Raw genomic sequence first — 72,089 nt, 5'->3', positions numbered from 1 at the left:
AAGATGACCAAATTGGTCAACCAAATATGGTTGAGACAGGTTGATGCCACTGGAGCATGGGGAAAGACTTTTTATTTGACCACACTTTGTAAAAAATGCCACTATGCAAAATAAAGCAAGTGAAAGTTGTGATTGTATTTCTCAAAGGATCCCTCACTTTGACAAATCACTGGCAAAAGTGGTACAATCTCATTGCCTCTGTGGAGGTAATCCATAAGTAAAAATATAGCATACACCAAATGTCATCCAGAATGCACATCCACAGTTGATATTCTTACTCTTTGGAGACTGGACATTTCTAAGCAGTGGTAAGCAGAATGGCTCATGTTATGTGTGAGAGGCTGAATGTTGTGCTGTAGCAGAAGTGTATGCAGAGCACAGAGAGACTCATCTACAATACATTTAGCAATCACAGCCTTTCAGTTGCTGTGAAGAGTGGAAGCAGTCCTGGGATGATATTCCTTCCCTTGGTGGAGGAACTAACATAAAGCAGATTGTTATATAGAACTCAACCTGTTTCACTCAGTGAAATACACTAATTATTAGTCACTGAAGAGCTATACAGCATACTTCTTCCTTTGCTTCGGAATGTGAAGTGATGCAGCTATTTAATTGTTAGAAATTTGAAATTTAGTTAGAAATTGGTTGAGTGATTAAAAATAATGTACAAAGTGACCTTACAGAGAGTTGCTGGTTTGTTCAATAAATTAATAAATAGGAATAATTGTATTTTTATTCTGAATCAGATGTCCAAAAGGTGGCAGGTAGCTTTGAGGTAATACACTGCCTGTTCTATTTCCAGGAACATCTGGTAAAATTACTGCCCCATTTGGTGCAATACTTAGCCATGAGAGCAATCAAAACTTCTGGCTTTAGTGTGTGGCTTTCTTAACTACATTTTGTCATGTAGGCTCATGATGCAGGTCTGCATGGTTTTAAATTAGGGAAGCTGTATTTCTTTGTACTAGGTGCATTTTTTTGTGGTGTACTTCTGTTTACTTAATACTTCTACAGTTTTATAGACAAAACAGTAGCAGAAAAATTCAACTCACTGCAGAAATCTGAATATTATGTGAGAAATTGGGATACCTTGGATGGCTCGTCCTCTGTTTTTTCATAATGAATTTGAATGGAGGAAAGCATTAATCTTTTAAATACTCATTCAAGGTGGCAATGGGGATATTGCGAAAAGAGAAAAAGAAAAACTTTGTGCGAAAAATGAAGTGTGATGCTTCCCAGCAGCCCAAGAGATAGCTACAGATCTGTAGACAAGCAAATAACAATGGTGATTCTGGGGCACTTATATTTTGAGCAGATGTTGGTAGTACTGCGTGAGATGCTGCAGCAGCACTGTGTGAATGTAAAAGTAAACCATCCATGGGATCTGAGGAGTATTTTCAGAGTTGGAAGTTCCCTCCTTACATAATAGGATATGATTTCTTTATTACAGTTGTAGATTAATAAGAAGCAGGAATTGAAGGTACACTTGGACCCATCAGTTCCCCACGGGGAACATATGGGCTCAGAGGTGTGTGCAAGCATTAATTCTGAGGACCATAACTCTTCCCTTTTTAATGTCAGTGATGATATATCAGTAGTCAGCTGACAACTAAATTCATTTCTGTGTTTGTGACTGTCAGTTTGTGGCCTACATGATTAAAAAACAGATGGCAAATGTCTCATGAGTCCTGGGGTTGATATGGGATTTCTACTTTATTTTTTTATGATACAGTATTGTGTTCTGGGTAGAATGCATACTGGGACTGGATAATGGCATTGCAGCTTCTTTGCTGCACTTTCAGTTTGAGAGAGAGAGATAAAAACTCCCAGAGCACCAGTGATCAAAGGGTAGTGCTCATTTTGCTTGAAAAAAAGTCAGAATATATATATATCTGAATTTCAGAAAGATAGTTGACCCTTCAGGATGTGGAGGATCTTCTGCACTTTGTTAGAAGAGGCCGGGCAGCATCCACTGTTACAGGCTATCTGGTTTTGTCATGAGCTATAGGTTTACTTGGAAAGTACTAGTGGAGAAAACTCTGAAAGACTGAGCCTAAGATCGTGAGCACTGACTTGCTGTTGAATGTCTTCACATTTAGAAGTTCAGAGTATTACTGATATTTGTAGTTTCACAAAGAAGGCAGTTCTTTCATAGATATTTTTACAGCATTTGTTGGGTCTTTAGGAGGCAAGATAGTTCAGCTTTCAGCAGAAGTTATATAGAACCAAAAGGGTAGATCTGCTACCAGTTTACAGAGAGCTGTCTCTGTCAGTTAAAATTAATCACAAATATAAAAACATATGGCTGAAGTAGCCTAAAGACTAGACAAGTCCAAGCACTTCTTACGTTTAATGTCTCAGGCCAAAGGATCTCTAATATTTTTTTAATGTTCAATATGTCATGTTTCTATTAATACAAATAATTTAGTTTGTGAGAAATTAAACCATCAGTGCTTTTTATCATAACTGTTCCAAAGAGATTAGTTTTGTTTGCTGGATAAAGAGCTGTCAATGGGCTGATGGAGATTTAAGTTTTACAAGTTCTTCCTGAGCAAGAGGATTTTAATAATGGTTAAGACATCGTACACTGACTCTTCTCTTGTATGAGTGACTCAGTCTGAAGGTGGCAAACTTGATCTGAAACCATGCAGCTGCACGATAGGAACAAGCATCACCTTTTAGCAGAAGAAATGTACATTGTGAAATAGTGGGTAGTGGCATGGTACTGCACAAATTCATGCTCATGAACCACACATTGTACAGCAACCATTTAAGTAAAGTAGCTTTATCCTTTACTACTAGTTCTGAAAGAAAATAAGGGTGTAAAAATGTTAATAGGCTTATTGTTGAAATCAACGACAAAATCTGTCTGTTGTTTTGAAATTCTAAGGGTGTCAAACTTTTGTAGTATGCTTTTTTTCAGGGAATAAGTCCTTCCGTCTCCTTTCATGGGACATAAAAAGAGGCCTTATTTTTCTTCTTAGAAATATTTTCAGCATGATATGTTTATCTGAATACAACAAAAAATGTGCATCAGTTTTTAAAGTACTCATAAATTTGTTGTGTTAGGCTCTGCATAAATAAATAACCAGAATCCCCCATCTCTGAACTACAGATTTCAAATGGCTGCAGAAAATCACATTTGTTTCTGATAATATGTAAGTTTATAAATTATTTCCTATATAAATGAACCAGTTATCATGTCTAATAAAATATTAAAAGTACATTGCCAATATGTTTTTTGCATACATTTGTCAAGAAAGTATGTCGTGACATTTAACCATTCAGCTGAAGAAATGATCAAGTCCTTGGTGTTTTTGCTCTAAGTCTCATTCAGGGAAGACCATTAATGATTTTCTTTTATCTTTTTTCCTCTCCTTACTCTCCCCCTCCCAGTAATTTAGTTAATTATTTCAGGTACATGTTTTCACTTGGCATCCCCTGGAATCAAAGGTTCTATCTCAGCAACATGTCAAAACAAGTGACACTGCAAAGGCTGGACTAAGGCTTGACATGACACTAAATGAGGAACTTTATCTCTTGAGACATCCGAGTGGATTAAATTAAATTAAACTTTAAGAGGAACTTTAGAGCTACGAGTGTAACCCACACGATCCATAAATATTGAGCGTATCTGCAAATGTGTCCTGCCTAGCACTACTGCTTTGTTCCAAATTTATATTAATTCTCTTAAAGAATTGCCCCGTGTCTATATAAACATGCATAAATTAAATAAGAGCAAAGAAGTAAAAGAGTAAGGCTTTCACAAAATGTGGAAAAATTATAAAGGTAGCCTAAAGTTACCTCTTCTGTAAAAGCCACCAGTGATTTTGGAAATTAGTCATACCAAAAATAATAAGACTTGTTATGCAAGTAAATATTCTTGTACAGACAGGATACCTAGAAGTTTTGATCGAAGCTGTGGTCTCAGAAATTAACTTCAGTGTGCCCAGATCATCCATACTTGTGTTAACATATGGTTGGAGGTATGTTGAAGAGGAAGGAAGCCTCTAGTTTTCTCTTCTAGTTTTTTTGTGTTTTCTATGCAGTGTGGGTCTGAGGCACTTTGGATTGGGGATCCTCCTGGAAATCTGGGTGATAGATCTGCATTTGACTTTGCTCTCTGAAATAATGAGACCTTTTTTTTCTCATGTCAAACAGGTTTTTTTTCTTTTTGTAAGTCAGAAATTTCTGTTACAAGAGGTGAGGCAGCCTCTTCTGTGATATGCAATAAGCAAATGTGAATGCTGTGTAGGTGTGAGTTGTGTAAACAGTGTGAATCTTGAAGAGGTGTGAACTTAGGTGTGCAGGAATTTGTCTACAGATCCCTTTTGTTTATAAATTTGTTACTTCTATAATTTAGCACTGTCACACAGTTTTGCTGTCTTTTTTGAGTAGTTAATGTCTTGTGTGACAGTATTTGGATCTTCCACGTGAGGAATAAATTCCACATAAATTCACCCCACCTAACTTCAGCTGCATAAATACCAGACCTGCATGTTAAGGTGTTTATCGAGGCTCTCCCTATAACTAAGAAACAATTTAGAATGAAAGATTTATCTTCTTTATCAGAAACACATTTTTTATGTGTGTGAGTGTGTACAGGCTGCTCTAGATATTTAGCTGTTTTCATTAACTTCAGAGTAAGGTTAGATGACTGCCTTACACTACAGACCTGCTTTTAAAATTAATTAAGTGAGGTGAGATAAATCCATTTTAGTTGCAAAACAAAATTTACTAATTAATAGAGTTTATTCCTTAACTTTAAGGTCATGCTCCTTCTGCATTCATGGAAATTAAAAGGTAGAACATTCAGATATGAAAATTTATAGAACCTGTGGCTAGTTAAATTTTTGTGTAGGAAACTGGAGACACTGAAAGAGACCTAGAAAATCAATACTGTGGGCTATATAATTTTCTGAAGCACCCGCAGCAAATGCATGCCATAGTCAAGAATGTATATGTTAAATATTGCTGTTTTTATTAGACATACTTCACTGACTAGATATCTGCAAAATAAAAATAACAATGTTCTGGCATTTCTACAACAGTGTTTTACATACACAGTAGGAGGTAAAATATTTTGTCAAGCTGCCCATTTTCAACAAAAGCAACCTAAATTAATTCTGATATTTAGATTTAAAACCACATAGTACCATTGTATGATGTATCATACTGAGTTCTGATATCAAAAGTTATTAATGAAAATTTTACTTTCAGATTGCTGACGAATTTTTCATTTTTCACCTATCTTGGACATTTTACTAATCTTACACAATATCACTAGCCATGAGCAATATTATTTTGGGAGAAGTTATGTTGCTGTGTATTTTGTGAAACTAAAAGCATATAATGCACTGTTGTCAAGGTAGGCTATTTCCAGGGCCTAGGCTGCAAGCAAAGAATTTGTAAAGTTGAAGTTGCAGGTAAAATCTGTCTTTATTTCAGACTAGTAAACTGAATTCCACATATTTCTAGAGGTAGGTGATGACCTTAGTGGGACTGCTCACTGAAAAAGATATTATTTAGTATGTGTAAGAGTCATATCTGCCAAGAATTAGCATTTTTGTGTATTTTCTGGTTGAGAAGAGAGCAATTCTTGTGAGATTCCAAAATGTTTTGTAGGTCTACTTGACTTAAGAGTGGAAATTGTGATATTTTGGAGGATCCAATTCTCTTACCACTTTTACTCAGTATCTTTTGTTCGCATAGACATCTCTTCCTTTCTTTAATGAAAAAAATAAATATGTCATTTTTACTTCCAAGTAGTTCAAAGGTCAACAACCGATGTTTTATTACAAACATAATAAATTGTCAGTAACCCCTGCCAACTCTGGCATTTTCCATGAAGAACAATAACTTCTACCATGAAGCAGGAACAGTATCCACTTAGCTCTGTTGACGGAATACCAGACAGACATTTCACATTTTAGGTATCTTTCTTATCACCATAAAGCTTTTAAAATTTCTAATATAGCCTAGTTTTTCTCCTGGAGTAGTAGTCAAAAGCAACCTTTAACCACATCCAATTATAGGCAAATCATATAAAGGAAGTATTCATCTAATATAACCAGGTCTTGTTTTTAGGTAGTCTAAGGCAATTCTCAATCACATCCAATTACAGATGTATCATATGAAGAAAGTACTCGTTTAAGTATAGCTGACAGGTCCACAGATAACTAGAAACTGGTAGATCTTACTGCTGAGGTAGCACAGGCCACAGGATTTCATCATTGACCCCAATAGTCTACAGAAAAATGCCTTCTGGGCAGCAATCCAGCCTTGGTTTATAAGAATCAAAAAATCTGTTGTTCCCTTCAGGTATGTTGGCATCAGTTTCATTTTCTCTATAATTTGCTTGTACGATATTTTAATTTGGTCACATTTATCAACTTTATATGAAACATATGCCTTCTGGGATAATATTTCTGTGGGGTTTTTTTAATAAGTAAGACATTACAATGGAAATAAAGTAATTGTATGCTATGATGGTTTCTTAAAATAGGCTGCAATGTGCTCTACACGGTACACAGCAGAATGTTTTCTTTGTATTCTAGCTTCCTAGATATGCAAAGAATACGCAATATAATGGTCTAATTAACTCATAAGGTGCCATCACATGTTCACAGGTTGAGGGATGCTAACTGATTTTTTTTTAATTTTATTTTTATTTTGGTTATTGGACCACAACATGTTAGTAACAGCCTCTTTTGCAAGTTCTCTAATATTTATGTTTGTCTTGTAGAAAATCTCTGGTCCTTTGCTTAGGTTTGGGAAAAATAAATTATCATTGTTTGCTAGAAGTTCTAAGGACTGAGACAAGCTGTGTGTTGGTGAGCAGGACAGTTTAGGATGTTACACAGTTTAGGGTTCTGGTCATACATGATGATAGTCCTGTACATATTTCAGCATTCAGATTTATTGCATTAACTTTATTTTTCTGTTTAAGACTGTAATTGCAGAACTAGGCTACAAAGTGATTACATGTATTTTTTTAAGATGGCAGTGAACATGAGCAATGCTAATCTTTTTACAGGCCATGCTTTGATCAGCTAAAACTTGGCAAAGATGAAGGGGTTTTTTTGGTTCATTTGTTTTTGTTTCTGTGATAGAAATGAAAAAGCAAATGCTTTGGACACTGTAGGCTGTGTATCACTAGAATATCAAGAAAGAATGTATTACCTGTGGAAAGCTTAGGGAAGTTGGCTTTGTGTGCTCTCTGTAAAAAATTTCAGGATATCATTTTGTCATGTTAAGATGTTTTCTATTTGTTTCTTAAAAGAATAATAACTTGACATGGGAAAAGAGAAGTCTTCTGAGTTTCAAACTATTATGAAACTGAATGGGAAGAGATTTCAAAATCCCTTGGTAATCTTTCACATACCCATAAATATATCTTAAAGGATGCTTTCTGTAATAAATCTCTATAATATAGGTCTTATGCCTGTCTTAATATTATAACATCTATGAGCAAAATGGATGTGAGCTTGTAAAGGTATTCACATAAAAGACTGTCTTCAAAAGTGAAGTCTGCAGTATGCAAATGAAATGCTTATAGCTGCAATATTTGGTGCAAAGATTGTGGGAAGTCAGGACTAAGCAAACCAAAAAATTGTCCTGATGCTCTTAGCATTGATTGGCATAGGACTCAAAGGGTATTTAATGCATGACATTAGAAGCTATTAAAAAAAACAAACAATTTTTATTCTGATTAAATCTTTAATTCACTAGTCAAGAAATTGTTTTACCCTCAGGCTTACTTTCTCCTACTTTAATAATTGTACTTTGAGTATTATGTAGGCAAATTTTGTGTAACATCTTGAAAATATAAAAACCAAAATACAAACACTTGTCAAATATATCTAGAAAAAATTAAGGCATACTAGAATTATCAGTCAATGTTATTACATTGCTTTATATATAGGGATTGTAAATGATGTAACTACTGCTGCTTGAAAATATTTTTACTCATGTTTTGCTAAAGTGTCTCAACCCCCATTCTTTCAGCTCAGGAATAGATCATCATAAATAGTGAAGTTACTGATATGAATCTAACTACTTTAAAAAAAACCAATTTGGACACAGGGGAAATGTAGGTATTATTGTTAAATCACCATCAATCCTCGCCCCACTATCACTGTTTCTTTGCCTAGGTGTTCAGAACCATTCAAATGCTGCCATCTTAGAAACAGCTGCCTGGTTAGAACATTTTCTTAAGGGTGAAGAAACATAACTGCTTTATAGTGTATTTTGCTTTTTCCTCTCACACTTTTAGTTGAGTAACTTTTCCTCCACCTCAGTATTGAGTTAAATGAAAAATTCAAATGGAACTATTTAACAGGTAATTTACCTGAGTTTTTTTCCTCATCAGTTGAGAACATACATGTCAATAAAGTTTCATTTTTCCTTTTCATTCTCAAACATACTAAATAACCAGATGTCATTGCATTGCATCTGAACCCTTGCATTATCTGGAAAAGAGTAGTTATTAGTGGTGTTTTTTAAATGTTATGGTTAAGACACCATGTTTCAACCAAAGTCCAGAATATTCTTAGATCTATATGCTCCAAGGTAATGAAAGATATGAGTTCAAAAGTAAAAACTTGAGATTTAGTGAGAGCTAGTAGGATGCACAGATCTGAGAAGCTGTGTTCTTACATTGACTGGTTTATGGTGTCAATGAGATTGGAGAGCAGTAGGGTTTAGTACTTTAAAATTTAAATCAGAATAGTAAGAAATACTAAAAAAATAAATATTCAATAATAAACAAGAACTTATCGTCATCGACCGGAAAGTAAGAGGTTGTGAGTCTGGTCAGGCTCATCAGGAAGAGAAAGGCCCCAGCCTAGTATTTGGGTGAGGAACCCAGAGGGTGTGGTACCTGTGAGGTGTGTGTTCTAGAACATGTGTCTGTTTGCTTGCAAGCCCCAAACTGGACCAGCCAGTGAGGAGGGCACCAAGGGTAAGGGTAAGAGGGCCTGGGAACTGTTCATGAGTGTTGGACAGTAATGCTGGTATTTGAGGGATCCGCTAACGTGTGCGTGAGTGTGAACCAAGAGCAATGTGTGCTGTCAATACTGAGCTTCTGTCTCTACTGGCCAGAGAGGAAGGAGGCTTGGCTGTCTGTGCTTGTGTTCATGTTGGTCCTGCATGTGGGTGACGTTGAAGGCAGTTCCTTCTCTGTAGCAGTCTTTGCTGGTGTCCTGTGTGTTTGAGTGTGTGTGTTTGGGATACATGCACAGCAACACTACTGTTGAACTTGCAAATGAGAAAGGAGTGGTTGCACCTGTTGACCAAGGATGGAGATCTCTGGGTCTCTGGGCTGGACTCCAGGGGCTGGCAGGAAGAATGTCTTATCTAAACAACACCCCAAAGCTGATGCAAGCAGTAGCCATTTCTGAAACCCTTTAACAAAATGTAATCAGAATACTTATAAGCAGCAACCAAGATTCCCTTGTACTTTTTTTTCTTCACAAAAAGCAATTACATTGATGAAAAAGCACATTAATCCCCAAAGATTGTTAATCGTTACAATTTTATACTATCATCTAACATAAATATAAAGAAAATCTCTACAGAGCTGTTAAAAAGAGTTTTTGATGAAAACACAAAAAAGTAACTACGAAACACACCAGAAAATCTCAGAAAACTTAATATTGTTATGAATAAAAATCAAGGTCAAGTTTATCTTGCAACAAATAGATTAATATTAATTAAAGATAAAATTTAGTTCCATCTATCAGGGCATTAGCTTTCCTAATCTGATCCCTGGCTGCTCAGACAATTTCTCTCTATTCCATGAAGATGGAGGTTGGAACTACATGATCTTTGAGGTCCCTTCTAACCCAAACCATTCCATTATTCTATGATTCTTCACAGGCTACTTGTCCTTGGTTCCATCCTCTGTAGGCTTCCTTTTTATGTTTCAGTTTGTACAGGAGCTGCTTGTTCGATTTCCACAAGGTAAAATAATCTTGTAATACCTATCATAAAGGTACCATAATCTACTAAATAACTGCTTATTCCTATTCTATGTATATAATAAAAACATTGGGGTGCTTTGTCCAAATGTAAAATTGCACTATTGGTGTACTAGCTGTGTGACTTTCAGAGTTCATACCATGTTCCACTGAAGACTGGAAGAGTTGGTCAATGTACAGGTTTTCTATTTTTTTTCTTCAGACTGAATAAAGGAATTATAGCATGGGAATCTACCTTAGTAAATAATCAGTGACAATTTTTAGACACTCTTTTACTTATGCTGCATAGATAAATATGTATTTTAGTATTCACTGTAATTTGCTGTGCAAAATAAAAAGCAAAATTTTTTGGTAAGGGAAGCTAATTCATTTTATGTTAGATATTAGACATGATATTAGGCAACTGTTATAAAAGATACAAGGAAGTTTATATTGCAGAAATTTATAATATTATTTTCACCAGCTTTCATCTTTGACATACTGTGCTTTAGCTTTCATAATTGCCAATAACTTTTTCTTCATATTATAGAATTACTGAATTGCTTTCTTTGGTGCACTTATTACCTTTTGTGATTCTGTAGTCAGATACCCATTTTCTGTGGGTATCACAGTTCCACTGAACCTTGAATAAGTGAATCTCGGAATGGTTGATGTTGGAAAGGCTCTCTGGGTAAGTAGTCCAATCCCCTCTGCTCAATCAGGGCCACCCAGAGCTCGTTGTCCAGGATTATCCTCCTCCTGGGTAACCTGCTCTAGGTGACCCTTCCTTGGCAGGAGGATTGGACTAAAAGGTCTCCAGAGGTCCCTTCGAACTCTAATTATTCTGTGATTCTGTGATTTGTAAAGCTTAAATTTGGTAGTTAATTTCTTGCTAGCCATTCTCTTCATAATGGCAAATAAGTTACAAATTGATAGCAGATATAGCTCTGATCAAAAACTTAACAAATGTAATTATCAGTGTAGTGGGAGAAGATTTGGCAAAAATTAATATTGGAAGTTCTTTTTTCTAAAACCATTCTTAACTGATTTAAATATCCTGGTGTGAAAGGGTCAAGTGGTCCCTATAGTACAATATTTCTACAATGATACTGAGTGATATGAAAAGCTTGATGATTGCATGCAAAAATATCTGAAGTATTTAGTAATGTAAATATCTAGGGTAAACTAGCTCTATTAGGACCCTGTCCTGAGTGACAGAAACTAAAATTTCACATAAGACTTGAATAATTTAACTATGTTCCCCACCAACACTTCTTTCTATTAAATTTATATATATTTTGAAGGTGCATGTCCAGTCCCTTTATGAATCTTTTTATGTTCCTCTCTCAAGTACAGTGCTTTAAATGCCTTAAATTCCCTTTGCTGTTTTTCTCCTTTTCTTTTAGGAGATATGACTAGAAAGTTCTGCATGTTATTGTTTCTGTACTGTGCTTTCTTATTTTGTTGTGTGTCCTCTTATTCTTCTCCTTTCTATAAGTAGAAAGGAAGAGGTCTTAGTCTCCATATGAGAGTTTTTTCATCTTTTTAATCATCACTGCTATCTTCACACTCTATCTGATATTTTTTCATAAATTGAGGAACAATTTTCTTTCAGCTACAGCAATGAAACAGAAATTTAGTTACATCTAAATACCTCAGCAAAAACGCAACAACAAAATTATGGAAACCGTATCTGCCATACAAAGTCAATTTTTACGGATGCTTCTATTTAGAATAATCAACTCTGCCTCAATATAAGTAAATGAAGGCTAGTGAGCATGCAGAAATGAAGCACAACTACCATGTAAATTGCTTAGGACCTCATCCTGCATAACTGTTGTATACATTTATTGTTCATTGAAGTTAATAGGTACCAAGGTCATTCAGTGACACTTTAAAGCATGAGGGCTTTATTCTTAATTAATCTTTATTTTTGTTTTATCTGTAATATTAAAGAACTTCAGAAGAAGAACTAGTAACCATAACAACTACAGTTTGCCATAGTTCAACTTTTTTATTTCTAAAAGCATCGTAATAGCTTTAGCTTTTCAGTGGTTGAGTACATGTGATTTAATGCTCTCTTCACATTCCCCAGTGCAGCAAGAACAAGTTTTGACCTGATCCCTTAAATGAACAACTCCCAAATTCTTCACTGGAATTTCAGTACTGACAGTTATTGCTAAAATAATTGAAATTTGAAATTTGAAAGGATGAAGAAACAAATAGAAGGAGAGTATGAGAAAGTTAAGCAAAAAGACCAAAACCTGATGCAAAATGTAACACTTATTGTCATCAGTGATATAGATTGATTTTCATTAAAATCAAAGTTTTCATTAGTACACAAGGAGTAACTTCAAACATGGAATACTTCTTTAATAAAATAAATGTGTTTGAAACGAACATTTTTTAGAGTTAAAAGTGAATAATTAAAAAAAAATCAAACTGCATACAGAGGAAAAAAACCCATGCACTAGATAGAATTAAGGACCAAAGACATTTAAGGAAAAAGGATAAAATATTTGTAAGTGCTGCAGAAGCTCTTTACTGACATGTTATGAAATTGTTTGGAATAAATTATAATCAATGTTTAAAATAGTTTATCATGTATATGTGTATGTTTACAATATAATGTTGTAATATACATAAACATAATTTAGATTCAGTAAATATTTTATAGCATAGACATGCACATACTTTAAAATACAGAAATACAATAAAATTCAAAGAGTAAACAAATCTTAGTATTATAGAGCATAGTGAAATAATATTAGCTGTAAGTATGTAACTTTAAAAAAAGTAATGTTCAACTGCTGTGTGTTGTTATGCATAAAACTATAAAAAAGAGGAAAGAATAAAAGTTAATTCAGATTTTGAAGATACACCAAAACTAGAAAGTATTCCAGAGATTTTGAGAAGCCAGATACTAATAAAAGTATGAAAAGGCCATTTAAAATATATAGCCAGTATATATGATTAAAAATATACATCCTTAAGGGGTGTGATTTTTCTGTAGTGATCAATAAATAGGATTCACAGTTCTCAGCTTATCCTTCTGCTCTATGGTTATTAAAAATAAATGATTCCTACATTGAATTAATTTTTGTCAGAACTATGACAATTTTTAAAATTTGCGATTTTTCACGTTCCAACTAGTAATGGTTAGAACTATTGGGGTGAGGAGAGAATGGGAAGTCAATAATAGATAGAAAATAGAAAGAATACCTCAGAAACAGTTACAGTCTTCAAAAACTTCTTCACACACCTGTGTGTGAATCAACTTCATAGTTCATAAGTCAACTCTGAAATAAAGAACAATAGTAAATATTTTCTTCATTTTAAGATATGCTTTTATCTTATAACCTTGACTAAAGAACTTTAGTACAGCTAGATAATTTGTAAACCAGACTTATGTGCTTTTAGGTACTCAAATGAAAAGTGACCTTAGCGTCATGACATGCTTTACTTCCATGAAAAGGAAGACACAGAACATTGTGCTTTCTGTCAATTGTCTTCTGGTTTAACGTATTTAATGGTTGACAGAATTAAGAGAATTTAAATAATTAAAGCATCTGATTTTTTTTTCCCAATTAATTGTCTGGAATAATTGCCACACAGCTTTCTTATATGGTATCTTCTCTATGTGTTCTTTAATCACATGATCATGTTCAACTGGCTGTGATTTCCTGAAAAGTAGTTCATAATATTAAAGTGCAGTTAATTAGAGAGAGAAGGTAATCTTTCTAAACTCAGCCTAAGGATATTTAATTTTAAAGGATTGACTTCTTATTTGAATTTGACAATTGGATTATTTAAATTTGTATTGACTTTTGTCAAGCTGTTTAAATGTGTAGCTCATAATTTAACTTGTAGTTTCACCAACTTGTTAAAACTGATTTGCTAAGATGATAAAATAAATTCATTGTATGTTTAAACAATAATGAACTGAGAGTTAGTGACAGGGAAGATGTAAGAATCTGAGGTGAACATTTAACTTCCTCCTGTGCTCGACTGAGTGGTAATTCCTGAAGCTTCTTGGCTCAAAAGTTTTACCACTTCTTTGCTATTCCTACCTTCCATCTCATTAGTGAAAGCTCAATCTCTTTTAATGTATATCACTGTGATTTTTTCCTTCATCTTTTATTGGTTTTTCATTTTGCAGATCTAAAAACTCAAAGAAATAAAAATAATTGTGTGTCACACAAGAATGTCTAGGTAGGTCAGAGGCAAGAACAGAAGCACTCAGTGATATGTAATTTGAAATTTGTTCACCACAAAAGATACACATAGTGGTGGACTATGATTTGTTTTTTACAACTCTATGGCACTTGCACAGTAGTCTCATGCAGACCAGGGCCCTAGCCTCTCTGGTCCAGTGTTTATGAGCACAGTGGGCTCAGGAAACAGGACATTTGCTCCAACTGCTCAGTGTGCCTAAGTCTTGGCTGGTGGCCTGGCCCCCAAGCATAGTGCTTGCACGTCTGGCTCACCTTTCTGGGGAATCTTGGAGATGGCAAGAAGGCAGTTGTTTTAACTATATATTACTTTCTGAAGTAGACTATTGGTAGAAGTTAGCAATGTCTTGGCTGCTTGTGACATCGGACTAGTCTTACTGACATTCTTTATAGCAGTGGTCAGTGAATGGTTTTCCTAATGGTTTCTAACATATTCTGGTCTTCCACTTCAAATGTGTCACAGAAGTAAGTACTTCACTGAAGTTACATGGCAAAATTAATCTATTGCTTAATTGCTTTTGCAGCTTGTAATGGATTAGTTTAGTGAGTCAGAACTAGGCAAATGTAGTAGAGGTCACACATACCTGGGGCTTCACCTGGTGATGTGCATCTGTGCTACCTGATGATAATGACAATTAAAACTCTAAAGGATTCTCCTGTTGTACCATTCTATAAGGATTCTAGCTCATGCATCTGAGCTGTTTATATGTCAGCAGCTGTGGGAAAACCATCTCTGGGGCAGAGATTCAGGGACATGAATGGAAGTAGTCTTACCGGTTTTGAATATCATCTGCTATTTCAAGTCCACAATGAAAATGTTGATAGTCTCATTGTCAAAGGGCAGTAACATGGATACACATATGGGAGGCTAAAATGATGCATATGTCCTCCACTGATAGCACTGTACTCTTATCTATCATGCATTTCTGTGGACCTCATCACTGCTCACAGGCACGCACATTCATATTCTGCAGAATGCAGAGTCCATAAAAATAGAAGAAAAATATCTTCTAGTAAATAAATTATACCTTTTTCCAAAACCAAAATTTTCTTGTTTGCTGAGGAATTGACATGTTTCTGCATATTTTCCATAATCTTGGGGTGGTTTTTTTGGTTGGTTGGTTTGCTGTTTGTTTTCTTTTTCTGTACGTGTATTTACCTCCGATTAAGTAAACTGCTGTTATTTCATAAGAAGTCTTTGTTACTAATGAAAAAAATAGCATTTTATCTAAAGAAAAGTGGAGGGACAAGGCTATTTTACAATGAGATGATTAAATCAAATTGTAGCTCAGTTGTTTGACTGTCATACCAGTTGAAATTTTCTGCCTTCACTTTTCATGTATCTTATGATTCTAGTGTTTGTCGATGTGTCAGTCAGCCAATTAAATTCACATTGAGAGCAAACATTGTGAGGGGAGAAAGTGTCATTCTAATGAGCTCCTATTATTGTTAACATTCTCGTACAATAAGTGGGATTTCAAGAAAGTATCGGAACCTGATAGCAGAAGGAAAGTATTCTTGTTAGGAAAAACTAAGATGAAGACCTTGTCTTTCTGAGATCCTGGGATTTATCGTCACAGACTGTCAATTTATGTTCATCTATAATTGCCAAATCTCTCTTATTTTTATTGACATTTTAAATGAATGTATTCAAACCAGTAGGTCTCAGTGGAGGTGGTTTTTTAGAAGTAAATGATGTGCAGAGTGTGAGAATGATTGTTTTAGTCCCGATCTGATACAAAGAACGAGAGTTGCACTATTCATTTCAATTATGCTATTCATTTACAACTATTTATTTAAAGTTAGAATATTTCTAAACAAAAAGTTTAAAATCATTGACTTTTGTAAATTCTTTCTACAGCTACAAGTTACAAATTAATGTCGGTATCAGAAGTAGTGTGGCCAGCAGGACTAGGGAAGTGATTCTTCCCCTGTACTCAGCACTAATGAGGCCACACCTTGAGTGCTGTTCTGAGCCCCTCAATTCAGGAAGGACATTGAGCTGCTGGAGTAGGTCCAGAGAAGGACAACAAAGCTGGAGAAGGGTCTGGAGCAAAAGTCCTGTGAAGAGCAGCTGAGGGAGCTGTGGCTGTTTAGCCTGGAGAAGAGGAGGTGCAGGGATGATCTTATTGCTTTCTACAACTACCTGAAAGGAGGTTGTAGCCAAGTGGGAATCTGTCTCTTCTCCCAGGTAACAAGAGACAGGATGAGAGGACACAGTCTTAAGCTGCATTGGGGGAGGTTGAGGTTGGACACTGGAAGAATTTCTTCACAGAAAACGTGATTAGACATTGGAACAGGCTGCCCAGGGGGGTGGTAGAGTCACCATCCCTGAAGGCGTTTAAGGAAAAACTGGACATGGCACTCAGTGCCATGGTCTAGCTGACATGGCAGTGTTCGGTCAGAGGTTGGACTTGATCTCAGAGGTCTTTTCCAACTTAATTGATTATGTGATTCTCTGATTCTATCATATTCCATAAAACCCTATTGGCTGACAAGCTGGACCCTGGATCAGCTTTACAAAGAAGAAGATGCTAGTATTTTTATTAAAAAAATATGTTTCTTCTGACAAAAACTTCAGCAATTCATGTCTCTTCTGGATGTCAGTCTCCAGCAGAGTCCTGGGTAGAAATACTTTCTCATCTTATTTTAACTTTAAAGACTTCAAATTTTATTTTTTTTTGCACTGAAACAAGCCCAAACATATTCAAAATATAAAGTAGTAAGGCTTACAAAAGGAGGAAGATAAAAAAATCCTGAATAGTCTGATGGAAACACGCCTTACCTGATGGTTCTGTACCTTGAACTGTCACAAATATGAGAAAAAACTCTAAGAAACAGCAGAAGGCCCTTCGTGGATAAATGTCTCCATTGGAGAGACATTTCCATTATATAAACACTTTGATGTTTATGTGATAGGCTTGGAATCTCTTTTCCAAATTTGCGGTGAAATGTCATGAACAGAAGACAGCTGGCTGTTGGAAAAGGGTCTCCTGTGACAGAAACTGCACTGTTGAACTGAGTAGTCTTTTTCTACATATTGGTGCTTGCTGTCAGAAAGCACTATAGCCTACATTTGTGTATGCATGTATATACATCAAACCACTAGTACAACTGATATTAAAATAAATTGTTTCATAAAGCAGGAAAAAAAGTCATTTTGCATACAAGCTTTTTGCTGAGTAGCTTTTTCTTTCTTTTAAAAACAGGATATTTTTTTCTTTTTAAAGCAGTCATATAGTGTTCACAAATGCTTCCTGTTTTGCTGTTACAAGAATATTATATTCACAACAATTCCTAGAATTCCAAACTTTTGTGCTTAACCTTGTCTCAAATAATTTAAGAGAAATGGTAAACTCATTGTACTTCCACTGACTGCACAAAGCCTACAGTTCTAGATAGTGAAAGGAATCGTGTTACTGATGGTGATATACTCTAACTAATCCACATCTATTCAGCCTCAATTAGAAGATAAATTAGGGCTTTTTTGTAAAGTATATAGAATTAGAGGATTATATGGGTCTTTCTGATTTTTCTCTTCTTTAATCTGTAGCTACTCATTTAATGAGATGAATTGGAAGAATTACATGTATGTAATCATAGAATTTTGCAAAAAAATCTGTAAGTAAATGTTATACTGGAGAGAGAATTCAACAACTGACAGCACGTGGAATACCATACTGGATTAAAGGTCCATCTATCTTGCTACCCTACAGCAAGCAGTATATGGGAGGGCAAGCTGCAGCTGGTCCTTTGAGTTTCTGTAGAATATTCCCATTATAAGGGAATACCCAACTATTCACTTGAACATCTCTCTGTGAGAGAGTACTAAACTGAGAAGAATTAAATCAAAGCAAAGCAAGCAGCCAACCAGTCAGCCAAGCAAGCAAACAAAGCCCCCAGGCCCCACTGTACAAGAAAGAGGAGGAAGAGAAAAGCTTTTCAGGATTTGTGGGCTTTTCTTCCAAAATTATATTAAAAAAAAGTTTGAGAGTGTCCATTTCAATTTTGACCAGTTCTGACAATAAATATACAGATGTATTAGGCTTGGTCAAGGCTTGGTAGTGGGGTGGGCTACAGAAGCTGCAAGAAATTTTCCCTGTATCTGATAGAGCCAATGCCATCCAGCTCCAAGATGGACTTGCTACTGGCCAAGACCAAACCCGTCAGCGATGCTGTTAGCACCTCTGGGATTACAGATTTAAAAAGGGGATAAAGGTGCTGCTCAATTGCAATTGGAAATGGGGAGTGAGAATATGTGAGAGAAACAGTTATGAAGATACCAAGGTCAGTGCAGAAGGAGGGGGAGGAGGTGCTCCAGATGCCAGAGCTGAGATTCCCCTGCAGCCTGTGGTGCAGCCCGCGGTGAGACAGGCTGTGTCCCTGCAGCCCATGGAGGTCCATGGTGGAGCAGAGATCTACCTGCAGCTCCTGAGGGCCTGAGGATACTGAAGCAAGTGGATGCCCAAAGGAGGTTGTGACCCCATGGGAAACCTTTGTTGGAGCAGGCTCCTGGCAGAACCTGTGGCCTCATGGACAGAGGAGATAGAGAAACCCAGGGTGGAGCAGATTGCTGGCAGGACTTGTGACTCCAGGGCTAACACACCAGAGCTAACTGTTCCTGAAGGACTGTACCCCCTAGAAGAAGGGACCCACACTGGAACAGTTCATGAACAGTTCATGAACAACTGCAGCCAGTGGGAAGGACTCGTGTTGGAAAAGTTTGTGGACAGTCTCTCATAGAAGGGACTCCACAGCAGGGGAAGAGTGTGAGGAGTCCTCCCCCTGAAGACGAATGAGCAGCAGAGACAGCATGTGAATGAACTGAATGCAGCCACCATATCTCACCCCCCTGCACCACTTGTGGGAGAACGTAGAGAAAATCACGAATGAAGTTAAACCCAGGAGAACGGAAGGGGCAAGGGGAATTTTAGGAATTAGTTTTTATTTCTCATTATCCTAATCTGATATGATTGGTGATAAATTAAATTAATTTTCCCCAACCTGAGTCAATTTTGCCCATGACAGTAATTGGTGAGTGATCTCTCCCTGTCTCAAGGGAGAGCCTTTTGCTATATTTTCTCTCCTCTGTCCAGCTGAGGAGGGCAGTGATAGAGCAGCTTTGGTGAGCACCTAGCATCCAGCTGAGGTCATCCCACCACAACAGGCAAAATGACAGTTTGTTTGCAACATGACCTTGATAAATGCAGCATGACGAACGATTAGCCTTCCAGACCCATAAAGTATTGTTTAAAAGAACTTACAGTGTCAGTGAGGAAAATCTCCATGGATAGTTTCCCTAACTGTCAACTTTTTAATTTAGTATGTAGTTTAACAGCAATTCTATGTTTAAATGACCCAGTTTCCACTAAGTGTTGAATTAACTTGTCCACAAGGCAATGCTGAAAGGGATGCATTTTTTAAATAAATGCAGATTTATATGCTCCTATGAATTATATTTGCCCCCAAACTGTTACAACAACAACAACATCTTCAAATTTACTGAATGTTCATAAAATGCACAATACTTGTGTGAGATATGCTGTTCTTTACTTCATTGGGTTTTTAAGAAATTATATTTTCATCTATATAAAGGCACAGAGATGAAAATGTTACACATCTGCAGGTAGGCAAAAGCTTTTCAAATGAATCTGTGAAGAAGGATGTGTAAACAATATAAAGAATGTGATCAATAGAAAAGAGAAGAGAAACAGGAAAAGAAAATTAAAAGTAGGAATGAAGAAGTTAGCCTGGGAGCAGGGAACACAGTTAAGGTTGCCTTCACTGTCCATCAGAAATACAGAATCAATAATGCCATTGCTTAAACTGAAGATGAAATTACTTGAGTAAATGTGCTTTATTATTTTGGGCCTTTGTTGTTATATGGTTTCAAGAGTTTTCTGCTGTTCACTTCTACATTGTTTATTTTTTTCTTCTAGAACTCATCAGTCTTTTTTGGTTTTGGTTTTTTTTCTTTATTGCAAGTTGTCTTCTGCAGCATAAGCCTACTTGTCTACACATTTATCTATACTATTTTATAGAAATAAAAAACACAGTAACCATGCATGGAAAAAAATAATGGTCTGTGTTTACAGTTCCGTGTATCAGAAAACAAAAAAACCAAAGATAACTTTAAGACAAGCTACAAGTATGATGTTGACATGAGTTAATTGGAAAGATCCATAATTCATGTAGTTTCATGGCATGATTTGAGCTTTCACATTTTATAACAGACTTACAGAACTTAGAGGGCAGCAGTATTGGTTGATGCTCTCAGTTCTCCTTAATGTTTCATGTTAGATGAATTGTATTTCCTACAGGTATTTAAGCTGACAAAAGTGAGCAAGAGGCTCAGTCTTTCTCACCCAAGAAGCTGTGAAATCTTGAACTATGTCCTAACTCACAGAAAAAGCCATCGCATGCCAATCAGACTGTAATCATAACACCAAAGAGAATGCAAGCACTTCTGTAAGATATATTTTGATTTACGAGAACCTGCTAAGAGGTCAAAAATGCTACTTGTGAGTGCAGAGACAAGTGAATTATGTATTGTATTTTTTTTTTCTTTCCAAGATTGAAACAATACATAAAATTTTGTGTCTGAGAACGACTTGTTCCTAAGAACTCACAAGGAGAACTGAAAGAATCAAAGAAAACCCAATCATTCTATGGTTCTAAATCTTATTTTTTTCAGAGAAAGGTCTTTGAATTTCTTTATATACTCAAGAATCTAGGAAATTGAGACAAGGTAATAATGAAACAAAGGCTACAGATCAAAACGAGAAAAAGTCTGCTGAATCAGAGCAAAGTTCTGCAAGTCTAGAAAATTGTATTGTTGATCTTTATTTCACAGGAAATCAGAGTTGATTGAAAGACTGTGTCCCTCTAAGAGCAAATCTGGTTAATTGATGTGGTTCTTTGAGGGACAGCAGGAGTTGAAAAATAGGCATCTGCTATAAGAGAAGCTCATTCCCATAGGTAACAGGTAACTTTGTAATGATGCTGACTGACTGTTCATATAAATGATGTGTTGTCTGGAACTTCTTTTCAAGTTACTACAACAAGAAATTTGTGTTGAATCATGTCTGATAGTAAGAAACTACTGACGCAGAGGCAGTTTATAAAACTTCTGAGGACAACAATTAGACATGAACATTTTCAAATGATTCTCTAAGGAAATATGTTTTGAAATATTAGAGTCCATGTCAAACTGTTCAACTCAGTGTTATTCACCAAATTTTATATAATGAAGAAACTTGTAGAGGCATTGAGGAGGAAGGGAGCTTTTTACATCTGTAGAAACAATCAGAATTAATATGATCATTCTCTCTTTTTTACTCACACATGCATATTACCTTCCCCTTGAGTGAATCAGCCAGATTCATTTGTTTTATTTCTGCTTCTTCAAGTGATCAACAACACTTTTCTTTTTTTAAGGTCACCTCAGGTGCAAAGAAAGAATTTGTTGAGACTGATGGTGGAGAGAAAGAAGAGAGAGGAATGGTCTCCTTTATTCTGGGTCCATATTTTAATGGAACAATCAACCTGCCTTGTCTGTCAGCAAGTTTCATAGTGTGACAGATTTAACTTTTAATAAATAACTAAGAGTTGATGATCTTGGAAGAACATGAGCATTTTGAACTTAGGGATGACTGAACTTTGAGGATTACATTCAGTTACTGATACTGGACAGAAACTATTTATGCTCTTCTGAATTTTGGGGGTTTTCCCTTCAATTTACATATCTTTCTCTTTTCCCTTAAAAGCCTATTATAGTTCCTTTAATTTAAATAAATGAGGAAATGTGAATAAGGAAAACATGAGGAAGTTAAATTTGGTTCATTTCAGTAGATTGAAACTTTCTTCTGACTTAGATTTTACAGTTAAGATTTGAATGGTATTTTGTAGTTATTATGTTTTTATTATTCTGTTTATATTTCACAAAACCTGATTTTCAAATGGAATTTCTGTGTATTAAATGAGTATCTGAATTAAAAGTTTGTTGGAATGTCATGTACATTAGATTTAGTGACTCCAGCTGTGGAAGCAGAATATTTGAGGTGCTAAGGCTCAAGAGCAAATGTAAATAAAAGGACCCTTAACCTAACTAGTCAACCTGTCAGAAAAGTGGTTGCTGTGCAGAATCTTTTAGCATTGGATAGTTGCCCTTGAAAAGGTTTTTGAAATATTAAAGCATGTATATGAGTAACCATGGGAATTATTGAAGCAGAGGAAAAAAACAATAAACAGTGGAAGAATTTTTTTTTAAAGTTTTATTCTATTCCTCGTAAGTCCATGGGGTAAATTTGAAGTTCTTTTTCAATAAGAGGCAGTCCTTGCAAAAATAGAGAGAAGAGCATTTTCTCTGCTTCAAAAGGTTTTCTAATGTTTTCCCAAGTTAACACTTACAAGTGCTTCTTCTGAGGCTTGAGGAAAATTTTAAAGCTGAAAAGACTGAACATCTGCCCCTTGTTCTAGAATTTGGAATTTAACCCGGTGGACTAAAGGCGCTGTAACTAATTTCTCTGGTATAAATAAGTACCAACAGCTCAAGAGTTGACTAATCCACTTTTTGATTAGTCTAGTTACTCCAGAGGTTCCACTGGCTTTTAATCAAAGATGAGATGATAAAGTGCGTTTAAAGTGCTCCACTTGCACTTTAAAATTACTAGATCACCTTTGAATACGTTGTTCATACATGTGATACAGCAGAAAGCAAACAAAAACTGTTAGGATAAAGCAAATTTGTCAAGTGTCAGCTGTCAGAAAATTTGTAAAACAGACATAACAGAATATATAATACTGTATGCATCAGAACAAAATATAAAAGAAATCAAAGCATGAGTACCCTTTTTTACAATTATTAAGAAACACAGTTTTAGTAGGCAGTGATCAATACGTTTAGTTGTCTGGGAATGTTTATTAACTGAATCTAAAAATTCCACAAATATAATTTATCAGTGGTAAAATTATGCTTATACTCACAGTCTTGTACATAGAGTTCCATCCTGAAAGGAGTACTGGTAGGAAATCAGGTCTCAGGGTAGCTTTGCTCTCTTTTTTGATCTGTGTTTGTTGTAATAAGGATATTACAGCACTTTCCAGTTTACATTAAATTACTTTATCTGCTTATTAGCCCTTTGGAAAGGCACAGTTACGTATTAGAAAACTCTCACCTGAAATTGGTAGACATCTCCAATGATATCCAAGACAGAATTTTAAAGAGCTGAAAGATGTCCTGGACAAGGGAGATGTATTAGGACAACAACTACAGAACTGAAGCCAAAATGAAAAAGATTTACAGCATTGGTATAATTAATTTCAGAAATATTTTTAAATGTGTTAAATTTATTAAAAGAGTGTAAGCATATAAATCAGAAAAAGACTTCTTGCTTTTCCACATACCTTAAAGCAGATCTAAGCGAAATCACAGAATCACAGAATATAGAAGGGACCCACAAGGATCATCGAGTCCAACCCTTAGCCCTGCACAAGATCATCCACAAAAGTCACACCATGTGCCTGAGAGCATCGTCCAAAACTTTCTTGAAATCTGTCAGGCTTCTGTGAGTTCATATCAGTTTTGAGGTTGTCCATTTTCATCACACCCAGTGAAAGTTTCAGCAGCTCTGTATGGTTTTCTTATTTGAAATTACAATATTAAGGTAAAAATAATATGAATTGTCTTGCAGGACACTTATACTAGAGGACTAAGAAAATATAATATCAAAATATCAAGTTAATGACTACAGCCAGCAATAAAATGCAGGTAAAAATGGACAAGCTAAAACTAGGAATCTCCACATGAGGAAAAGAGAATGGTTAGGAGAGATTTAGACGTAAAGCATGTAAAATACAAAGAACTGATACAATTTGGCTTATTTTCGGAATAAAATAAAAAAAAAAACAGTTATAAATTAAGAAAAATAATCACATTCAACATAGGTGTCAGGACACTTTTTTCATGCAGAAAATAATAAATGTGTGAAACAGGCTGTCAGACATAGTTGCTCAGGCAAAAAACACAAGGGTCGCATGAGAAATATGAGATGCCTTCCACAGGGGATGGAAGTACTAAGAATGGATGAACTTAGACAGGCTGAATAACATTCAGCCTCATTCTCTGATGAGATGTTATTTTATTCTCTCAGCTGTTTCTTCTGCAGTCATTTAATTGAAAAAGTTGTTCTGATTGCAGCTTTGTAACATTGTCAGAGGACTTCTTAATTCTGATCTGGAATTTTTATTCTGACAACATACTCTGAAGTCTGAATATTAGTGTAATGCTAAGCAATGCTGAGCTTTTAGCCTTACTCCTTGAAGTATTCAGGTGAATCAGTGTAATGTGTGAGGGTGTCAGGCCAATCTATGTAATGGTTAAGTGTCATTTAATGGTGCAGTTTGTATTCTGCTCTTTTTGTTAAAAGACTTGGGTGCAGAAGAGTCAGGGTTTTAGCTGAACTGTGATTGAAGAAAATGCTGATATTAAGTTATGGTGACATTTTACAAAATGTTTCTTATCCTTTAGTCAGTGTTCTTTTTTTTCTAACCACAGGACTTCATGACCTTGCAATCACTACTAATTCCAGGGTGATTTTAATATTTTACAGGAAAAAAATAATCTATTTTATTATCAACTTCATATGATTTTATCGCATTTAATAGTTTGCATGTGACACCAAAGTAGGGTAGGAGGTACCACTAGATACTCTTGAGGACAGGGCTGTCATTCAGTGTGACCTAGACGGTATATAGGAACAGACCACTGTCAACCTTTTAAAATTCAACCAACACAAATGCAAAGTTTTTCTTATGTTCCCCTGCAGCAACACAAGTTGGAGCTTGACTGGGAGAGTAGCTCTGCTAAGAAGGAACTGGGGAATACTGGCAGCTGGGAAGCCAGGCTCGAGATAGGAGTATACCCTGGCATCAGAGTAGATTGATGAGGTCAACCTCATGTGTACTAATTGACACACTTAGCTCTGTGAGACCACATTTAGTATCCTTCATCCAGTTGGTTTAGTAATCTGCATCCAGTTTGGGGCTCTCCAGTGGAGGAAAGACAGGAATTATCTACAGTGAATTTAACAGGGCCCCCAAGCTGTTCAGGGGCTAGATGATGTGAGAGAGGCTGAGAAATCTGGGCTTCCTTAGCTTGGAGAAGAGAGGGATTTTGAGGACTATAACAATAGACTGCTGTACTCACCAGCAGGCCATCAAGAAGGGAGAGACATGCCCCTCATAGAGGTCCATGGTGGGAGGATAAGAGTCAAAAGCCATAAATAGACACAGGAGTGGGTCGATCTAGATGTAACAATAATACTCTGGACTCTATCATGTTGTGATATTGTTAGTACCTTTACTTTAGAACCTGAGTTCAGAAAGCTTTTGTCTTTGAGTGTGAATTACCTTTCACTCTTGTACCTAGGAATAATATTGATTGTAGTTTTACCCAAGTCACTTTCACAAGAAGACTCTGTAACATTTTAATACCTGAAATTCTTTGTGTGTTGTTTTCTTCTTCATTTCTTCATTCTTCACTTCAGAATGAATAAGTTGAGTAAGAAAAAGTTCACTATATTGAAGTGCACTAGCTTGTCCTTTTCCCTCTTCTAGTTTTAAAAACTGCATTTCAAACAAAGTACTCACAATTTCATTTCACTCATATTTTAGACATTAATTGGGTATTTTGAAATTCTGTATACTTTTTTGCTTTTCCTTTAGTATGTCTGACTGTCACCAATAACATGTTTAGTTGTGAGAATCTGAATTTGAGCAGTGAATTTTCCTGTTTCTGCTCCATCAGACAAAAACTTTTAAATATTTTGGTATTGATGAGCCAAAGTAATTAGCTCCAAAGATCCAAAGAGACAGTTTTTTCTTGACTCTGCAAAGACACAGACTAAATGACATCAAATCAGCCCCGGCAGTTACTATTAGCCTGCAGCTATAGCAACACCTTTCCCACAGCAGGAACAGTTGTAGAGCAAGGAGTCTTAACAGTAGCCACAGGGGTATACCTGGAGAGAATATTAAAAATGTCTGTATGCAGCATTGTCACATGATGGTGAGTGCTGAAATGTAGAATGATTTCTCCAGCAAAAAAAATCTATTAAAATTAATTCAGAAATACCTCTGGGATAAATTTGGTGTTGAAGAATTCTGCAAGATGTGCAAATACTTTCAGTTTTGATAAGGGAATTCATTAAAAGCCCAGGCAAAGTGAGTAACCAGAAAACTGAAACTGCCACAAATTTCTGCAATAGTCCAGGACAGTGTGAAAAGATATTTACCTTATCTTTTTTGTAAACATACTCTAATTTTAATAAGGGAAACCTTATAGCAGTTACCAGATTTCAGGTTCAGTTTTATGGACAGCTATCTGCTTAACAGCTAACACGTGGTCCAGTGCAGTCTTCTAGCAATGTAACATTAGAGTTATGTACCTTCTCAGTGCTCTTTAATCCACCACAAGCCTTCTCTGTACACTGAAGAGAAATCTTAATTTAAAAAAAAAAAATATTTATTTAACTGACGTGTATGTCAGGGAAGAGACTATGCATAGTGTTCTGTTACCTCCAGAACCATCAATGTGCATACAGCTATTTAGGTTTGCAGGTCATTTGGAAAGAAGTATGCAAAGTAGGAAATTCATTATGTTTGTCATGGTCTGTACAGTCCTTAGTCTCAGTGATCTAATGTGTAACAGTGTGCAAGAGGTTGTGTTACATGGTTATCACTAATACAGCCTCCTTTGTACTTTCAGTTTTCTGAATTGGTCAAATAGTCCACAGTGATATGATGAAATTAGTATTTTAATCTTCATTTTGTTCCCTTGTGTGAACAGTCCTTAACCACACAATAACTTACTTATTGCACAACACCTTGCCTTATAAATCACATTTTTTTAAAAGCAACTAGACAGCATTTTATTTTTTCTCACTATTGAATGTATGCCAAAATTGCACGCAATTCAAATTCTACTGAGAAATAATTGTTTTATGAGATATTTTTTGTGTGCTTGCATCTGTAGTATGGAAGTGCTTCAAGAACATTCATTTATCCTCACAATATGTTTTTACCCTAAAGCTGTTTTTACAGATAAGGGTCAAGGACACACAGAGGTATAGGGAAGTAGTATCCACTAGTTTTCAAAGTCATCTCTGTACTTTTTAGGATGAGCTAGTGTTTTAGTGCACAGGCATTTGTTTAAGTGTGTTGTGATTTGCAGAAGTGCTGGCCACTTAGTTGACCATTCAAGGATAGGGGAGTATCAAGCTAGTGATGAATTATGGAAAAATGTGTATGTGTGATTTACTATATATTTCCTAAAAGAACTATGAAAAAATAGTGCAATTTCTGTCACGCACATTTTTCAGGACAATTCCTTTGTCTTTGTGAATAGTATGTCTTTTCTTGTAATTTCCTGCTTCAGATGCTGTGTACTTTCCAACTAGGGAAACAAACAGTGGAGAAGATCCTACAAATAATTCACACTTTAGTTTCACACTGTGAATATTTACCACATCATTATTCATCCTGTATACAGATTAAGGTAATAATTTAATACTGTGGTCTTCTTGTGCACATTTCCCAACCATTTTACTTTTCTACCTCCTTTAGTTTCTACACCCTTTTAGTTTCAGAATCCCTCCCCATTCATGATCTCTAGGTTTGATATTCTTATCCAGCTATTTTCAATGTCTTTACCAATAACCCTCTAGTCCCACTGTAATGGTCTAGTCACTGTCTAGTTATTTCTCCCAGCTGTCCTTCTGCATATGAATCAAACACCATCATTTCACAGGCTGCTTGTACATGAGTCAATCAAAATTAGATTAAGATCCCATCCAGGATGAGAAAAGCTTTGAGCAATAATTAGAAACTAAGCTGGCATTTTTACTGTTGTGTTTTTGTGTTGACCCTCCAAAAGTGTTCACCAAGTTCTGCCATGAATATTGGTTATCACTAGAAAGTGTGTGAAAGTACAAACATATTCAGACAGTTGAAGAACTTTGGAAATTTGTCATTGTATTAAGCACATAGTTTGAAAATTGCCTTAAAATGCTGTGTGTGGCAATTCTGACTGAGAGGATATAGTGCTATTGTCTTTTGTGTGTTTGTCAGCTTAAGATGGTTCAGCACCCAAATGCAGGAGTTTACTTATTAACTTATTAAAGACTCTCAGTTCAAAGAGCAGCAAAATTTGTCATTCTAGCCAGAGACACACTTCTATCATTCTACTCTCAGAAATAGGTATGCTTTTGCTAAGATAAATAAACTAATAAATGATAACAGAATGATAAATACATCATCATGAAATACTTGAATCCAGATGATTAAAGTCTGATATAGATGAAATGAGACCTCACAATAGGAAGAGTTGGGCAGACAACAAAATGACTGGCAGCATTCATCAGTTGCTGCAGTTGCAAATGGTTGCTGTAAATATCACTTTTATTTAGGTTTTATTTTGTATAACTAAATTTGGAAGCCTTAGTACTGTATTCAAAAGAGCATAAATAGATAAAATTGATTAGACTGCTTAACCTCTTGCACTTTGAGAATGTACATTCTAAAAAAGATTGAATTTAGATAATTATCTTCAATTTCTTTCTTAATACAAGTCATGCTATGCAACTTCAGATATCTCCACATAGTAAACACAGCAACTGTTTTGGTTTTATAATAATCTCTTTCTTATATCTCAATGATAAAAATAGCTGCAGCATTTTGTTATCCTGATCTGTGTCCTTTATAAAGCACTTATTGTGATATTTATTTTCCAAGTATCCTCATTGCTTTTGGATACTTGGGTGCCACAATAAAAATATTGTTACATTTGAAAACATGAGTTATCATAGAAAGACTTAGGTTGGAAAAGATCTTTTAGATTAACTCCAACCACTAACTCAGCATTACCAAGCTCACCACTAAACCATGTCTCTAAGCACCAAAACTACATGTTTTTAAATACCTCCAGGCATGGTGACTCATCCACTTCCCGAGCAGCCTGTCCCAAAGCCTGAGAACCCTTTTGCTGAAGAATTTTTTCCTAATGTCCACTCTAAACTTCCCTTGGTGCAATTTGAAGCCATTTCCTCTTGTTCTATTGCTTGCTACTTGGGAGAAGAGACAGATCCCCACCTCGTTACCATCTCCTTTCAGGTAGCTGTTGACAGAGAACATACTCATGTTTTCACTGCTTAGCAGTGACAGTACAATATATAAGGTCCCCCAAGCCTCCTTTTCTCAGGGCTAAAGAACTCCAGCTCTCTCAGCCACTTCTCATAAGACTTGCAAATAAGCAGACAAACAGAAAATCATTGTTTTTAATTGAACTAATTAATAAAAACTTCAATATGTACTAAGAAAATAACTAATATTTAAATTGTAAATATAAGTAGAAATGTTATTCATTTATGTGAACATACACATGTATGCAGTTTTTATAGGTTTTCAAGTTTTCGCAGATATAAAAAGTTTCCATGTTGCCATATGAAGAACTAAAATAAACCTCTGTCAAATTACTGTAAGTGAAGGTAGATTCATGTCCTTTCATTAATGAAATACAGCTGAAAGTGACATATGGGAAGTCCAGTTAACTGACTTTTTTTTTTTTCAAAATGTGACTAAATATTTGTTCTAGTTAGAGCAGCTGGGACCAGTTCATCACTGTGTGGGTGTAACCCAAACTGTGTATTCTACACCCTCTATGTAATTTCCCAGGAACTGTTAACAATAGACCCTTTGCAGCAGCTGCCCAGAGTGCACCTGGCCCCTCAGGCTATAGGCTTGGTTTTGGGAAGCCTGTGGGATAGAAGGATGTTCCTATCCTCACACCAATGACTCAGGTGTGATAACTCCCCTCCAGGGAGTCATTAGCACCTCCACACCCAGCCTGAGGGGTCCTGTCTGCTAATGGGCCACCAAGGATTCCAAAAATATCTCACGACTCAAAATCTCCCATTGTGGAACTCCCTGCCCTGAGGGAGGTACTGGGCATTCCCACTCCAACCTGAGTGTATATAATCTTGGGGTCTTGGGACTTCTTGTACCAGTTGTCAGATCCAGAGGAGGACCGGAACCTTGACCAGATGGCAACCACCACTCTCAACTGGACTGCGATCACCACTCTCACCAATAGGTTTTCCCTCTCTTTTTATGTTGGACTCAGGGGGACCATATGGGGCTCAGCACAGGGGCCAATGAACACCATTCTGTTTGTGCCCCAGGGTGCTGGGTCATACATCTGGGTTTTGTGGGTTAAAACCAATTGTTAGTCTGTATAATTGTATTTATTGTATTATTTTTATTAAATTGTAACTCTGACTTATAATCTCTTTTTGAGTTGGGGTCATTTCTCCTTCTGGTTTACCTTTAAACCAGCACATTATTTCAGTTTAGGTGTCAGAAAAAAGGACAATTTTCCAAAACATTGATTGTATTTCCTCTAAAAATCAAATTCATTAACATGTTTAATGTTAGCCATACAGCATAGAGACATCCAAATTCATTAGTCATATTTGAAATCCGTGGCTATTATTCATGAAGATTTGTTAAGCCACTAACAACAACTTCACTTTAATTATTCTTTTTATCTAATCCATTACATTCTCAAGTCCTCGATCTCTCCTTATTTTGCAGTGTTTATGAAGTGCTTTGAAGTGATTTAAAGTTATTCCTTTGGATGAAAGGGACTGTATTATTAAAATATCTCTAAAGTTACTGAGACATCAAACATACCATTTCAGTTATCCTCATCTCCTTGTCTGGCTATGCATACAGAGAAGAAACATAATTTGCTACATGTGGTTATCTCAGCTTTTTCCAGTTCACTGCCAAATTTGAGATTTCAGACTATTGCTTAGAACTGTGGGCTCTACGAACTGTTCTTAAATCAACTCTGTATCCTCTTATAGTAGACACAGTTATTGTAATTTTAGGAGAACTGATAAAAGGTATCTCACCAAAACCTCTGTAGTTCTTTAATCCATACTGAAATTCACTGAAGTCTGTCACAGCACTATGCAAGGAGCTTAAAGACATGCGAACACCTTTAAAAAGGATTAATTTTTTATCACTAGGTAGGAAACCTTTATTCATTTTTGTCCTCAGCTCTACAAATAAATTTTCCTAAATGAAGCTGTGATTATGAGAACTCCTCACTGAGGAAATATGTTGAGTATCACTTTCCCTTTCCAATGAAAATCATACTACCTTATTATTTTATGCAAAACTATGTAAAACTATCCTGAAATATAAACTAAGAAAGTATTTGATACAGGGAAAAGACAATTGCTAAGAAGATGAAATTAAAGTCTCGCTTCAGTCATTGTTTCCTGCATCATGATCTATAGAAGTAGAGAACTCCAGACTTAAAGCTTGACTTCTTCAGGTTTACATGCCCATTTTAAAGGAGATAAATATGACAATCTGTTTCTGCTTTTCAGAGAAGCAACTGCTTAACACCCAGAATATTACTGTTCCCAATGATCATGATGTTTAGACCAGATCATTAAAGCCCTGTTTAATTGTTAAACAAGTAAGGATTAAAGATTAAAAGCTGATTGAAGTTTGAAACACTTAGATTTTCTCTAATGGGACAAATTGTTTTGAGTTATAACTATATTAAAAAGAGCACCACAGGATTGTGCATGTGTAATCAACAGCAACAAGGCTAATTGATTGTAATTCTGAGAACAAATTATGGTGACATAATCATTTTGGTTCAAATCAGAACAAGTCCTTTATTGGTCCCCTAGAAATCCTTCTGAGCACAAAAACTATGTACTTTCCATTTTAGTAAATTATACCCTTCTTATCCATCACGAGCCAATGAGAACACTGTACTCCACTGTCTCCTTTTATATATATCAGCTATTAACATAGATTGATAGACTATCATAGTTATTGACTTCATTTACGGGTTATAATGAAATCAACAGATATGCATTATCTTCCCCATTTAAGTACCCTTCAAATTCTGCAGATGAAATGTTAAAATGTAGAGCAGTTAAGAATTTTGGTGTGCCTGTGTGACATATGATAGATAAACAGGAAAGACTAATATGTAGGATGGTGTCTTCAGTGTAGTAATTTTTCTAGGTTGGATTAGGTTTACTGCTATCCTATGAATAATCCTTGCTCTTTGCAATATTGCAATCTATTATACCTTCTCTTTCAATGCATCACTTACCTCATGCAAGTTTCAGGCTGGCTACAAGCTACATTACCGATTTCAGATACGAGACAAAGTAATCAGGATTACTTGCTAAGGAATTAGTAAAAATTAGTAGTCAAAGCAATTTTAAACACAAGAAAAGTCAAATCAGATCTGTCTTTCAGAACAGTGATCATTCACGAATACATTGTATGTTAATATGAAATTTGGCTACAAAGTTGAATCTAGTGGCATTTTTAATCTTCAGAAATAATGCAGGAGCAAAAGAGTGGTAATAAAGCTGCTTCACCAAGCTTCTCTTTCAAAATCCTAAGCAAGAACTAGGGGAAACCTTTGCACTCTAAAATATGCACTGTCCACTCTCAGGAGATTCTGATTTGAAGCCATTTTTGTTACAAATTTCAGAGTGATATAATAACCTATTATAAACTTACCATTTCATATATCTTTGTTGTTTAAAAGTTCCCTCCCCTTTTCCTTCCTCAAGCCTTTCCTCTGTGCCTGACTCATCCACTAAAAACTGACCAGTTTACATTTTGCATATTGTGCATGTTACTATGTAGACTCATAAACCAGTACCTTGCTACCAAAAGTCCCAGAGTGGTGCAAAGTAACACAAATGCATATCAACTATTAATTTCTCTTAACATCAGGGCATCTGAATGCTTCAGTAGGCTTTTCCTGAGAGTTCCTTTATGTGCATTTTAATTAGTAGAAAATAGAAAAATAAAGTGGAAATTTGCTTGAAATAAATTAAAGTTAAAGCTCTTCAAAGATAGAAATGAGTGTGATAATCACAGATAAAAGTTATAAACCTGAACTGTCAGCTCATTATCCTTCTGTTTCAAAGGAACCACAGAGGAAACTGGTTCTCACTGTACTTGTATCTTGCCAACGATTTAGTAACTGCAGTAATGTAGGAGTGAGAACAGAAAGGTCTTTCATAATAGACTAAACAATTTGCTTCAGTCTTGAAGGCAGGAAATAATATTGAACTGTAACTCAGGCAAACTTGCAAAAATCTTTCTGGATAATTTACTCCAACCTCATCTTCCTTTTCTGTGATCATCATAGCTGAAGAATGAGGATGTGGGGAATGATCATTATAGCAGAAGAATGAGAATGGGGAAGGAGAAAACACTAGAAATTGAAACAGTTTCTTTAGGCAATTTTTCAAACATTACAAACAGTACATGACTGATTGTACAGTACTATTGGGATACTTGATTTTGAAGGCATAAAACCCCATCTGAATTTCTGTTTTCAGGTGTAATGTGCAACATATACACATATAAGTAGACATAAGTTTTTAATGTGTTTGCTGAATTCAGGCAGGGGTGCTTGAGACTGATGATGAAGAATAGTAAAGATACTTCTTTGTTGGTGAAGACTCTTCATTACACAGAGGGTGACAGAACTCTGTAGCAAACTGCCAAGGGAGGTTACGGAATCTTCCCCTTTGGCAACATTCAAAAGCCACCTGGATATGTTTGCGTGCAACCTGCTCTAGGTGACCTTGCCTTGGTAGGAGGCTTGGACTAGATGATCTCCAGAGGTCCTTTCCAACCCTAATGTTTCCGTGGTTCTGTGATAGGTAGCAGCCAAGAGGATAAGAACAGTTCCCCTTCCATACAAAAATCACTAGTTCGCCAGATCTTACTAGAGTGAAGCAACTCTTGTCAGTATGGTTTCTGTGTGTAAGGATGCTGAGCACATCCCCATGGAAGTTGGCCTGTAGGGCTGGGGACCAGTGTGGCCTTCAGCAGCCCTATACCACTGGTGGCTGTGGGGAGAGGCTCCCAGGAGCCCTGTGGGGAGGCCACGGGGGCTGCTTTCAGCCAAGGCACTGGCACTTGGTCCTTGGTGAAGCCACAGGCATGCTGCACAGACATGGCTCCTGGTTTAAGCCCAGACCTGAAGGGGTTGATGTCCCGTCCTGACCTCAACCTGGCTCCATGCATGGCAGCCTTGCTCAGCTGTTTTCAGGGCTGTGTTGAGCATGGTTCTGCTCAACTTACCTGCCCCATTGGCTGGTGTTCTGGCACAGCTTTGGCCCATCCCCAGGGAAGTGGCCAGTGCTTGGGACTGGCACTACCCCCAGTTGCACCCCAAAAATGTGTATATTTGTCTGTCTAATTTGTGACAATGAAGTGACAATTAAATGACATCTATGACAACTGTACACTTTCAGCAAGTTATTATAGATAGAGGATAATGAAACTTAAAAGTGTATAGATCTAAAAGAGAGACCTATGGCATTTTCCACAATAAAAATTTGAAATGCAATACACTCCTCTTGATAAGTGTTTATACCTTCTCCCTAGAGTTCATGCTCCTTTCCCAGTGACTGGCTTACAAAGTCACTTCCCAGAAATTGCTTACAAAGAGTAACTATTTGTTACTAAAGATAATTATATTATCACCTATATGCTAGTGTATCCACACTCCAGCTTTGTGAAATCATCCTGGTTTGATCAGTGGGACAGATGCTCTTGTCTGAAGGTGAGTGTTTGGCTTCACTTGATTATGACCTGTACTGTGAGTTTAATTTGAAACTGGAATTAGGTTGAAATGACCAGATGTCCTGGTTTAGCTGACACAGCTGGGAAAATCATGGAGTGAGTCCTCCTGGAACACATTTCTGGGCACATGAAGGAGAAGAAAATGATTTGAAACAGTCAGCATGAATTTACCAAGGGCAAATCATGCCTGATCAGCATGATTGCTTTCTGTAATGAAGTATGGATTTGTAGATGACAGGAAAGTAGTGGATATCATTTATATCAACTCTAACAAGGCTTTCAACAGCGTCTCCCATGGTATTTTTTTATCAAAGCTACAACATTATGTTATGAGTGGGTACAAAACTACATTAAAAATTTGTCTGGATGGTCGTCCTCAGAGGGCAGTGGCTAACAGGTCATAATCAACCTGGAGGCATGAAAAAAATTTATTACTGCAGGGGCTATCCTGGGTCTTGTCCTGTTTACCATCTTCATCAGTGACCTGGAGGAGGTGAATGGTGTGTGCTGTCATCGAGTTTGCAGATTACACCAAAGTGTGTGTGTGTGCTGTGAATGTGTGAGGGGAGGATGAGCTGTTGACGTACTTGAGGACAAGGCTGTTATTCAAAGGGATCTAGACATTGTATACAGTCTGTATCCCCGAATATTTTAAAGACTGAACTCCATCAAGCCCTGAGTAATCTGGTCTGATCTCATGGCTGATCCTACTCTGAGTAGGAGGCTGGGCTAGAGACCTTCTGAGGTCCCTTCTGATCTGAATTATTTTGTAATGCTTTGATCCAGTTTAAGCATCATTCCCTATGTTCTGGCAAAAATCTTTAGGTCACTCCTCCCTTGTTTTTACCTTTGCCCCCATATATGCAAAAAATCAGGGTCCTTGGAATTTAGTTATTCATGGCACAGTGCAGAGAAATTCAGCTTCTGAACTCTGTGGTGACCTCTTTTGCAGGCTATACAATCTTGGGAAATCGCCTTTAGCACTGCTAACTTCATTGGATCGAGTAATCTAAAGCTGTGGAAATGCCTTGTTTCATGTCACCTGCCACAAAAGCAGGTTCCCTGTGTCACCATAGGTTAGGGCTCCTTCTGAGAGTGAATTCAACTGTATTTGGAAGGAAACACAAAACCTCCTGCCTACATAGGAAACACAGAAAGTGCAATATATACAGATGAAGAGGGAAAACTCTTTACACTAGTGAAACATGAGAAGTTGTTCGTAAGAATATAAAACAGCATAAAATACCCTACTAGGTCAGACTGGTGATCCATCTAGCTCATTATTCTGACCCAAACAGTGCCTAGAAGATGTACTGTTTTAGATGAGCATGGGAGCCTAGACACTTTCTGTGGTCCGTTTACCTGTTCATAGATTGTCCTTTTAGTACACATTTATGGACTTTTGTGCAGAATTTTTTTTTTTCTGAACTCGCTGATATTCTCTATCTTCACAATCTCCTGTAGCAGCACTATCCAAAATGTCACTATTGACAGTGCTGTGTGAAGTACCCCTGTTATTTTTTAAGAGATCTAGTAGCCTTGAGTGCCTTAGGGTATTGCAATGAGGGGTTTGGAGAAGAGTAATTCAGGTTATCAGTTACAATATATGCATATTGTAATATCTTTAAAAATATTGTAATATTTTTAAAAATATTTAAGTTAGTGATGTTTTTAATGGTAAGACAGGAATGTGGTCAGATGTGGAAAGCTGAATGAGGATACTTTTAATAAAGATAAACACTGAAAAAAGCAAAGTCTGCATCCTCTGAATACTCAAAGATTCTTAAATTCTTAATACTTCCCCATGATCACCCACAAGTTTATATATTAAAACACAACAGGAAAAATTAGAAAATATATTATTGCCATAGCTCTATCTTAATATCACCAACTACAGAAATAAGAAATATTTTATTCCTTTTCTTTTTTACAAAAATTTTATCTGAAAGAGCCTGAATAGTAACTTTGCGTTATTCTAACAAATCAGGTCCTACTACACAGAAGTTAATTTTTTTTGTCTGTCAAGAAGAAGCAGCAGGAGTATTGCTTCAAAATTAGAACCCTTTCAAAGTATAGAAAATGTGAATGGGTAAAGTATTTTGTTTTTATGAGAACCAAGGTTTTGGAGTTTTTATCAGTCCAGAAAACTCAACTGAAATAAAACACGTTTACCTATGAAAACACTAAAAAAAGTGACAGTGAAAGAAAATGGTGTAGCTGTGTTGCATTTTACTAGTACCATATTAACAAGAAATAAAGCTGAATGTAACTTTAAACAATATTTTTTTTGTTCACAACATATTGATTAAAACCAGTCCTGATAACAAAGTTCTCTTGGTCCTTTTTGTTTGTTTGTTTTTTGTTTTGGTTTGTGTTTTTTTTTTTATTTTGTTTTTGTTTTTGTTGTTTCATTGGGGTTTTTTTGGGGTTTTTTTGTTTTTTAATTATTTCAGCAATATTTATAAAATTTCCCACAGATAATGGTACTAATTTTTCTCTCACCATTGTAAAAATGAATGTAATTGGTAGAAATGGTAGAAAAGATAATCTAAGACATCCTACACTTTTAAATTGTGAAACACAATACTAGTATTTCCAGTAAAGCAAGGGTAGAACTAGAGCACCAAGCCAACGTCTGGTCCAGAAAAAACACTTGCTGTGTTTACATGGGACAAGAGTAAGCTAATATGGTGTGCAACAGAAGCCTGTGACCATAAAAAGTTTTGCATCCCAACCCAAGACAGGTAATTAGATGGCAAATTAGCCTACAGTTACCTAGTATGAGAGTACTTAAAACTTACTGCTGGTAATTTTGGTTTCATGATCTCTGTAGTCAGAGGCCTGAGTGTATGTCTTCAAGTAGACATCTGAAATGTAAAACCTCAAGTAACTGTAAGAATTTTGTGTCAATGGCAAGAAAGTTTAAATTCATTATTGTTACACATACTCATTCTCATATTTGCCATTACTGTTCTTACAAGTTCATCTTTAAATGCGAACAGTTAAATGTTAAGAAATTATATCTTCAAGAAATTTTATTTAGCCATCAGTATAGAATTTTTAAATATCATTTTAAAATGTAGAAATTATAGGTTTAAGATCTTTACTGCTGTTGGAATTTATCATCTTACTTCCTTATTGCTGTGACTCTCCAAGAAAACTTTGTGTGCTATAGAGAGGAGAAAACCCTGCTCACATAGTCCATGATACTGTAGGCTTCTATAGTTACCACAGATAATGGCTAAAAAAGGCAGCATATATTTGTCTCTTACCAAAATATCTATAACGTCTGAGGAGGTGCATACACTAATTTTTAAAAGATAATGAAAAAATCATGTCTGAACATATGGCAAACTAAAGGATTCCCAGGTCTGGTCTTGAGTCTTGAAATCATACTGCAACTCACACAACTGATCTGTTAGGGTCTGATTCTCTCAGACCATAGGCACCTTTACAGGAATATTATACACCCTGTCCCCCAACAACTTCAGGATAAAGCTACTAAATCAAGACTCTTTTAATATCCTCACCTATTTTTCTTTCTTTTTTTTTTTTTTCCCTTCTTACCTATAACTAAATAAACTTCGGGGGAATTAATGTTGAGGCACAAAAATAACTGATGCAGTTAAGCATTGTCTTCTGCTGGTGATGAACCTTCTGTCTGTTTCAGCTTTGTATCACACCTTTTTTCTCCATATCTTTCCCTTCTGTTGACATTTTTGTTTATAGATACAGACTGCTTCATATATATTGTGTACTGTAGAGTGATTAGTGTGAAAACTCTGCAGAGAGATGAATGCTGCACTCAATACCAGCTAATAAACTCTACAGTAAGATGCAGAAGACTGCAGTGCTATGTGTTAGCAACCTGGCAAAGTATGTATGTTTATTTAACTCATATTCTTTGCCTTACTGCTGTCCCACACAGATAGTACAAAAAGAATTCCAAGGAAAAAAAGAAATTAGAATTCTAATTTTCCATCAAGTCCACTGGGTAGTAAAAACAAGAACATTCTGAAAAAAAGTCTGATTATAACCTGGAAGGCATAGATGTGTTGAACAGACCAATTAAAAACCTGCGATTAGATAATGACAGATACTGTTTTTCACAAAGTTATCACAGAGAAGAGTGTGTTATTTATGAACAACAGAATATGTTTAAAATATTATTTTTATGGTCAGTAATTTAGTTTTTATTTTATGACAATTCAAACAGGTAAAGCTACTTCATACTATTGGAAAAGGACGTATGTTTCTATCTCATTTATTACACTTACACATGGGAATATTTTGTACATAGTCATATTTATATCTACTTTTGTATACTAATGTATATAAAACACTGTGGAATAAAAAGATTATTTTATTGGTTAAGTCCATATTGCCTTCTGGAAACACTAGATTCATTGTCTTCCCAGAAATTTCCTGAATCTTTACATATTTATATAAAAGTTTGTGTATGAGAGACACATGCTCTTAGGTATTCTGAGTTGCAGCTATGGGTAGAATCAAAAAGATACAAATTAACATGCCATCACTATTATCTTAAAATTGAGAATTCAAAAAATGTAACATTCCTTGAAAGTTAATTTTACATTAAATTATGATTTTCAAAATGAAAAGAAAATCTAAAGAACTTTAGACCTCCAGTTCTTCAGCAAAACAATGAGCCCAAGAAATTCTCCATTGCATCCTGATTCAAAGGATGATACCCTACTCCTGTTCTACCTAAAGTTTCAAAATAAAAAGATAATAATTTATATTTTCTGTTTCCCTTCTGCATAGACTGATTTCACCTTACAGATATATCAGCCATTATGTCAGTAAATACACTAGGTAGATGGATGCTTCTGAAGGTAATGACAAACTCTTCCATTTGACTAAAAATTGTCTTCAAAAGTCTAAGCAACTGTCAGTATTCCTGGAGTTCTCATATTACATTCTATTCAGTAATATTAGTAGATCTCTTAAGTATGGTAACACTGTTACAGTATGTGATTGATGTTGGGTAATTAAAACCTCATCTGACTGGAAAAAAAGTTTAGCAAGCAGCAGTATTTATTAATGCTGATTCAGGGACCTACCAGTGCATGCGTTTGAATCTGTCTGTAGCAGCAATAGTGCAAGAGTTATTAATAGCATGGATTTATTTTATAGCTATTCTGGGCCTGGGAGTCACATATTGACACATTTTTTCCTGGTAATAAAATGTCAGATTAAAAGAAAACAGCAGCATTCTTATTTTTAATGGTGAATAAAACTTACTGCCTGCTGCCGGCTCTGACAACGTAAGATAAGCCCAAAGCTACAAGTTACAAAAAAATTGAGCACCTTGTACAAAGGTGTTTGTCATCTAGACCCTTGATTATATTGGAATGCCTTAGTTTCCAAAAGTGTATCTAGAAAAAGGAAAATCAGTAATTGCTTTGTAGAGGAGCATAAACCGCTGAGCTAACATTGTGAATTTCATATGAAACTGAAAAATGTCCTATGAACTGAGACAGGGCAGAAATGTTTGTTAACTTATTACATTCACAGATGAAAAAGCAGTGGAAATGTCATAAAATAGACAGGCAATACATATGCATGCATATGCAGTCACACACCTGCATACATAAAAGATGTCATGAGAATGACATTCCCCATTCATGTTGCTGGTTATTCTCTAAATACTCGATTCTTTAGAATAATTCCTCCTGTTTCTACCTATCTGTCTAGACATATTTTTGTTTTCTGACCTTCTGAGTTAGATGTAAGATTATATAGACTACATACTAAGATTTTTTGAGCTAAATCCTGAAAAATAAAAGCCTAATTTGTCTCTCAGAATAACTCTTGCCAGTTAAGAATTTGTCATGTCTATAAATTTTTTACAATAAAACATATACTTGTGTATAACTGCTTAGAGTTACCACATTGCTGAAATGAATTTATGCTTCACAGGGTGTCTTCATGTTTTTTCTCATTTATCTGGTTCACATTTTTAGTTTTTTTTCATAGCCGTTGTGATTACAGACTTGAACAAGCAATTTCACATATTTTTCTGGTCTTCTTTTAGAGGTACAATTTTGGGTTTACAGGTTTTCTTCATTCCGTGTCCTTGCTTACTTTTAAATTGCATGTATTGGGTCCAGGCCGTACTAGCGAAAGTTAGGTGCATTTCACCAACATTTATACTCTCTGCATCAACTTAACCTTCATATTAGTATGCAATCCTTGTAACTAAATGTATCCTAAAGCTCTAAGCATGTGATCATGTTTCAGCATTTGTCTTTGAAGACGTTAATAGGGTTATTGAGCAGTAAAATGATAATCAGGAGTTTTAGAGGTCGTTCATTATACACTGTATAAATATTTCATAAATTCCCTGCTGTTTACAGATAGCAATAGTTTAAAAATAAATTGCCAATGTTCAGTATCTAATGCAGCTGATCTAGTTGTTAATCCTTGGTTTTTTTTTCTTTTTTTAAAAAAAGCTATCTATATGTTTATGCAAATTCTAACCTCCACATGACATAGCTTCATAGCATGGTCCAGCAGAATTAAAAGCTCCAAGGATGACTGCATGCAAGTTCACTTACACTGCTAAAATGAGTTATTTTTAAACTAAGTTAGAACATGCCACATGATGAATATCCTTAAATCAGCAAGAGAATCTTGAATCACCTTTTGTGGGTTTTAGGTATTTACGTTTGGATATATAATAGATGTAGAGTTATATAATTTTCAAAAATAATGTCTGCTTTTGAATTTGACAGTTTCATTATTGACATAATGAGTGTTTGGTGCAGTGACTACACTCAGTAGCCAGTAAAATTTGTGGGACCTTTTGCAATCTGATATCTGGACATTGGCCTTGTCCCAACAGTTGCATATAAGAGTGGGACATAGATGTCTACAATTCCCTGTCTTCCTTTAAAGATATCTTTCTTGTATAAATAGAAAAGGAGTTGTGTCGTCTTATAACCAAGTTATATGAAAATACTAAAATACTGTGGAGTACAAATTTAACTTGTGCCACCTCAGATCCAAGTTGTAGTGAAATAGGATAAATCAAGACAGAGAAATGTTTCCTAAATTAGCTGATGACTCTGTTAATGAGGGAGTCTGTGGGGTCTTTGTTGCCTCCTTTGAAACCATGTAGAAAAATGAGGACCAAATCTTGATTTTCCCTGGTTCCTTGAACTTGTCATCTGGATTTGCACTGTAAAGAGATTGAGAGCCAACTGTTTCAGTACAGCAAAAAGTAATGTCTGATAAAAAACCCCAACAATGCAACAAAAATATAATAACAACTAAGATCCAAACAAAACTATCTGCATATTCATTTCAGTGATATTGTGGAGCATGTTGGGACCTGAGTGCTAGATGTTCTGTGTCTCCCTCCTAGTTTCAGTGTAATTTAAAATTTACTCCTCTAAGAAAGAAAAAACGTTAATGTATTGAGTAAATACAGGATTTGTGTTTTGGAAAGAGAAACAAAACTGACTCTGATAAACTGCTTTTGGTGGAGCCCAGAGATATGGACAATTCCACATAGAATATAATTGTTCAGCCTGGCAAAGCGAAGGCTCTGTGGAGACCTTATTGTGGCCTTTCACTGTCTGAAGGGGGCCCTCCAAGGAAGTTGGGGAGGGACTTTTTTAGGAGGGTATGCAGTGGTAGGACAAGGGGAATGGCTTCAAACTGAAAACAGTAGTTCTAGATCGGATATTACGAAGAAATTCTTTACTCCTGAGGCACTGGATCAGGTTGCCCAGAGAAGCTATGGATGCCCCATCCTTGCGAACATTTCAGGCTGAGTTGAATGGGGCTCTGAGCAACCTGTTCTAGTGGAAGATGTTCCTGTCCACAGCAGGGGGGTTGCAATAAGGTAATATTTAACGCAAACTTCTATGATTTTATGATGCCCAAATCATTCTAATTTTAACAGTCTTCTAAGCAACTGCTGTTTTGTTATGATGAATCTATTCTTCAGCTCCTAATGCAGATGACCTACAGAGGTATATGTGGCACAAGAAACACTAGTCAGTCCAGTGCTCATGTGCTTAGAAAGGTTACTTTTTTCTCTAAGACACATGTTAGCATTAAATGCTGTCGTAGAAATAACTGTTGTCATATCAACAGATACCAGTTTTCATGTTCTTAAATCAATATTTTCCTTTTTCCAAGCCCTTGAAAAGTCACTGTAGCTTCTAGAGCTGAAATGAAGACCAAGTATTTCCAATCTGTAAAAGTACAGTTCAATTTTGTACATGTACAATTTTTTTCAGTGGGCAGGTTTGTAAAAGAATTATTAAATTCACTGATTTGTCTTCAGGAGCAAAAATATTCTTAGTTATATACAGAGGTTGTAATGGTAAGTTATTATTTCATTCTGTATATACTGTCCAATATTAAGGAAAATTAACAGTAAAGGTCGACAAAGACTAGAGATGCATTCTGGAGTTTTTATTAGACTTATTTGCTTAAGTCTGTTCGGCTGCACATTATTCAGTAACTGGCCATTTTGAGTCAAATTACCTACCTAAATGAGCTGAGCAAATGCTGGCTCAATTTAGTTACATACTATGAAATTTGTACATTGAGTTATTCATTTTAGTGAATAGTTTGCTGAAGACTAACATTCAAATAGCATTTACCATTATCTTGTTAATAGGCCTTACTGCTTTAAATCTACTAAGAATGCAAATAAATGATAATTTTGCACTCATTAAGGAAATCTCCTGTGACTTACTTTGGTTAAATGCTCCAACAGGCATGTTTAGCGCTTCTTTGGGGTTGGTAAAGTTCCAAAAATCTGTAAATTAAAGTTCTGTGGAGTGCTATAAAATATGCATAATGAAGCCCTGGATGTAAATTAAGAAGATTTATATTGCAACATTCTGCTTACGTTATTCAATCTGAATGCTTCACAGGTTTTTATGAAGCAAATAAACTGTTCTTTTTCTTGAAATTCATTTTGAATGGTCACCACGGATTCATTGTTACATTACTTAGTTCACACATTAAAGACTGAATTGCTCTTTTTAATCCATATATCATACTAAAGTTTTATTGCACAATACCTTTGAAGCCTAGGTACTCCATCTGTAGTAGCAGTACACTAAAGTTGCCTGTAAACATAAGTAGTTACAATAGAACAAAAGCAATATTTATGAATATTCTTGTTCTTTAAACTTATATATTTGTTTGAGTCACACTTATGATTCCCATTATTCATAGCCAGTGAACATTAGCTGAAAAAAAGTTTATTTCCAAGAGTCTTTAAATATTATTTATGGAAAATGAATACAAATTGTCATATATACTAAAACCCTATGTGGTTTTCAGGAGAAATGAAGCTAAAGCGTTGAGTGCCAGTCAGAGCTGTAGATCTGCCAAAGAAATCACATCAGGGCTTTGGGTAATCTGTACCCTAAAAAAGGAAAAAACATGAAGAAAGAGACCCTGAGGTGCAGCTGTTTTCTAGACACAGCTGCTGTGGAATTGTTTTGTTCAGAAAAATAGTGTCTTCCATTGTGGAGCATCATTGATCATTTAGTTCTAGATGAGTTAAACTAAGTGATAGTGAGGATATTTCAGATTTGCTCTGCAACAGAATTATTTTGATACAACAGAAAGCAACTAGAGAATTTTACTTTTAGGTCCTACATGCATATCTATGTATACCTGTACTATTTTTAGAATAAAGAATAGACTTTCTTTGGCTTCTAATTCTTTGATTTCTGCTTAGTAGTTCTGTTTCTTTTGGGATGACGAAACTAATGCAGTGGTATGGAATAATGCAATCAAGTTAAATTCAAGAAAAAAATTAATTAGCCACAGAATTATGTGGAAATAAATAGCAAGGATGTTGTTAAACCAAATATTCTAAGTACAATAAAAAACTTGAATGGTTGATTTTTTTATTTTCTATTACTCAAAGATAACTTGGACAAAATAGTTTTAGAATTTATTTTGGTATAACTAAGGGATTTCCAGAATTTCACAGCTATATTATATAGTATGCTATAACATTTTATCAATCTGGTTTATTATACTGTATTAAATATAGATCAGTGTATATTTAACATGTCCATTTTTGTAATTACTTCTTATTTTAACACTTTTTACACATTTTATATTAAAAAAATAAATAATTTACATGTCCTATGAAGATAAATCACTATGGTATTACACATAATTCAGTTTGAACACCAGGGATTATAAAATGCCTTTGGAAATTAGAGCCAGCTCAAACCATTAAACTGTGTTTTGTAATGGAGAATAGAGGAAGAGATTAGTATTTGAGCTTTTGGATCACATTGCTCTATGATGATAGAGTATGTCTAGAAGCAATTAAGACAGTGATGAATATGAGAACATAGAGCTTAATTGAGGGGTACTTTTATAAGAAACAGTGCATGTAGAGTACTTCAGATTCAGAGCGAAACCCAAAAAATTATAGATAAATGATGAAGATAAAACCATTTAAAATGGAATAGCTATGCACACATTTGCATGTTTATCCACATATTCAGAAATAAGTAATGAATTCTTTTAGAAGAATTAGCAGGTAGCAGAGTCAAAACAGATATTTGGTGGCAAAAGCTGAAGGGTCCAATGGGATTTGATCTGGTATTCCATCATAGAGAGTAATGTGACTTCAAAAAGCAGTACTCAGAACCAGTGGTTTCTGGTATAATTCCCAAACTGAAGCTAGATTATAGAGAAGTGGATAGCAGGGCAACACCCCTGGTGGGATACAAGTAGGTCAGAGGTGTCATCAATGACTGGAGAACACTGTATTCATTTAGAAGACCTTGTGTGAGACAGATTTCTGACTCTAATTTTGTAGAGGGCTACAATATTCCCACTCCAAAATTTCATGTTGAAATAAAAAGAGAGGCAAAACATAATTTAGATTTCACAATTTTAGCATTAGAATTTTAGATTACAAGCAAGTACACAAATTAATGAAACTATAGCGTAAGCACTGTTACAAGAACAGCTAATGAGAGTAGTGATCACTTTATTTCAGTGGGATAGGGATTTAAGTTGCTGTCAGCATACATCTAATGATTTCTTTTGGATACAGTTATCCTTATTTTCCCCTCCAATCTCAAATATGATCCTGTTCACCTCTGGTAATTTCTGAATTACTAAGCCCATAGATCTCTGTACCATTTAGTTTTTATGTTCTTATCAAGTTCTTCTCTACAGGGAAATGGTCCACAATTTTAGCAGTTCATCTGTTTAAGTGACTCAGGACATTTACAAGGTATGATGGCAAATAGTCACAGAATCACAGAATATTCTCAGTTGGAAGGGACCCACAAAGATCATGTAGTCCAACTTTTAAGTGAATGGCCCATACAGGAAATGAACCCACAACCTTGGTGTTATGAGCACCATGTTTTAACAAACTGATCTAGAAAGGTTGAATTCGAGTGTTTTGTAGCAGGTACTGATTTTCACCTTCCTTATTCATGTCAGAGACTGGCATTAACAAAGTGGATGTAAAATAAGGAAAATATTCAGTAACTTACATATACTTCAAGCTTCCCAGACTTAATTTGGAAGTGAACTCTGTGTGTCATCTGGATGAGTTTCTCAGATTTCATATTCAGTAAAGTCTTGAATACTTCCAAGAATGGAGATCCCACAGCTTTGTACAACCTGTTTCACCACCCTCATTGTGAAAAGTTTCTATTCTCCAGAGTGGAAAAAAAAATCGTCCATAACGCAGTTTGCACGTACATATGCATACAGATATGTTTTTATGCAATTTACTATGGTTGGATTGCAGTATCACATTTAAATATAGTCAGAGAAAAGCTTATTTACTTTGCAGCACTAGAAACTATGCCAAAACTAGACTATAACACTGGTCAGTTCCTCAGTGCTAGTAGGACTTGGAGGGGTCTTCTCAACATACTATGTAACTATTTTAAATTCAGTCAATGTGGATACAGTGTTAATCATCATGATGTATATTAACCAGATGTATATGTACCATGGTCGGTAATGTTTTTGCTCTGATGGTTACCACATTTGAAAGTCACACATTCATTTTTATTACTATCCATACCTGTTAGGTTGCACAACTTCTTGAGAAAATGTTTCCACACTAATTTTTTTGAATTCTTACACAGAGCACAATGTCATTTACTGAAACCAAAATATCAAAAATGGTGACAGTATTGTTTATTCATAAATGTAGCATTGTCTATCCACTGTAAAAGACTACCTGACTCTCTTGCAGGCATTATAGATATGAGATGGATTTTTCTTTCATTTTCCATTTATCTTCACTTCTAATTATCTCTTGTGTTGTTGGCTGCCATTAGTATGAATGGAGTGCTATAAGCTTTCTCTTTCCTGTAGTACTTGTCTGCTGCTAGCTAATATTTTGAACATATGTTCTTCAGCTAATTCCCCTGGACAATTATTTTGTCCATCACTTGGCAAGTAAATGCCATTTGCATCACCTGTGTTTTTTTGTTTTGTATTTTCTGTTTTTACTGTCTTTTTTTGGTGACCTCTTACTGCTTGAGAGCCCTGATGTAGCTTCTTGAATCAGGAGAGATACAGGCAGCAAAACAGAAGATGTTTAGCAATTAATTGATTATGAAGGGGCCTCAAATTATCTGGTTGCATGAAGCAAATACTGTATTCCCCCAGAACTGTCACAAGCTGTTGTGCTTTGAAGATTTACAGGAAGAGAATGATATGGAAGATTTCGATTAGGGGACCAAGGGCAGATGTTGCTTGAGTAATGGGATTTGTGCCACTCTCTTATGTGCGAAATTCAAAACTCAAGATAACGTATGACTTTTGTCATTATCCTTTTAATGAAAACTACAGAAATCCTGCTAAGTAAACTCAGGGAGTTAGTTCACTGTACACTTGAATTCCAGTTATTTTGGAAAAATACTAAACAAGAAGGAATTGAACCACTGAAACACTATAAAATTTTACAGTAGTGACATTATAAGCACTTTTTATTTCATTGCTGAATTTCTTTATTTTTTTGTCTGCATTATGTGAGAATAAGAATGAAAACCACAAATTTGTATAGCAACACTGCCTTTCAGCCAAATATCTCAATGGTTTTTGTGAGTATTGATTGATCAAGTCTCACAATTACTGTGGTATTGGAGCAAGACACAGGTGCCCTTAAATCACACCTGCCTGCCTTAGAAATTAATCACAGACAATACAAGATTTAATAATAGTGATAAGAAACAAAGCTTGGTTTCAAGAAGGAAATAGCTATTAATTGTACATGTTTTACCACTCTTCTGAGGTTAATCACCTCCCTGAGAATTGCTCCACAGTTTTTGCAATAACTGGTAACCCTGGCTTGCCAGTTCCCAGACAAAGATAATTGAGAACATTTAAGAGACACTTGGAATGAAATTTAAAACTACTCTTCATTCATCTTATTTTAACCAGCTACCTCACCAAAGTAAGCTATTATTCATTAAATTAATCCATAAGAAGATAGAACTTTGTTGTTTTGAAATACATGGCATTTTGAGAAGTGGCATAAATGATGACATGCAGAATATTAGTAGCATTATTAACTACAGAAGTAATAATGGTATCTTAGCATCTTATAAAATGTATTTATTTATAGTGTAGTCTATTTTTTATTTCTATTAAGAAGGATTTTTATTAGACTATCAGGTATTCAATAACAATTTTATTGGCATAGTATAAGAGTTGAATAATTTTGGGTTTTGAGCAGTGCAAGAGAAAATATATTATATTGTACCTTAAAAGATTTAAAAAAACTTAGTTTTTTTTCCACTTACACTGAGTTTCTGGATGTGCTTTCCCATGTTGAATCAAAAAGCAATTGTTCTAATCTATCATTTATGCCATGAAATTCTGTGTATTTTTAACTTCATTTTTATGATTAATAACTTAATATTCTTGTTGGTTCATAATTCACAGTTGCATATCCTCCTAACTAAGGCAAAAGACAATTCCTATTGACTTGACAGCTTTAGTCAATTAGTAGACAACAAATGTGATAACCTAAGTCTTCTAACCGTGTCAGCATACTTGGGGAGAAAGGTTAATTCTTAGTTTTAAGTTTTCCTTTAAGCATCATAAAAGAAAATCCTACTATGCATTTCACTCAAAATAATTCACATTAAGGTTATCATCATTATCAGCAGTTGTCACTATACGTATATAGTATACAGGCATCATATATTTATACACATAGATTCCCTAATATAACGGTGATACTCATTACACTGCTATGACTGAAATTCTCTAGGTGACCTGTTCGAGTGCCTCACTACCCTCTGAGTAATTTCTTCCTAACATATAATCTAAATCTCTCCTTATTTAGTTTAAAACTGTTCCCCTTTGTCCTAACACTATCTGTCAGTGTAAAAAGTCACTATCCCTCTTTTTTACAAGCCCCCTTTAAGTACTGAAAGGGTGATGGCTGTCATCAACATGGTGATGACAGTTGTAATAATCTTAATAAACTTTTCTGCACACAAATCAAACTCAGAGAACTTGCAAAATAAATAGCTGATTAGAGTGACAGCCTTTAGAGAAGAACAAGATCTACTTTCACAGTGCTTGTCATGATGGAATTAGTCTATCAAGATTGAAAGATCTCACTGACTGTTACGGAGAATGACAGAGTACACACAACTTCTCAGCAGCAATAATCTGAATATTTCCTCTCCACACTTCGGCTCAATCACTTTCCATTTATGCAAGTGAGTGTGAGTGGGAATCTTAAGAGAGGGAGGGTAAATAGAGTCATAAATCAACATTTTCCCTAATGCATATCCTTCAAGTTGCTCTGTCTTACTAGGGAAAGGCAAGGAAGAAACAGAAAAAAACTCAGATTATTAACTCATTTCAAATCTTGATTTTTCAATTATTACAGAGTGTGACCACAGAGAACCAGAACCCAAGATTCATTCCAGTTGCTTTCATGACTCCACTTTCCCTTATTTTCTGCTGTTTCCATACTTGTTGCTGTACAATAAATATCAAGCTTTTCTGATCAAGTATGAACTTGAAAAATATATTGAAGAACATGTTAGTCTTTAAAAGAAAACAAATTACATTTGTGGAAAAGGAAAAGCCAACATGTGACATACTGTCCAAGTCTGAAATTAGGTTATAAGCATGCACAACTCTCTGAATGACCTTAAAAATTGGAGTTATTCTGATGTGATTGCTGGAGCATATCAGACAGAAAGTTGCTTTTGTTCAGCATCAGCCATCATGTCTTATCATCTTGTGATACCCTTTTAAAAAAATGCTGTGTACAGTATGGCAAAGGTAAAGGCTATTCTCCAATGGCTTTTAAGAACATAGCTTGCAGATCTCCTAGTAAAATGCTATTGACTGATAGAGTCAGCATTATGTCATTTGTCAGATACTCTATTTAAAGTATGAGGTCATTAGTAGTCTGCTGAAAGGATATAGATCCTTAACATTTGTTATTAACAGCCTGTAAAAGCATAATTCTTACACTGTCAATAAAAGAGTAACACATACAGCATTTGTAGACATACACATGCCAGCTGTTATGTACGACCCATTCATAAACGCTCTTGACATTAAAAACCTGCAATTTCAACAGGAATCAAGTATTTTCTTTAATAAATAGATAAATATAGAAATATAATCTCTTCTGCCCTCATGATAAATTTTATATTTTAAAATGTTTCTTTACTCTTAATGAAATAATAAAAGTACAAATGGTATTTAAAGGCATTTAAAAAGCCATATACAGTAACTGTTCTAAAATTATAAGATAGATTCTTGTATAGGAGACCAGGGTTTTTTAATTGTAAAGTAATTTAGGCATTTTACCAAAAATAAAATCTTTTATTGTAATATCCAGGGTTACCTACTGATTTGTCCCAACTTCATCATGTGAAATGAGAAGAGGTTAAATGTTTCAGGCTGGAGTGAGAGAAAAAATGGAAAGCTCAATTTCATTCTTCATGTTATGCTTAATCTGTTGTTTGGATCCTGAATATCTAGGGACTGAGTAAAAAATTAGCAGACCTTTTGATACAACCCCTCAAGTTGTTACCACGTTTATCAAATGGAGGAGGAGGATGTGGCACAGGTAGCAACCAAGTGTGATTCCAGGGGAACCTGAATGCTGCAAAAATTGTGCCAATAGATGACACTATTTCTTTTAATGTCAAGAAACACTTTTGCTTTGTTTTTTCCCTTTTAAATGAACAACATGGTGGTCCTGAACTAATAATCTGATACCGGTTTTGGAAGACTATTATTAATGTTCAGATTGTTAGCTCCAGGTTTCACTATAATCCAGCTTTGATTTACACAACAGAGCCATGTAGTTCAGATGAAATTCAACTTGCTGCCTTACAATTTTAACTACTTATTCTACTTTCAAATAATGTAACATTTTCAACACAATGGTACTCAGTGAAAAGAGGCAGCGAATGCAAACTGAAGTTCAGAGAATTCCAACTAAATATGGAAGATGTTTTTCTACACACTGAAAGTGGTCAAATATTGGCACAAATTGCTGAGAGATGTTGTGGACTTTCCATCCTTGGGGACATTTGGAACCTGATTGGATGTGGCCCTGAGAAACCTGCTCTACGTGACCTGGCTTTGAACAGGGAACTGGAATATGTGATCTCCCAAAGGTAGATTGTTCCACCCTCCCTTCAAGCCTCAACTATTCTGAAATTCTGTGATACTCTGACAACATGGATTTGCTCTCATAAATAAGGAGCACCTGTTGCGCTGGTAAAGAGAGAAAACACATGGGTGGAGTTAAAGACAGATTGACAGGTAAAAAAAAAAAGCTGTGCATACAAGCAAAGCAAAACAAGGAATTCATTCAGCACTTCACATGGGCAGACAGGTGTTCAGCCACCTCCATGAAAGGAGGGCTTCATCTTGCATAACAGAGATTTGGGAAGACAAATGCATCACTCTGAAAGTCCCCTCCTACCTTTTTCTTCCCCCAGCTTTGTATGCCAAGCATGATGTCATATGGATATCACTTGGGTAAGCTGAGGTCAGCTGTCCTGGCTGTGTCCCCTTCTAGCTCCTTGTGCACCCTCAATCCTCTCGCTACTGGGGTGGGGGTGAGGAGCAGAAAAGGCCTTGGCACTGTGTAAGCACTGCTCAGCAATAACAAAAATATCTGCATATTATCAACCCTGTTTTCAGTACAAATCCAAAATACAGCCTCATACTAGCTACTGTGAAGAGAATTAACTCTACTCCAGTCAAAACCAGTATAACAATTAGTTGCTTAATAAAGTAAAAGACTTTTCATGTATATGCATGTGTGAAAATTTAAAAATTTTCAAGATTTTGTTTTGAAGTTTTTTAAATATTGGTAACTCTTGAATGGAAGATGAATCAATTAATAATTCTAGATAATAGAAAAGTGTCTGATATGATGGGGCAAATACACTATTGACAAGGGAGATGTTTATTTACTCTACTCTTCTTAAAAATTTGTGAGAAAGCATAGTCATGAGATGAAAAAAAAAAAGCTTTGAGAAGAGCTAAAGGCAAAATGAATTTTAATTAGACAATCAAAGATCAGCATGTACCTCCTGTGAAGAGTAAATGGGCAATAAATAGATCTGATCAGATTGCTACATCTGTTCTTATATTTATTCTACGTGTATTTGAATAATTAGACTTAATCTCCTATTTGAGTAGTTTTATTTCTTGATAAAGGCTATGTTCTGTGTCTTCCCTATCTCGTGTTTCATAATTTTTTTCATCTTGAGTTTTACTGATTTGTGCGCCTGTGGCAGTTTGGATTCACATTTGGTAGTCTCAGTCTTCTTGAGCTTCCTAACAGGGCCTTTGCCTGAGGATTTCTTTGGCTTGCCTATTGTTTTTTGCTTTGTTTTGTTTTGGTTTATTTTTCTCCCCTTTACTTTACTTCTTCTTAGGTCTTTTCCAAACTGTTCCACTCTTTCTGTCAAATCTGAAAGACTTGTGGACACTGATGTCTTCAGTTTCCAAGAGGATGTTTTTCTTATCAGGCTTGTGAGCTCGCATTTACAGTTGCTGTGGTCTTTAAGCATTTTATGGCTCAGAATCTCCCTAAAACCAGTGAATCAAAGCCTTGCCTATGTTGTCTTGCCTTCTACTGTCCTGAGGGAGAACTTTTAGTTCTGAGTTTAAAAGAGTTCTTAGTTTTTAGTTCCTGAGTTTAAAAGAACTCAGTCACTTTTAGACTTCAGGGCTTTTAACTTTCTAACCATTTTCTCTGTCTTTTCTTCTTAATGCCTTTATGATATTTACCTGCCCACACCATACCCCCTGGAACCCTGACCCAGCCTGTGATTGACTACACTGCCTCTCACTCTAGCCTGGAGCTACAGAGTGGTCAGTGAGCCAGACATCCTGCCTGGGAGGGCTGGCCACGCTGGCCAGACCACATAAATACAAGGGCATAGAGTTTCCTCTTTCTCTTCTCTGGCCATCACCACGTAAAGACTCTCAGCAGTAACTATTTTTCTCTTATTCTAATATCTTTCTTTACTCCTTCTTTCTCTCTTTACTCCTGTTTCTTCTCTTAATCTCAATCTTTCTTTACTCTTTTAATCTCTCTTTTTTTCCTCTTTCTTTCTTAAAATTTTGGGTAACTTAGATAGGTTACATTTTACTAAACTGTATGAGTTGGTGTGTGCTGGGTGCTTTGTGGAATGTTTCTTTCCCTTGGTTGTATGTTACCCCCATACATTCTCTCTTTATACAATCTCGAGGTATTAGGAACCAAAGGCTCTGTGAAAGTTCAGTGGAAACTCTTGTAATCTTAAGCAGAAGTAAAATGCTTGGGAAAGCATGTGGACCTGGGGTCTTACTAACATGAATCTACATCTTTAACTACATCAAGTTATCTCACTCTGCATTTGACACAAATACTTTGAAAACAGGCTAAAACAGACATAAATGGACCAAAACATGTTTTGCATGGGAGTAACTTTATCTTCTGACTGACTCCTATCAGAAAACTGTTTTGTACATGTTCTATGGCTTGTATAAAATGCACAAAGTAGTGAGGCTCATCATTACCATGCTATTGTCATTTCAAAGCATTGAAATGCAAAAATTAGCATTATCATTAGTTCCACAAGTTTTTTCCACAAAAATAAAACAATTAGTATAAAATGAATGTTTCAAGTCACTGGCAAGAAATGAATTCATAGGCTCCTTGCAAGTAGTACTTGCATAATTTTTTTTACTTTTTCTATTATGCAGGTATGAAGATTTCAGATGTCTGTTCTGGTGTTTGGTCATAGATAATGAAGGGAAAATAGAGCTTATTCAAGCCCTTTGCTTACCCTAAGGCAGGATCAACTATATCTTCCTCAGACTAGATTAGAATATATTTATAGATTTTTTTATGTTGATTTACATAGTTCTGGAAAATCATATCTTCTCTGAGGCTATGTATTTCTATGTTCCTGCTGTTAAGCCTGTTTGACTCTCCATGGGCTTGGAAGAGGTTTATCTACTTATTCTTGAAAGTCCATCATGTTCTTTCCTCATTCTTCACCCTAAGCTTAGCAGGCATCAGCCATTCAATCTTTCTTCAATGCTGATGTCTTTTTAAGCCTCTGATCTGTCACATTTCTGTCTCCTCACTATCTCCAGCTGATGCCTTAAACTAAATGCAGTGCTCTAAATGAGGCTTACTAATATGAGAGAAAAAGATTACTTTTTATGTTACGAATGTAGCATGAGATCTCCCTCCTGTGCAATAGAACATTTCAACTTCTGTTCAGTTTGTATGTACTAAATTCCCAGATTGACTCGGAACTACCACTGCCTGGCTGGTTAGTCCCTACCGTATGAAGGCAATTTATTTTTTTTCTTGGGTGTGGTGTATTGTACATGAGTTCTACACTGCTTTCTTCTCACTTGCCACTCCCCTGTCCGATCTGTCTTGGACTGCCTATTCTCCTGGTGCTCCCCAGAGCTTCATGTGCCACTTTCATAAATATTCCCTTTATTCTATGATTCCCAAGAGTAATAGTAGAAATAAATCATTCTCTTGCAGAACCACTCTTGACAGAGCCCTCCTTTTTGACAGCGAACTACTAATAACTGTTTTCCAAGTACAACTTTCTACTGGTTTACACCCCTTTCATCTGCATATGCTCTTCTACCTTGTTTATCAGAATGTCACATCAAAAGAATTAGGAAAGTGAAGTTATGACATCTGCAGCTATTCCTCTCTTAGGGTCTCTTAGCATGTCGGAGATTGGTTGACAATATGTGTTCATGATAAATCCATGATGACTTCTCATCTCCTTCTGTTTCTTTATACACTTAAGAGAGTTTGTTCTAGTTTTATTATTGCAAGCAAGAGATCTATAAATATAAACATGTGGTTCTTACCTTTTAAAGAAGAGAAGTATGCTTCCACTTTTATTTTCTACAATTTTGAATATCCTTTAAAATTTCTCCAAGGCAACAGCTAAAGGCTCCTCCTTCATACCAGCTGTTGTAGGATCTAAGATTCAGGAGCACTATTTAACTACTCTACAAACTACTGCTTTCTTCTTATTATCTATTCTTACTACTTGATATTACAATTTAATTTTTTTTAATTTACAGGTCAAATATTTAGAAATAGAAATATGGTTGTAATATGCTAAGACATCCTCATCACAGTTGTTTTTCTCAGCTTTCAGGTACTTTATTTCAGCTGTCCTATTTATAGTCTCTTCTTTGAATGAACAGGATTTACAGACAATAATAAACTCTTATAGTGTATATAGAATAAGTTTATGAAGGCATTTTGTCATTTAAAAATTGCATAGAGTATTACTATTTTCATGAACGGTAGTAACTGTCTGCACAAGAGTTAAAAATGGTTTAATATTTACATCATCCACATATTCTTCAGGTGACGGAGACATTTATCTAAAACAATTCAGTTTTTATTAGATAGGAACTGTTATTGTTTGCCAGGTAGTTTAATTTCTTTCTGAAAGAGTTCTAGTCTCTAGAGAAAAAGCATTCATGAATTTAAGGTGAGAAATTCCCTAACTTTGTCTTTTCATATGCAACACAAATGTTGCATCCAATTGACTGTACTAATAATTTTAAATAACTAAAAATATTTTCTGAGATACTCATATAAAACCAGAAACCACACAGTTACATCCCAGATCATATTATCAAACTCTATTCTGAATTTAGGATTGAAAATGCATAAAGTACAGTTAGGTGTTTAAAGACTATGGTGTTATAGGAACGTAGTCTGGTTTCATACTAGAGGCAACATTAAAAAGTTTTTTAAAAAGTGTAATGCTTTAAAAAAGGAATAATAAGGCAACATTTCTGGAATGTATATGTGTTTGAACAAGTGAGAGCTATGAGTTCTTTACATATTTAGAAGTATGGGAAATTGACTGCAGTCTTGGAACTGTAAGAATAAATGATTTTTCATCTGAAGATGTAAAATAAGAAATCATTTTATCTGAAGTTAAAATACTCGCCTGAGTGTGGACCAAAACAAAATCAAGAGGTCTTTTCTTAATCCTTGATTGTGGGAGATCATTTAAACCCTGGTTACAGAAGTAAATGTTGGTATTTATTGTACGCTAACTTAAGAGTTATCTATTTTATCATTTAAAAATATGTTTTTAATCACTTTTGCAGCAGCAGTCTCTCTGAAAACAATACGCGTGTACACCTCTAGAATATTTGAGTACTAAGGCACCTAATCTCAATTAGGGTATCTTCATGTAAGATACCCTGAGCTGAGTGCAGTGGAGGGACCTATGTTCAAATTCACAAATTCAAATTATAAATTCTACTTCAAGAAAAACAAACCGGGATTTTCTCCCACATCACCCAATTCATTTATCTTCCTGTTACTTCAGAGCAGCTACTACCCCATACACAGTAAGGCTTCACTGAAGTGATGTCAAGTGGGTTAGGCCTAGCAGAAACTGCCAGTTTAAAGCATGATACAGTTTCAGAATCATATGGAACTCCAGTGGTTTGCATTCAAAGCAGTTTCTTAGGAGCTCCTGTTGCAATAATACTTGAATTTATTGTACATTTCAGGCAGGGGTTAACTTAATGCCACACACATTGTCAACCATATCTGATAATCTTTTCAGAGGTGTGAACCAGTGCATAGCGCTGTAAGAGGACAACTAGACTCAAAGAAATATATCACTTCTAAACCTTCTACTTACGTGTTCTATTTTCCTATGAATTCATATCTAAGTAAAGGTAACAAAGGATTTTTTCCCCCTGAAATGTTTTTAAGTGCTGTTCAGCTAGGGTTTGGCAGCTTTCTTACTCCAGTGATTTTGCATCACACTTTTATTTAGTTAGTCAATACAAATGTATCCTTTGGATTTTAATCCTGGAGACATTCATTCAGCTGCATTTGCTAGTGCCAAGCATTGATAATGAAATCTTATTAGTAACTGTAAACTAGATATATGGAGAATATAAATGCTATGGAAATAAACTTGATAATGATGAAATTGACAGTACAAGGGACAGCTAATCCTTTTAAAAATTATTTATTAAATCTACCAATAATGATAAATTCTCAAATTGCTATATAATTGTTCCCGTGAACTCTATATTTCTATCCTATCTAAATACATATTTAGAACTACAGAGTCTTGTAGGTTGGAAACAGCCTTCACAGGTCACATAGTCCAAGGCAGTTGGACTGTAAAGCAGTTACATCAGGCTTGTGGCTTTGATGTTATTTTACCTATCTAGTTAACCCACTTGCACTTAGCTTAGGCATTGTGGGGAGTTTTGAAAGAAAAAGGAAGTATGAGAATTTCAAGGAAGAAAATTTCTGAAAACTAGTCTTTTTTAGATTATTACATTTTATGTCTTAGAGCGTTTTTCTCTAATTTAGTAGTTAGGGGTTCCTGCACACTTCCCCTTCCTTGTTTTCCTCACTGTTCCTGAATATATCACTAAGTGATTGCTTGTTACTAAATCTAAAATAAACTGCTTCAGTACTGGTCTGATGAAAAACATAGGGGTTGAGCACTTTTTCCTGTGGCAGGTACCAATCAGTGGTTTGCTGTGTGCTTGTGCAGATACCTGTGTACAACTTCCGTTTGCTGCAAAGTCAGGGCAGATGGCAGGTGTGTGTGGTAGTGATGGTGCTCACAAACTGTGTGACTTTTGTTGGTGGATATTCTGGTAAACCTGTAGTTTCATGAGATCTGGTGGACTGTGCCTCACCCCAAAGTGGCAGGCACCCAAATTCAATTGCCATTAGCAACTTCATTGCTTGTTAGCACTGTGGAAAGTGTTGCAAACAAATAATTATGCAATTTGCATGGTAGAGGCTGTGGAACTTAAGGTCCTGAGAGGAAGGAGCAAGATAATACCAGAACTGCATCTCTGGACTTCAGAAAAGCATATTTCAGCCTGCTCTGGGAGCAGCTTGGTATGGTCCCACGGGAAACTATGCTGGAGTTCAAAGGGGTCCAGGAGAACTGGCTAATCTTTAGGCACACCTCTTCAGGGCACAAGAATTGTCTTTTCCTCGCAAGCAGGCAAGGCAGAAGGCAAGCATGGTTGAACCTGAAACTCCTGACTGAGCTCAGAAATGAAAATGAAATATACAGATGGTGGAAGAAGGAACAGGCTACATGAAAGGGGTACATAGACATTGGTAACTCGTGTAGTTATTGGAAAAAGGAAGGTCAAAGTTCAGCTGGAGCTGACACTAGCAAAGGAAGTGAAGGGTGGCACAGAAGGTTTCTTGAAGTATACTGTCACAAAATCACAGAATATGCCTAGGTAGAAGGGACCCACAAGTCCAACAGGACAATCCCCAAGAGTTATACCACATGCCTGAGAGTATCATCCAAAAGCTTCTTGAACTCTGTCAGGCTTGGTGCTGTGACCACTTCCTTGGGAAACCTGTTCCAGTGTCCAACCACCCTTTGGGTGAAAAGCCTTTTTCTAATCTCCAGCCTAAACCTCCCCTGATACAACTTCAGGCCATTCTCTCAGGTCCTGTCACTAGTCACCACAGAGATCAGTGCCTGTCCCTCCTCTCCGCCTCATAAGGAAGCTGTGGACTGGTTTCCCCTCAGTCTCCTCTTTAGGCTGAACAGACCAACTGTCCTCAGCCACTCCTCATACCACTTCCCCACAAGGCCCTTCACTATCTTTGTTGCCTGCCTTGGACACTCTCCAATAGCTTAATATCTTTCCTATATTGTAGCACCCAAAACTGCACACAATATTCAAGGTGAGGCTGCCCCAGTGCGGAGCAGAGTAGGACAATCCCCTCCCTCGACCGGCTGGCGATGCTTTGCCTGATGCCCACCAGAACACGGTTGGCCCTCCTGGCTGCCAGGGCACTGCTGACATATTCAACTTGCCATTGACCAGGACCCCCAGGTCCCTTTCCACAGCACTGCTTTCCAGCATCTCATTCCACAGTCTGTACAAACATTGTGGGTTGCCTCATCCCAGGTGCAGAATCTGGCACTTTCCCTTGTTGGATTTCAAAAGGTTGGTGATTGCCCAGTCCTCTCATTTGTTGAGGTCTCTCTGCAGGGCCTCCCTGCCTTCTAGGGAGTCAACAGCACTTCCTACTATTGTGTCATCCACAAACTTGCTTAGTATTCCTTCCAGTCCTGCATCCAAGTAATTTTCGAAGATGTTGAAGGGCACAGGGCCTAAGATGGAGCCCTGTGGAACCTCAGTAGTGACATCACAGGTTGCCAGTCTGAGGAAGGAAGGTTACAGATGAGCAGGAGACCTAGTAACAATTGTCAAGGTAAAGGTTAAGGTCCTCAGCACCTTTTTTGCCTCACTTTTCACTAGTAATGCTTGTTCTATGGCTCCCCTTTCTTCCTGAGCCTCCAGGCAGTGCCAGTGGGAATGAAATACTGCACACTGGGAACTATGGGAAGAAAGACTGGGGGATCATTTAACCCACACGAGGTACACAAATCTGTTCTAAAAGTTTTAGAACATCTGCAGAAAAAAGTCAAGAATGGTTATAGTGCCATTGATTATCTATGCATAACACTGTGCTTTATTTAGCAAAGAATAGAATGACTCAATAATAGGTCATAAGTTCCAAGCTAATTGATCTTCTTCCTTCCAATGAGATTGCTTTAAACAGTAATCAGTTCTGGCTGTACTTTGGGTATCCAAGGGGAAACATTGAACCTTATATCTTACATCATCACAGACTAGGTACAAACAGATTTGTGAAAAAAAACAACAAACAAACCCACAAATCAAACGTTAGTCATTCTGTGGCACAGAGACAGTAACACTAAAAAAAATGACAATTCTTAATGCTATAGGTACTGCTGTGGAAGAGATCAGGCGAGCAGAAAAGTTTATTTTTGAGACATAAAACTTTCTGTCCTGAACACCACAGGCAGCTTCACAAGTATAAATTATCTCTCCACTAATGAGCATCAGGGTCATGCTTTACTTGAGATTCTAAATCTGTGTCATTATTCTAAAATGTATTTCTGAAGAAAGATTCATTTGCTGTGTAGTGAAGGAGCTTTTAGGAATTGCTTTTAAGTGACTTTGATTAACCTCAAAAAGAACTTAGAATACTTCAGTGTTAGAACTTTTTGAGAAGGTGTAAGGTTTCGATAAATGAATCAAGGAAGAAAAGAATCAAAAAAATATAACAGCTATGGCATGATTGTGTAAATGAAAGGAACTACAAACCAATAATTAATGAAATTATAGTGGGTTACAAAACTCTTAAACAATGACAATAATAATTATATACTCTTAAACCTTTCTGAATAAAATGTTTCATTATAAAAACACATTTATAGATAACTATATACATACATACATACATGTATATATGATCTTTCTGTCTATAATTTCTGAACTTTTGATGTGACTTCAAAAAGTTAAAATCTAGCAAAGGAATTAAGGAAGGCACATTGATGAACATCAAGTTCATTGAATGTCAAATTGTGTTATTTCCCAAATGTTAAAATAGTACTTAATAGCCTTTGATGCAGCAAAATAAAATAGATGTTTCCTTTGATATGCATCTGCAGAACAAAGATGGCTTTGAAGTCTGTTTTTGTGCATTCCTTTAGCAGCGAAAAACTGACATATGATCCAAAACTCAAATTATTTGAAAGTATGAAAGCATATGAGACCTAAAAGGAAAAGTAGGACAATTTTCTTGACAGAAAAGTAATGCTGCCTTTAGTGTCAGTAATGTTAATTGACTGTACTTGAACTTTTGCAAGGCTTTAGGTGATGAGTTTGTTTAAACTAAAGGGATACTGTTATGAATAGACTTTATAAACCATAAATGATGTAGAAAAACAATAAAATGCAGTTGGTAAAGTGAATGATTTAGAAGTGACTTCTCATTTATTTTGTGCATAGCTATTGTTTGTCAGTAGATCTATTGCTTGTCTGTAGATCTTAGAGAATGCAAGCCACCACCAGATAGCAAAATGTGGGTATGTTCCTTTGCACATTCTGAAGAATTATGCAGAATTTGATATATCACCTTGCCTTAATTAGTTTTTTTAAAAGACTTTAAACAGGTATTTGAAAGGATATTTCTCCACCACAAAAACTCAAAAGAAAACAGCAAACAAACCTCCCTACTGCTTCATATTCTTTAGATATGATCCCAAAACTTTCTGTTCATTATTTCTGCACCTATACTTTAGATTTGGTAATAAAACACATTTTCGTTTCAAATGCCCTTGCTAAACTTTCTGACAGCAAAATGGCTCTTTGGATTCTGTGTTTGATGAATGAATGCATGAAATTTCTTTCACTTTTTTTATGTCTCTATATCCAAAAGTCTGAAATTATGTTTCTTTGGAGAACCTTTGTTGCTCTTATTCTCCTGTTTAGTGGCATTAATGATATGCTTACCTTGTGGTTCTCAGTCAAATAAATCTGCAATAGAATAAAACAAATAGCATATCTAAAATGCAGATTGTACTAACCTGAAGATTTTATCTCCTTTCCTACAAATACTGGCAAAATATGATTACACTTTCTGTCTCCTAGAATATTGCCTGGTACTTTAAGATTTGCTAAGAAACCGGTGGCTCACAGATCTCCTCAACCTGTTGTAGATCTCTCAGGCTACTTCTGTGGTGTCTTTGGCAGTGGTGCTGGTGAACAACTGACAAATAATGCAGACTTATTCCCTTCTGCCATTGCTCTTCTTTCTCTCTGCCCTTTCCTGACTTCCCATAATTTCCCGTCACTCCTACTGTCTCTTCACTCTATAAATAAAGCCCTTTCCCATGGGCTCAAAGTAGCCTCTATCCCACCTAACAGATGTGGAAATTCTTCTCAGTCCTAATTCCCAATGGTGTTATCTACGGTCTAAGACCTGGGTATTCAGTGACTGTTTTGAAAGAGGTTTCTCAGAACAGTCTCAGTTTAAAGTACATGGAGTACCAAAATATTCTGGTTATCTTCACTGGTATCCACTTCATAAGTATTTTCCCAGACTTCCAAGTAATCTGTCAGAACTCAAATAAGTTTTTATCATGTGAATGCCTAGAGTACATATATTGTTTTTGAAGACTGAAGCAGAAAGAAAGCTTGGGTAACAGTTCTGCATTAGAAGCTCCTAAGTAATCACAAGCATGAAAGAAATGGTAGATCAGCATTAGCGATGTGTGATTCTGTTCCTTTTTGTAGCTCAAACAAGATAAAAAGGATCATGCAAGTGCAGGTAGGGCAACAAATGAATGAAGGAGATGAACTGTCACTGTGGTAGGAAAAGTATAAGCTTAACGCTACTTCCTTGAAACTTCTTTATGGTTCCATTGCCCCAGAAAATGCTTCGGGTATTTAAGATTAATGGTAGACAATTAATGGTAGGCAGTTAGTGTGGGCAGTGCCACTCCCAGTAGATCCAGTGGTGGATGAATGTTCTTTCTTTCAAAGGATGCCAGGATTAAAGCAAGCTTCTAGTGGTTCAGCAGTACCTAGAACAGCTGCTTTCGGATTTTAGGTAAATCCTCTATGCTGAGTGGGCTCACATCTGGGAGGCAGTAAGTAAGCTGTGCCAGTGAAAACTGAAAGTTCAGTCAATCTCTGACACAGATGCCTCTCCAACCATGGTTGGCATGTTGCACAATGGCTGTCAATGTGTCTTAGTACTGTCCGTATATGAATTCACTTTTGCCATGGAGCCTCGTCTTTTCTGCTGTTTGCCTTGCTCCTTGGCAAACCTGCCCAGTTTTAGTCAGATCACTGCTGGAGAATGGGTAGTCTGTGGCTAAAAGAAATAGTCTATATGCTTAGAAGAGGGGATGGTCATTTATTGAGAACAAGAATATATGTCATAATAAATCTAAGGCTGGAGTGGGATGCAGATGAAAGGAGATACACGAAAGGAAAGAGAATGCACAAATGTCACTTTCGTTAGAGTCTTACCTTGCAAACACACTACACAAAAAAGCAATGAGTAATTTGTTATTTCTATGGTAAAGTGAGATAACAATATAGATACACCTCTAGATACAAGTTATTAAGGCTTATTGAATATATTGAGTCTAACAATTTTGTTAGTTGTAAAGTCATTTACAAGGAAAATATTCATATATCTTATTGAAGAAATTTTGAAGCCTATTTATCAGAAATCACACATCTCACAGAACCCAAACTTGCAGACCATGACAATTTCAAAATTGAGTAAAATGGTACCTCACTGAATGCAATAGTTGCATAGTTCTATAATCTTCTAAAAGTCTAGATTTTCTAATGGCAAAGAAGAACGTAAACAAAACCCAAAATGAACTCAAAAAACCACCATCACTAATTCATTTTCAGGTACACAAAACAGACGATGTTTTCCATGATCAATAAGCAGAACCAAAATGTAAGGATACTTTACAGCAGAAAAATTCTAACTCTGTTTCCTGAGGAAACATCCAATTAAAATGCCCATGGGAATACCGAATGAAATAGATGGCTGAGTCAAAATGAAATTTCAGTAACAAATATGGACTTACACATTTAAATACATTAGGGTTTGGGGTAAAGAAAGGAAAGGAAGGGAAAGGGGAAAAGAAAGGGGGAAAGGGAAAAAGAAAAGGAAGATGAAAAAGAAAAGGAAAGAAGAAAATATACCAAAAGCATACTCTTTAGTCTTAAATATTTTAATAACTTTCATGGTGTGACTCTTGGGGATGGTCCTGTGCAGGGCTAAGAGTTTGACTCAAGGGTGCTTGTGGGTCCCTTCCAACTCAGCATATCCTGTAATTTTGTGATTTCTTCTGAAAGGACTATGTAACTATAAAGCTAGCTCTTGTAATGAATGGGAATGGGAAATAAATGAGAGAAGCATTGTCAGCTGGATGTTCTGACCTATGTAATATATGTGGAGGTAGCAGTACACTGTTGTTTTAAGGCACCTAGGGCTAACTGAGATTCCCTAAAGTATCCTACAATTTTACCCATATTACTTTGAAAGTATTTGTCAGATACCTAACAAAACAGGGATTATTTATATCTGGAAGACTCAGAGAAATATTTATTTTTGTTTTAGTCTTGGTGTAACCACTTTATGAAGCCATTTTTAATTAGTCCTGACTACTGAGTACTTGAATTTTCCTTTTGAAAGGAATAAGGATACAATTACACTCAAAGAAAGAGTGGAAGGGTGAATCAAACCCAGAAAATGTACATGATGTGACATTTGAAGTATATTTGTCATTGAATGAGAACTTGTCCAAGAAAATGAAAGTTGCATATGATACAATGAAGGAAAAAAATCAAGGTTTGTGGTCATGATTCCTACCCTAGTAAAATATATCTGTAATAAAAACATGTTGGCAGGAGACCTAGGTTAATATTTCCTTTTAAACTCTTAGAAAATTACTTTGACTTAAAGTAAAATATCTCGATGAGATGAAAATTTAAATAAGAAGATTATGTTATCTTGAATTTTCGATGGAAGCTATTGTCCTACATAATTTATAGCAAGATTTTCTTTGATCTTTTATATTTACAGAGGGTATTACTAGTGAATGCAAATTTTAAAGCTAAAATACTCCCATTAATTCTACAATTTAGACTTAAAGTAATTATTTGGATTTAGTTTATACTGAGTGAATGTTGTCACAGCAAACTAGTCATTAAAGAATAAATCTATGCTTCTACAGTTACTTGCAAAATCTGCCTACAAGGTTTCCCTCTCAGTATCTGGATCACATTCTGTAGTTATGACTTGCAGTTAATTGAAAATTAAACAGTATTTTAATTCATTATTTTAAGCTAGCAAAGTACCTGATTCTTGATCTTTCTGCCATTTAGGTTTCCACCTGTCTGGTATCCTTGGGAACTCTGATGTATTTTGTTGCATAATTACATAGTTGTTGTATATTTTTAAATTCCCAGATCAGTATGGGAGCAAAATAATGAAGCTTGAAGTTGAAAATATCTAGTTCTACTTTATAGCTGAAACAAAAAAATATTTCTTAAAAGAACTAAATACTTTGTCCCAGACTTGGAATATGGGCAAGAAAATAGTTAAAGTCATATCATCACATTCACTGATGGAAGCACAGATGGGTAAGTTCTACAAAGAACTTTTTCTTTGAGTCATGTCTGCAAATTTGTCAGCTCTCATAGGCAGTTACCAGTCAGAGGAAAATCACTGTATCAGATTAATTAATTTAAATCAATCTGTAACCATAAAAGTAAAAGACAGTTTTACATGTATAAAAGATTGAAATCCTAAAAAAATTGGGCATGGATTCAGTGCCTTTATTTAAAGGAAAAACTCCAAACCAATACTAATGACCCTGTCTGTTTTCTAGTTAGTGCAGACATTTGACAATTCCTTTTACTCAGATATACTCATAATCTTCTTTTACATGGATTTTGTCAGACAGGAAATGTCCAATTTTAAAGGTGCGATTAGAGAAACTGAAACTAAAGGAAAACTAAGTCTTAAGATCCTTTCTCTTTTACCCCTTGGTACATTAGAGAGTTGTCAGGACTCATCCAATCTAGCTGTGTTAAGATGATTACATATGTATTAACAGTTCCATTAGTTACAGACTCAATCTAGCTCATGATACTGGAGACCATAAACAGTTCAGCATCCTTTGTAGCTGAAGAACACGGTCATATTGTTCTTCAGAAATTTATGTAGCCAAAAAATTCTTATAAAGCATAAATACTTGATTTGAAAATTAGAGTTTCAGTCACTAATCTCTCAAGCCTTTATGCATGAGAGCACTGTTCTCCTGAATGGACTTTAGAGACTACAACATTAGAGATGAGTTTGTGATTGAACAGTTATCTTGAAGAAGATGCAAAACGCAACAGAACAGGAAAGTGGGAAAGCATTTCAGACCCTACCTGAAAAGCTGCTTTAATTTATATTTAAAATTTTTTCTATGACATATTTCTTTTGTAGTTGTATTGGATTTCCCTTTCTAGCAAATAAACTATGCTAGTGAAACTGGAGAGAGGAATATTGCCGTCGTCTGTCAGAGATTTCCTCAGTATTAATAACCATTCAGTGTCCCTTCTTCTATCCTGGATATATATTTTAAAATATTAACTTGAAGATAGCTTGGCTTATTTTTAAATCAATAGCCATATTTCTAAATTGCATTTCTTTTTTTTTTGTCTTTAAAAATGGATAAAATAAAAACATTCATGGGGAAAAATAGATAACTAATTTTGTATCACTGGTCCATATTATATGTTTGCGAATTAGATGTATTCCATCCTTTTTGTAAGTAATGAGCACTTGATTCTAACAAAAGAAGTAAAGAAGTAAATTTTATTAATTACTAAGAGTAGGATAAAATGTAGTATTTTATTGCAACTGTTACAAATAGCATAACAGTGGCTTAACGCAGAAGGCAGTTAAACACCACAGTCACATTCTCACTCCATGGCCACCCTCCAGCCCCTACCCCCCCAAACCCTCCTATACCTTGCAGTGGGATGAGGGAGAGAATTGGGAGGGGTAAAAGAGCAAAATTTATGCGTTGAGATAAAGAGTTTAGTAGGAAGGGGAAAGGAAGGGAAAACAATGATGATACTACTACTACTACTAAACAAAAAAATTATGCACAATACAATTACTCACCACACACCAGCAGATGCCAGACAGTAGCTGGAACAGTAGCTCCAGCCAACTTTCCCTCTAGTTTATATACTGTTAATGACACCTTATGGTATGCAATATCCCTTTGTCCAGTTTGGGTCAGCTGTCCTGATTGTGTCCCCTCATAGGCTCTTGTACCACCTAACCTACTCTTTGGTATGGGGGGATGAGACACTGCAAAGTCTGTGACTTCATGTAAACAACTAAACCATCAGCGTGTTATCAACATTATCCTCATCCTAAATCTAAAGCACATCATTTTACCTGCTACTAGGAAGAAAATCAACTCTATTCCAGCTGAAACCAGGACAGTATCCACCCCTTATTTTATACCATTTACATCGTGCTCAGGTCCAACGCTTTCCAAAATTATCACCTTTCCTGTCTTCTGATACATAAGCACAGGCATCATTCCCTTAGTCTATGGGCCATCCCTCTAAAATGTCTGTTGAGTTCACTTAGTCCATTACTTTGGACACCACCTGTCATAGTAGTCCAGGGTAGGAGAGATATGTGATGTTGAATTGCAGCCACAGTGCCTATTGCTGAGGTTGGAGTAACCATGCTGCCTGTCACCAAGGTTGGAACAGCCACATATTGTTTTGTCATCATATTCAGAGACCTTCTCTTCCCCTTGAAGTTACTTAATAGAATAGGGTTTACGTAATAAAAGAGGGCTTAGTAGGCCTGGGCCAGGCCTCAGCACATTGCAGTGATTTGTGTCTTTCAGGAATTGCCAGGGGACACCATACTTTTTCCAATTATTTTACTATTTTTTTAGATTCCGCACTTATTGGTGCAATTATTGTTATTGTATTATTGGTGCAATATATTACCAGTGCAACTCCAAAACTCTGGAGGTGTCCACCATCCTAGACACTTGACCATACTGTCACTCATAACTACCCAACCTTTGGGCAGGTCTCTGAGTGGTATTCTCACACAGTTGTTTAATCTTAAACAAGACCAGAAACACATTCAGGAGACATAGAAATAGGAACATGATGTTTTGAATATTCCATGGATATTCAAAATTCTCAAGAACTATTTTAATTAGCCTGGAGGAGAATGAAAAGGTGAAGGAAGGTATCTCCCTTGTGGATTGACTCTCTTGAGGAGAAAAGGTAAAAAGTGTAATTATTAATCGTTCCCAATAGATGGCTCCTGAAGTACGGAGTTGATGGCAATGCTGAGTACAAATACTAGATTAGTGTCACGACCAACAGTTTTATCATATCATAAGTCAGTGTTATGAAGTATAACATGATAACCTTAACCCAGCACTCAGAGATGATAACACAACAGGGAACATATACTGCAAGTAAGGTGTTACATGACACAACTGAGAACATGTGCAACAGCTCCAAGAGTAAATAAATCAACATTGTTGACAGTGACTATTAAACTAATAAAATGAATGCATATAATAAATTTGTTTTAACACACTTTAGTCAGATCTGTTGTTATCTCAACTCCAAATAGGACATGGTTTAACCCAACAAGTAGTTATGCACCACAGAGACACTTGCTCACTACTTCCTGCCTCCGTGAGATGGGGGAGAGAATTGGAGGGACAAAAAAAGTAAAATTCATGGGTTGAGGTATAGACAATTTAATAGGACAGAAAAGGAAGGGAAAATAATAACAGAATTAGAATACACAAAAAAAATGATGCACAACGCACTTGCTCATCACCCACCAATGGATGACCAGCCAGTTCTGGAGCAGCAGTTTCCAGCCAGTGTTCCCCCTAGGTATTATACTGCGCATGAAACCATATGGTATGAAATATCCCTTTTACCAGTTTGCATCAGCTGTCCCCACTGTCCTCTCTCCCTGCTTCTTGTGCACTCCAGCCAACTTAGTGATGTGGTGGTGTGAGAAACAGAAGTCCTTGACTTAGTGTAAACTCTACCTAGCAAAAATGGAAACATCCATGTGTTATCAACATTATCTCATTCTAAACCCAAAGCACATCACTTTATCACCTTGGAAGAAAATCACCTCTATCCCAGCTAAAACCAGGACACAGTACAACAGATCTAGACTCAGTTAGCAGTGCCAAAGCAGAACTGTTTAACTTTGCTGGATTTAGAAGACATCAACACAGTGATGTGTGACTTCTTCATACCTCCTGAAAATATCTCTGATGAGGTCTAATTCAGCACAGTCAGATTCCCAGTTCTCCAGTCCCGTCACAATCTGAGCTCTGGAGTCCATGCAGATGTTCTCTGGACACTGCTCTGTTACAACTGGAAACAGTAGAGTCTCAAAAGTGTCTAATAAAATGGCAAGGTTTCTGCTTTAGACTAAAGACCCTGGAAATACTGACTTTTATCATTGTCTCAAACTTTTGACCAAAATTTGAGTTAATTATGTCAGCATTCATTAAACTAACTTAAAAAGTATTCTCATGTAATTTGAACATTTTCCAATCTGGCTAACTACTTACAGCTTTGTCAAGATGTAGACCACAAAGTTTGAGACATTATTTTGAGCAGTTTATTGTGTTAAATGCAATTTATATTTTTTATTCAGTTAAGTATACTTTAACTCAGGCAAATTTTTTACACTCCACTAGAAAGTGTTTTATTTTCTAACAGCTGTAACATGGTGCTCAGTATCAATAGCCTCTTCTATTTCTGGAGCCATAAATGTAATGAGTCTTTACCTACACTGTGACAGTATTGCCAAAATGTGTTATGCCATATTCTTGTTGTTTTGCTCTAGAAACTCCTGAAGGGAAAAGAAGTAATAATAGAATAGGAACAGGGCTGCATATTTTAAATGTCTGGCAGTTGTCTAGCAGTACTTCCCACAGTATGGGGGAGAGATTTAGCATTATGCTGGTGCCAGAACTGTGGTTCTGCTTTCATTTCTGATGATGCATACAGGAAGAAAAAATTACTCATATAAGTAGTTCCCAAACAAATTATTGCCTATCATGTTGCGGCAACCTTATTTGTACCATCTAGTCTTTGTAGCTCCCAAAAAATAATGAACCTGTTAGCTTCAGCAAGCTTCAACAAATTAGGGCCAATCTTGATTTCTAGGAGTAGAGGAAAAAGTATTTTTGGTTTTATTTTTAAGCCATAAGATTAACAGAAAGAGTATGAAAAACATTGAAAGCCATAATTTGAATGTAAGAAAGCCAATTAACTAATTTTCATGTTTATATCCATGCAAGCACATTTTTTCCCTGCACCCAACTATCTAAAGCAGGAAACTAATCCCAGCGTGGCCTCATAAGTGTTAAGCAAAGGACAGTAATCACTTTTCTCAATGTACTGGCAAAGGTTTTCATTAATGGAGCCCAATATGCAGTTATATTCCATCACTGCAGCACTGCATATTTACTTGTTGACCTTCAGAAGCCCCAGCTCCTTTTCTGTGGATATATAGTGTGGATTAAAAGAGACAGTTATGTGAGATTCTTAGTAAACATCTTTGTAAATCTTAATAACTCTGAATTGTCTGTCCTGTATCTGAAGTAGTAATGTCAAAACTGATGCAAAATAGAAGCATTCATCACATGTGGATTCCTCTTTCTTTCTTCTTTTCACTGTTGTGAACTGAGGTATCTGGCACAGGAACTGACAATTCATGGAGGTCTAGAGGATAGGATACCCTCATCAAGGGCAGGGGATCTGTCAAGATTTCCTACAGTTTGTCCTACAAATTTTCTGGTTGTGGAGGCTTCTTCCTGATTGGCCTTCATGGGCCTTGGGCCTTCAGGAGTTTTCTGGATGTGCTTGAGAGAGCATCGGGTGTCTTCTGGTTGTGATACATTTGCCAGGGAATTTTTGGCGGAAATTGTTCTCATAAGGATCTTTAAATGAGTTCTAAAAAATAGAAGTTTTTATAGAAACCTTTGTTGAGTCTCAGATAAGAAACCTTTCAAATATTTTAAAGGATACAATGTCACAGTAAGATCCTATGGATCTATTTTTTTAAAAATCTTTTTAACAAATTTGGGAAATACTATGAATATACCTTGTTTTCATACGACAGGTTCCAAAAACTGCTAAATTGTTATATTCCTTGAACTGCAAGCACAAATAAGAATCAGTGTAACAATATTAACATTACAGAATTAAGTGGCATTTCACATTTTACAATTATTTCACAATTATTTCAGGTTTATGTTAGATGCAAAGCATTCAGCATAATAAAAAATTAAGAAGATGAAACATTCATTTAATGAACTGTATTTATATACATGGCATGTAAATTTAAGTTATTAGCAGATATCCAAGCTGACCTCCCACCCAGCTCACTGCAACTTCATATATGAACCAACTCCATGTATTATTAGAAGGCCTTTAAATCAGTGTTTCTTTAAGGATTCCTGAGGTTACAAATTAAAAAAAAAGACCATAAATTGATTGAATCTTTATCCATCACATAAATATCTTAACAGGAACCAAAAAATAAGTTCAGAAGTGAGACAAGTATAAGAACTGCAGGAACAAAAATTGTTGAGGTTGAAAGAGCTAGCACTTGCAAAATCAGATTGTGTAAGTGATCATTTTGCAGAGTGAATCAGATTTTGAGACAGTCTAATCACTCATATTTAGGGATACTGATAAATTTGCAAGACTCCATCTCTGCTAAACTTTATTTCTAGGAATGTTGAACATTTCAGGGTTTGCAAGAACAGATGAGAGAAACTATTTTTCAGTACAGGACAACAGAATTTCTGTCTGGGTAGAAACTCATTGACACCACAGCATTATGATGAGTGGCTTAAAAAAAGCACAAATGCAACCTCTCTAAGGAGAATAGATTTAAGAAGGATTTTTGTTGCTTTTATTCACCAGAAGGAGTGGAATCAGCCAATCAATGAACCAGAAACTGTATATCTGATTGAAATTCTGTGTTGAGTCTCTTCAATAATTCCTTCAAACAATAAAAAGCAGCTTAGACCTGGTGAGTGGAAAAACAATCCTTTGATGTCAATCTTTTCTTTTGAATAGATAAACTTGACTTTTCTAAGGGAAAGGAGAGAGAAGGCAAATTCAGGTTCAAAAAAAGTGTAGACTGTGGCACACTACTAGCTTTTCTAATGAAGTGTGA

The sequence above is a fragment of the Manacus candei genome, unplaced genomic scaffold (genome assembly GCF_025592945.1).
Source record: "Manacus candei isolate 608988 ecotype Guabito, Panama unplaced genomic scaffold, ASM2559294v1 h1tg000028l, whole genome shotgun sequence".
In the NCBI taxonomy this organism is placed as follows: Eukaryota; Metazoa; Chordata; class Aves; order Passeriformes; family Pipridae; genus Manacus; species Manacus candei.
This window is presented reverse-complemented; position numbering follows the sequence as displayed.